General features: G+C 44.8%; 2 protein-coding genes across 2 annotated transcripts; both read right to left on the bottom strand.

The window, feature by feature from the left end:
- Positions 1-37,129: 37,129 nt before the first annotated feature.
- On the bottom strand, positions 37,130-42,578 carry LOC142764936 (uncharacterized). The gene is made up of 2 exons (XM_075865471.1): positions 42,120-42,578; positions 37,130-40,057 (listed from the first exon to the last, which is right to left on the bottom strand). The coding sequence occupies exons 1-2, from the start codon at positions 42,576-42,578 to the stop codon at positions 37,964-37,966; spliced, it is 2,553 nt and encodes an 850-aa protein (XP_075721586.1). The 3' UTR covers positions 37,130-37,963.
- A 7,130-nt stretch (positions 42,579-49,708) lies between these two features.
- Positions 49,709-68,145, bottom strand: LOC142765488 (aspartic protease 4-like). Its single transcript, XM_075866541.1, has 7 exons — positions 67,988-68,145; positions 64,083-64,170; positions 62,798-62,918; positions 60,358-60,778; positions 53,508-53,652; positions 53,002-53,100; positions 49,709-50,016 (listed from the first exon to the last, which is right to left on the bottom strand). The coding sequence occupies exons 1-7, from the start codon at positions 68,053-68,055 to the stop codon at positions 49,846-49,848; spliced, it is 1,113 nt and encodes a 370-aa protein (XP_075722656.1). The 5' UTR covers positions 68,056-68,145; the 3' UTR covers positions 49,709-49,845.
- Positions 68,146-72,089: the final 3,944 nt, after the last annotated feature.

Here is a 72,089-nt window from a genome sequence, read left to right as displayed (position 1 = left end):
CCGCTGAAGTACGGGGTTTAAACCTCAATTTCTGCTTCGGGAAGCAGACGAACTGTACGGTCAATTAGGCAAACCGGTTTCGTTTTGCCTGTTAACTCCCTTTCCCGTACCAAATTTCTCCTCACGATAACCGTGGAGCTACCGGTGTCTCTTAGAACCGTAATCTTCTTGCCTGCAATCTTTCCAGGAAGCGTTGGCATTCCCTTCGTAACACCGGTTGGCTGTTTTGACATTACAGCCCCCACAATAGGAATTTTCTCCCCATTCTTCAACTCTACGAAGCCATCAGTGACGGCATTATTATCAGATTTCGGTGCTGCTTGCACACAGGATACCTGGTGAGTTTGACTCGCTCCGTTTCGACATGCATCTGCTTTGTGCCCAGTCTGACCACACTTAAAACATTTTACAACCGTAGGGCTCGTAAAGATCGTTCGACAGTTTTTCGCGCGATGACCCACTCGGTTGCACAAAAAACATCGCGGAATGCTCTCTGGTGCACGCTTCTTTTCTTCGGGAACCAATTTCTTCGAATCATCAGGACACTCCTTCTTGACCTTGGCCAAATTAGTTCCTCCTTGCGCTTCTAAGAATTGATCAGCCAATTCAAGCATTCCTTCAAATGACTCCGCCTTCCTCTCTTTCAGATACAGCGACAGGCTTGGGTGGCAACTAGTAAGAAATTGTTCTTTAATTAGCAGCTCTCTAAGCTCATCGTACTCCTGTGCTGTCCCTGAAAGTTCAATCTATCTGTCGAAATAATGGCAAAGTCGGGTGGCATACTGCGTAGCCGTCTCACCATCAGCTGGCTGTCCTGTCCGAAATCTGTCCCGGAATCCTTCCACAGTGAATCTAAATCGCTTCAGCAAAGCCGCTTTCACCTTTGCGTAGTTGGCTGCATCGGTCGGCGTCAGCCTGCCGTACACACTGAGCGCTTCACCACTCAAGCAAGTACTCAAAGCAGTTGCCCATTGATGTTCCGGCCAATTCTGGCTCTTCGCAATCGTCTCAAATCGGTGAAGGTACGCGTCAAGGTCGTCCTTCCTTTCATCAAACGCCACGAGCAACTTGCTTGGGTTCAAGCGGAAGCCATGATCCTCCCGTTCGCTACTTTCAACTCTAGGTTGGACGGGAGTTTCACTTCGCTGTTGCAAACGCAGCCGCTCGAGTTCCATCTCGTGCTGCCGCTGCCGCTCCCTTTCAGCCCTCTCCGCTTCTCTTTCTTCTCTTGCCCTCTCAGCCGCCAGCTTTTCTCTCTCCAGCTCCAACTTCAACTGTTGCTCTCTTTCTTCCTTCGTTCTCTCAGCTGCCAACCTCTCTCGTTCCAACTCAGCTGCTTTTTCTTCTTTAGCTCTCACTTTTTCTTCTTTTTCCTTCTGGGTGACCCACTTCCGTAGTTCGGCGCCAGAAAGACCCATCTTCTCACCAAGAGCAACTAACTTTTCGAGATCCATCGTGTCTCGCAAATAAAACCTTGCCGCGTGCAAAAAGTATCTGCCTCACTCAGTCTATCGGAACACTCCACTGCACTCGTTAACGAGAACACTGAACACACAAAATCGTTCCGATAGCACTATAACAACTCGAGGCTCTTTCTCACTACTTTGGACACACTGTGCACCAAAAGGTCCTATGTCGCGGACGCCAGATTAATTGTCACACCTGTCCCGTTAATAGGGAGGCAATCGCCGGGCTAATTCTAAGAGCCGAAGTATCGGCCCCCCGAACCGCACCACGAAAGCGTGGACAATTTAAGAGTGGTCCTTATTGGTGCACCAGCGGACGCCGGCTGTGGTCCAAAGAACAAGACAGAGCCGAGAGTTGATAAACAAACAAAATTATATTCTCATTAACGGCAGATCGAAAACAATACACACGTATGCACACTCCACAATAGTTACATTCCATACGTCACCAATCAAACAACGTACTACACGGTACAATCAGCCACACTCAAAACAACGGACACGGACAACAATACGCACTACAATACAGTCGCATGCATTGAACAACCAAGACACTTAAAGACTAAAGAGATAGAAAACCTATCCAGTCCGAAGTTCTTGGAACCAAAGTCGAGATGATACTCTTCCGAGAATCACTCACTCAAAGTCCAGCGTTGTTGTCGTTCCGCAGCTCTCTTGAAGTTTCTCTTCCAGGAAACCTCGCGTCCTCAAATGGCCACTCTCCAAGCTTCAAACTTCCTCGCCGGAAACCCGTCGGCTTCACACACGCAGCTGTTGCCCGCGTCTTCGCTCGATAGCGGTAAACCCACGCTCTTGCCTGTAGCTCGAGCCGTCCCTACGGACCAAAACTTCGCCGACTACACGGCGGAATCTCTACGCACTCTGGCGCTCACTTCCGTCTCCTCCTGTTCTGTCACTACGGGCAGAACCTTCGCCGACTACACGGCGGAATTCCTACGCGCTCCGGCGCTAACTTTCCGTCTTCTCCTGTTCTGTCACTACGGGCAGAACCTTCGCCGACTCCACGGCGGAATCCCTACGCGCTCCGGCGCTAACTTTCCGTCTCCTCCTGATTTCTCGTCTCGGCTGCTCGGTTAAATACCTTGCGCGCGACTTTCCAGATGTTTCTCGTCATTTCGTCGGCGCGATACGCAGCGAAGGCTGGGGAGAGGCACGAGACGGTTCGACTGCCCTCTCCCAAGGATGATTCACTCGGTCTGACCCCGCCTCCTTCGTTCTAGAAAAATCGCGGTCTTGCTGGGCCGCCGACGTGGGGTGAGGAGGATCGTCTGCGAAGCCGTGCTTCTGCGGGGAGAGCGCGCGCCCGGGAGCCCTGGATGTTTGCTTTCTTTTTTTTTTCTTTTTACCTCGCGGCGTTTCTGCCGCCCGTTGTCGCAAGGATTTGGCGGCGCGCTCTTTTTTAGCGCTCGTTCTGTGACAAGGCTTGAGCATGCTCGCCGTAGACAGCTGGCTTTGGATTTCTTGGCTTACTATAGGAACGGCCATGACTGTCAACCTCTGCAATTTTTTACTGATCCAGTTATCGTAATCACTCATGTCGTTGAAGATTAGAAGGTCGTACAATATTATACTGTTCATTACACCCTGAAACTGGAGTCTGTACGTAGGTCCTGGCAACCTGCCGATGACGTTTTGCATTTTTATATCTGTGATGTGAGTTTTGTTACTGGACATGCTGAATTCCAGCGTGAGAAGCTTCCACCCGTACTCTGGCTGGTGCGTACCCAGACTTACCGCCTGCGCAAAAAGGACAAGCCGCCTTGAGGAAGGATTGAATAGCTCCCTATTTTCATGTAGACTATGCAATGATACTGGAGTTAGCCACAAAGCATCTATACCGTAGTGCAGGATTCCCATTGGCGACTTCTTATACGCCTCAGTATCCCCATGAGCGTATGCAGTGCTCCAATCACCTAGCAAAATACCAGGCCGCTCTCGGCTGTCCGAGCGCATCCCCAGATTGTATAGGTCACCAGGCATCTTTCTTCTACATCTTTTCTATTTCCTTTTGGCTGTTTGCATGCTCGTCCTGCTAGCTCGTCCTTCCGCCTCCGACTTGTTTTTGTTCGAAGCGCTGTGCTTGAAGTCATCAATGTCGGGCAGGTCCCATTCTGGATTGTTTTTTATATCAAGCCAGTTCAAGTCAAACGCCGAGTCCTTTTCTCACTCTTTCGGCGACAATAAATTTGGGGGATCGATCGCGGGTCCCCAATCTGATACCATAATCTGCCTATCCTGAATGGGTAACATTGCGGTGGTTTCTCTCGTCACGAGCAGTTGGCAGCCCTTCCGGAATGCCTTCCACTTCTTGTCGGTCGTCCAGTTTGTTAAGTCCAGTAGCTGACGAAGGAGCAATATGTCTTTTACAGCTTGTGCAGTAATGTTCTTCTCATACGGCTTCTGAAGAGCCTGCTTCAGCTACGAGCCAAGCTTGGTTAACCTCCCTGCCTTTCCTCTCTATTAATCTCTCTCTCTCTCTCTCTCTGCTTCAGCTTGTCAAAAGCATTTGCGTCGGTGCCCAAGCCTGTGGCATTAACCACCCGTTCCCAGCGAACGCTGCGCCACACGTTGAGGTTCTCGAACGTGACCTCGTCTATGCTATTCTTCAGAGATAAATGTAGTGGCTTGGTTTCATATTTCTTCGGCAAGAACATCTCCTCGAGTGAATCTTGCGCCTGTTAGGGAACATTTCAAAAGATTACTTGAACTAGTGAATGAGCACATCTTTACATTTTAATATAGTCATAAAATACTATCAGCTGCTTGAAATGCTGCGTCCTTCTGCACAAATTCTATCAAGAAAGAAAAATTGAAATGCGAGAGATTTCTGCTCAGCGAGCCTTTAGCTTTTAACGTTAGGAAAACAGAACTGTATAAAAAAGTGTTCAATAATGTAACAAATAGGGCCTGTATCATATGATCACTTCATAACTTGCAAATAATGTACAGTTTGTGTCCAGCATGTGGCACATCATTTCAATTCGATTCATCGCACCGTGGCATAGCATTTTGAAACACGTCGCTACCAAATGTTTTAGAGCATCATTTTTTATAGCTTAGCTGCTTAGTTCCTGTTGCTTAGGAAGTTAAAGCACGTTAGCCCATGCAATTCTACCAGAATATAACCAAGATCGTGAAATGACATGAGCACAATTCGTCAATCATCTTCTTCTTCACTTTGAGGTCACGTTTATTGATCTGTGCGACGTGGAATGCAAAACTCGTGGTGGACGAAGGAACAAGTTCAGAGAGAGCGAGAGAAAAAAGTAAAAAAACAAGAATGGCAAAAATATGAAAGAAATACTGAGGAGGGAAGCTTATGGAATGGGTCGTCCAGCTTTGCTAATGTGTTACCTCGTGCTTTTCTTCCCGTTTTTGCTTCCCTCTCTCACTTCACATAAGGCAGTGTATCAAACAAGATGTTACAATATTGGTTGACCTTCCTGTCTTAATATTACTTTATTCTGCCTCTATCATTCTCCACTCATTGATTACTTGAAAATAAAGTTGCAGGAGCACGTTTAAAAGAGAGTTCGCCGTCCATTTTTTTAAGGTCAACAATTATTAAAGGGCACAACAACTTTTGGTGCCTCGGTGTCAAGACTAGTTGATTATTAGCCAGGCTTCTAGCTTCAGGAAAGCCTGGATCAAATGAAAATAACTCCTGAACTTCAGATATTGTTCTTTGAAATCATTTGTTTTTTTATTACAGTTACGTCCTCCAGACTCGTAGATGAAATGTTTTTTTTTTCCTTATTCACGACAAGGTTCGAGTGAGTGATTGCGCAGTGCATATTCTCGAAACAATCTTACGAGAAAAATACAGATGCAAAGAAGTAGGTACAGCTGTATTTACAACGGATTAAGTGAGAAGCGCTGCCGATACGATCAGCTCGAGCAAGTCAATCCTTTGTGATCCTCCTCTTCATGTGTTGCTGCGATGCCACTGGTACCTACAACAACCCCTGTGACAGAAACACCATCGCGGGGCTGTAAAGGCTCTTTTCAAAAGCAGTGTTGTAAGGTTTGAGCTGTATGGCATGAACAATACTGGATAGAGTGCGTGATGAGAGACAGATAAGGCCAATCTCATAGATAGCAGGAATCACTACGGGAAGTACCAAGTAAGGTTCAATGTAACGAGAAAAATTTGTTCAGACAGGCCCTACCGATGGTGAGGAGACCAGAGTAGCACAAGGGTACCAGAAGCGAATTCCAGTTTCGATATGACGCATCGTACCGACGATGTTAATTTGCCAGCCAAGTCGTAAACGGGTGAGCAGACGGCCATGATACCCCACATTATCCCCATGAGCGTATGAACCGTTCCAATCACCCAGCCAAATGTCAGGCTGCTCTCGACTGTCAGAGCCAGTTGCGAGGTTGTAAAAAGAACAGTCGTCAGGCCTCTTTCCTCTGCCTTCTTTCCGTTTTCTTTTAGCGCTACGTACGCTCTTCCTACTTGCTCCTGCTTTCGACTGCTACTTGCTATTCTTCATAGCGCTGTGTTTGAATTCTTTAAAGTCAGGTAGGTCCCAATCAGGACTGTTTTTCACATAATGCCAGTCCATGTCGAACGCCGAGGCCTTCTCCGAATCTTTTGCCGACAGCATTTTTGTGGGATCGATCCCGGGTCCCCAACTTTACTGCGGCATCTGCATATCCTGCATGTGTAACTTTGCGGTGGTTTCTCTGGTCTCGAGTAGCTGGCAGCCCTTCCGAAATGCCTTCCACTTCTTGTCGCTCATCAATTTTGTTAAGTCTAGAAGCTCGTGAAGGAATAATATGCCACTTACAGCTTGTGCAGTGATGTTATTCTCATGCGGCTTCTCAAGCGTCTGCTTCAGCTTATGTGAAGAATTTGCGTCGGTTTTCGGACCTATGGCATTCACCACCCGTTCCCAGCGACCGCTGCGCCACACGGCAAGGTACTGGAACGTGACCACGTCCATGGTATTGTTCAGAGACGGAATCATTGGCTTAATTTCAGATTTTTTTGGCAATAACATCTTCTTGAAGGCATCCTGTGCCTATTAGTAGAACATTTACAAAGATTACTTCATCTAATTAGTGAGCGCATCTTTACATTTCTGTACAGTAATAAAAATGATGTCAGCTGCTAAACATGCGGTGTCCTTCTGCACAAATTTCATCAAGAAATTAAAATTTAAAATGCAAACTATTTCTGCTCAGTGAGCCTTTAGCTTTCAACATCAGGGAAACACCACTCCACAATATAATGGAAAAAAAGTATTTGTTCAATAAAGTAGTAAAAGATGCATGTATAGTATGATCACATCATAACTTGCAATAAATGTAAAGTTTGTGTCCAGCATGAGACGCGTCAATGCAATTCGTTTTATCGCGTCGAGGACATGGCACTCTGAAACACGTCACTCTCAAATGTTTTATTGCCAGAATTTTTTACATCATGGCCACTAATCCCGGGCAGCTGTTAGGCAGTTAAAGCCCGTTAGCCCATGCAATGCTGCCGGGAAATAACCGTCATCATGAAGCGACGCGAGTTCATTTCGCACACCTTCATCGTCTTCTCCACTATGAGGTCACGTTCGTCGATTTGCCTGAAGTGGGATGCAATATCCCCGATGCACGAGGGAACGAGCCCAGAGAGAGCGAGCGCTAATATTGCAAGAAAAAGAAAGGAAAGAAATACGAAAGAAAAACTGAGGAGGGGGAAGCATGTACGAAGGGTCCTTCAGCTTCACTAATCTGATACCTCGTGCTTTTCTTCTTGTTTTTGCACCCCTCTCTCACTTCACCTAACATAACGTAGCAAAGCATATAATACGATGAGGGTGGACTTCCCTGCCTTACTGACATTTTATTCTGTCTCTATCATTGTCCACTCAATGATTCCTTGGAAAATTTTTGCAGTAACCCGTTTAGAGAGAGATGGCATTTCATTTTTACGATCAACTTTTATTAATAGACACAACTACTTTTGTTTCCTAGGTATAAGAAGAGTTGATCAATTATCAGGCTTCTAACTTCAAGAAAGCTAAGGCTGAAAAAAGTGAATATTACTCCTGAACTTTGTATTTTGTTATTTAAAACTATTTGTTTTTTTATTGGAGTTTCATCCTCCAAAGTGATATACGACATGCTTTTTTTTCTTAATTCATGACAAGTTCTCGAACATGAGTGGTTGCCGAGTGCATAATTCCAAACAATGTTACGAGAGAAATACAGATTTATAGGCGTAGGCACAAATGTATTCATAACTAGTCAAGTGAGCAGCGCTGCGGACACGATCAGCTTGAGCCAGACCTTTATTTGTCCTCCTCTTTTTCCTCTCTCTTTCCCCGATGCCACAGGAACGCGGAATAACACCTGTGACAGAACCACCATCGCGGAGCTGTAAATGTCCTTTGCAAAAGCAGTGTTGTAAGGTTTGAGCCATGTGACGCGAACATTACTGGATAGAGCGCAGAATGTGATACAGATGGGGCCAATCGAGTAGGTAAGAGGTGTCTTTTCATAAAGTGGCCAGTAAGGTCCCGCGTAACGAGACAAAAGTTGTTCAGGCAGACCCACCCGATGGTGAGGAGACCAGAGCACTGCAAGCGTACCGGAAGGGACATGTGAGTAGCAGAGCACCACAAAGGCACCGGAAGCGTAGGTCTTGATGTGACGCATAATACTGACGACGTCATTTGGCTTGCCACACAGCAAGCGGGCGAGCTGACAGTCTTGATTGGCTCGTGTTTTCGTGTCGTGGGCATGCTCGCTGGTGGCTCAGGTACGGATCGAGATTACTGTGCTCAGAGTGGGCTCTCTTCTGTACAATAGGTAGAAAGGTGAAATGCTTGCTGTGTTATGACGTGATTAATTGAGAAATGCACCGTTTTGGTGCCGTTGTTATCAAGATCGTCAACAGAGTACCAGGAGAAGCCATCAGCATCCAGTACTTGGGAGGGCGATGAGAGCCGAGAACACGGAAGCCTTTGCTGAGTCCCATGAAAACTTGACGTCTTTCTTGCGTAGCTGCGTAAGAGGTATCGTTATGTACGTAATTTTTTTCTTGGGCACATCGGTGGTTAGTACTGAGTCCAAGAAAGCTACCAACAGGCTTTGCAGATCGGGGAGCAGGAAAGTTTTTCGCAGCGCTGATTTTCACAAGGTGTGGTTGCACACCACATTTCCATCAAATATGTTACGGCAACAATACAGACTGGAAAGTATAAGCAGATATGTATTTAAAAAGGCTCTCACGTCCCGTAGGTAATGGTGAAAAACCCCGAATGCAGTGCGCAGCATTAATAATGGCGTTTCGCAAGTGAGGACCCTGCGTTAAAAGAATAATGTTTTCTTTTTTTATTCTTACACTGTGCAGCCAATAGCACCATTCGCTGCACATTGCGTGTTTCTGTGGCGAGAAATGCGGTATGTGTTTCCATCTCTAGTATCTAGCGTGCACGGTTAAAAGAAAAATTGGCAGCATATCTGCGGAGTGAATGATGGAGAGCGCGGCGAAGCATTCATCCGTCAATGCGTCCATCTGTGTGACCGTCCATGCGTCCATCCGCCCGTCCATGCGTGCGTGTGTTCGTGCTCCGTCCCTGCGTTCGTCCATGCATCCACCCCTGCGTTCGTTCATGCGTCCATCCATGCATCTGTCTGTGTGTCCGTTCGTCATCTATACAACACTGCAAGTACCACCATCTCGCATCTTTTCATCATATATTCCCCATATAGAAGCACCGCCATCCAGGTCATTCGAAGGACTGAAGGAGAGGTGGCACACGCACACTTTCTTACGGCTTGCACTTCGGGTCTACTTCCCACCTTCAACCACCTGGAGTTCATGGTATATTCTAGTTTACTGTATTCATGGCACTGCGGCCAACGCTCGCTAAACCTTTCCAAAACCAAGGAGGTTACGCCCAGCGAGTATAACGTAGCAACCCTTTCTTGTCAGATAGTGCTCAATGTACATGCCAATGGCTCCTAATGGGAAATGATAGACAGGAGAATTCGGCTTTTACTTTCTTACGGATTGCGCTTCGTATCTACTTCCCACCTTTGACCACCTCGAGTTCATTCATGGTATATACTAGTTCATTGTATTCGTGGCACTGCGGCTCAACGCTCGCTAAACCTTTCTAAAGCTAAGGAGGTTACACCCAGCTAGTTTAACATAGGAACCCTTTCTTGTCAGATAGTGCTTAATGTACATGCCAATGGCTGCTAATAGGGGTCGCAGCGTGCGCGTTAACTAAAAGCTGAATGCTCCTGTCTCTCATTCCCCATTAGCAACCATTGACATGTACATTGAGCCCTATTTTTATTGTTCAACAATGCACAGAAGAAATCTCTAACCGGCACCACCTTGGAAGCCAAAATGTTATACTTGTTACATACTACAATGGCCACGAGGGACGAATGGGTACCGTTATAAGGAGCTTCGCCCCTAAAGCGCTACAAAAACGCTGGCAGCACAAGCGCTACAATCGCGTTTCAAACGAACTTTATTGAGGTGCTGACACCACACGTACAAGTCAAGGAGGCGGGGGCTCCAGTTGCTAGAGGCGAGGATAAGCGCGCGTGCCCACGGCTGTTCGCTCAAAGCTGCCGACACCGAAGCGTGATCCCCTGCGTGCACTGCGTGCGTGGAAGATGAAACCATCGAGCAGCTGTTGTGTGTTCGCTCAGCGCTTCTCACACAACGCGGCGTCTTGTTCGCCGCACTCCGTCGCCACGGTCTGCCCACGGCTACACAGAGGGACCTTCTCTTTCCTGCATGGCACCACACCCAGGTGTTCAAGGCGGTTCTTCGCTTCTTTGAAGACACTGGACTAGACAACCAGCTATAGAAGCCGCCTGCCACGTCTTTGGTGATGGACACCATTTCTCTACTTCTTCTCTCTTCTTCACATCTTTAATGCCCTCTACCCACCACCCCTACAGGCACTGTGCCGTGCTCTCAACTAGGGCTGCACAAGTTTCGTCTTGTCCTTTTCTCAACCCCTCTCTCTCGAAGCGTGCCATGGGGGGGGGGGCTCCATTGTCTAAAAAAACGCGCGCCTGCAGCTGTTGGTATGGGAGAGGGGGGTAGGAGAGATCTCGATGGACGCCTGACGTATCCCGAATAAGAAATGCATTCGCATTTAACATTCGAATGCATATAATCAGCAGCACTGCCGATACGATCAGCTCACGCTGCTCTATTGTCATTCGTCTCCCTCTTTGTGCGCTTTGTCGCGATTCCACTGGCCCGTAGCTATTATGTCGGATTTCTAGAACAACTAACTTCTTTTAACATTACCAGCTCATGGTACTGGTGTACCCTTGAAGATAAAGCTTGTTATATAATATCAATAATCAACTTTTTAGTTTCATCCTTGTAATCTTTTAAAAACCGCTTCAGCTAGCTCGCACCCTTTTCTTCACATTATCGTTGTACATCCCCCATTAGTATCTTCATAACTGGTCTTGTAGAAACACTATTGACGACAGCCTGAAGAAAAAAAGGACGGGACATTCTGTAACTAAATATAACCGTTTACTTATCACAAAAGCACTCACATCTTAGTGAGTTAAGGTAGTTAGTAAAATGCTGGTTATTTCACTTTGCTACCTAGCGGGTCAGTGAATAGTGCATATTCGAAGAGTTAGTGCATTACTAAATTTTGTACCCTTATTAACCCAAGTGAACTACAATTACCAATTTCAAGGTTTAAGCCTATTTTGTTTTTATCCAAGTGCTTGCTTTATCAAGATGAATATATTTCATATGTATATTAGGATATAGACGAAAGTGGCAATGCACTCGAATAATCAATAATGGCTCATAATTACTTGATGTACTTATGATGGTATGTGCACATCACAACACCATACATAGAAGCGCGAGGGAATCCCAAACGAAGACGCACGGAAATGCACAATGCAGATTATCAAGACTTCTACATAGCTGATATATACAGTAGTGTAAACTTGAAGGCTATTCATGTAAGTGCTTTGGGAAGCAGACCACGCACTGCTTAGCAGCCATCAAATTTAGAAAGATGACTCATGTTTTCTGCACATACTAGTCTGCTTTTGTTTTCTTGCATATGTGTCATCATGTGGCATGAATATTTAAATTCGAAGGTGATCAACAAAATTTAAGCCTGTTCAAAATTTCCCAAAGAGCACGGCAACGTATGCTGTGGCTTCTACGAAAAATATGGCTTAGTAATTGTAATTAGATCTTTTAAAGCACAAGAGAGAGAGAGAGAACACAACTTTATTGTCGTCAGACTTAAGGAGGTAGGTGACCCGCCAGGCTGAACCTGATGGCCACCTCCTCTGCCCTTTGTACGGCCTGGAGCTGAACGGCCAGGCTGGTGGAGGTCAGAACTGCCTCCCACCCCTCTGGCGAGGGAGCGGCTAGGAGATCGAGAGAGGGGGGATCTTCCCTGCAGGCCCAGAGAATGTGATTAAGTGTGGCTATTGAGCCACAATGCGAGCAATGCGGATCAATCGAGTCGGGGTATATACGTGCATAAATGTATGGGCACGGAAATGAATGTGTTTGCAAGCGGCGCCAGATAACCTCCTGGCGCTTAGTTAGCTTATGGTGCGGGGGTGGTTTTGTCTGCCTCGAAAGACGGTAATATTGTGTGATGTCATGGTAGGATGTCAAGGCTTCACCAGGGTTTTCCAAATCAGAGGCGGGTACCACCGCTCGGCTGACGAATCCTCGAGCATATAGGTGGGCCGCCTCGTTCCCTGGGTTCCCCGCGTGAGCCGGCACCCATACCAGCGCAATGGAGGATAGTGCGTCTTCCTCAGCATCTGTAAGGAGACTGGGCAATAGTAAACGCAGAGTTGTGGGGGCCACAATGCCACGTGCGAAGTTGGATATAGCAGCCTTTGAGTCACTGAGTATAGTGGTGAATCCGGATGCTGCTGCTAGCGCTATCGCCGCTTCCTCAGCTTCTGTCGTATTAAGCACACGGACAGAAGCAGCCGCTTTAATTTGAGGTGAATTGGCGTTGTTGCCGGGGAGAGTGATTACGCTTATTGCATATGCTTTAGTAAACTCTCGGTATTGGGCGGCGTCAACGTACGCAACGGTTGGGTTGGACGCGTACGTTTTTTGCAAGAATTTGGCCCTCGCTTTCCTTCTACCGTCGTGATGGCTGGCCAACATGTTCTTTGGCAGTGGTTTTATGAGGAATTTCTTTCTGATGTTGGGGGGGATGACAGCCGGATCGTTACCCGTAGGAGATACCACATGGTCAATGTTAGCAAGGATCCAACGCCCCGTCCTGCTTCCCTGTAATCGGTGAATTTGCGCCGTAAGATGCGCTTCAAGAAGTTCTTCTAAGGTGTTATGCAGCCCAAGACTGAGGAGGTGCTCTGTCGATGTGCTTCGGGGGAGACCCAATGCCACCTTATACGCTTTGCGTAAGAGCCGATTTAGTTGGGCTCGCTCAGATTGAAGGAGGTGCAAATAAGGGAGGGCGTACGTGAAGCGCGACAAAACGAAGGCTTGAATTATCTGTAGCAGTTCTTTCTCCTTCATGCCTCGATTGCGAGCGCTCACTCGAGATATAAGATGGGCCGTCTGGTTCACGGTTACGGTGAGACGGTCTAGCGTAATGTTGTTGTGGTGGTTTGTTTGCACAATGAGTCCGAGTACTCTCATGTGGGCCACCTGCTTAATTGGCGTGTCATTGACATACACGTTAATACTAGGAAGTGGAGTCTTAATTTTGCGGCGATCTGGAGGTCGCAGTAATAGTAGCTCCGATTTGCTCTGGGAACACTCCAAACCCGCTTCTGACACGTGCTGAACGACTACGTCGGTTGCTCTTTGAAGAGTCTCCTCGATTTGACCATCGGATCCCACCGTCGTCCAGAGCGTGATGTCATCTGCGTAGAGGGTGTATCGCAGGCCGGGTATCGTGTCAAGTTTGGGAGGTAGTGACCTCATAGCGAGGTTGAAAAGGAAAGGGGACAAAACAGCTCCCTGCGGGGTGCCGCGATCACCGAGTGTGATGAGCTTAGAACGAAGGTCACCCACTGAGAGTTCAACCGTTCGATTAGATAAGAAAGCACGGACGTAGTTAAATATGCGTTCCCCGGATCGTAGTTCGGACAGACTGCCTAAAATGGCACTATGCTTCACGTTGTCAAATGCTTTGTGAAGGTCCAGACCGAGCAAAGCCTAAGCACAAGAGAAGTTTTCCGGACAGTAAAGACCAAACTCAAGAGTTTTACTTGTATAGTAAAAAAAGATGCCGCGAAGGTAGTAAAACACGCTCGAAACAAATAAATACATGCATTTGCTGACCGTTTACAAAATCAGCTTTCTTTTGTCAGCGTGCATGAGCTAGGTTCTTTTCATTTTCGACTGGTGACACTAGCTTGAGTCTTTATCACACCATTTAGCTTCTTGAACTATCAGCATGAAGTCGCGTGTATACCTTCGAAGACCGGAACATTTTGCGGTGTCTTTTTCCCTTCTTCTTGAACCACAGTTTTCTCCTCTTTTTACCTCTCTCCTTGAGTCTTCTAGCCAGCGCAATCACCCTTCGCGCAAATAGGTCTGTGCGCACGCACATTTGCGTGCCTCTTGCGGTAAAGCACAAGACGACATCTTGCACGTCCCTGGGTCTTTCGTCGACAACGCTTCCGAATCCACGCGAATGAGAGAGCACTGCTTGAAACATGCGTGCATCTATGACCACGGGAACGAGGATCACTTGCTTCTGCGGTTCTGTCCGTTTGGTGACCTCTGTCTTTACATGTGGTAACAATCTCTGCACATTTGCCTTGGTCCCGTTTTCAGTCAAGATTGTCAGAACTGGCAGGAACTTTCCATTTGCTCGCACCGGGATAACGTAGGTGCCGTTGAGCACGGGTAGTGGGAACATTGACGATCCTACGAAGAAAAACGAAGGGCATTGCTGTGTAACACCGGTTAAAAGGCTTGACAAATCAAGTAGTGAACAATTTAGAAAGAGAACGGAGTTGTAGAAAACTTGACAAGTTTGTAGGAAGTTTCACACTCTTAGTAGGGTGACGCCACGGCTTTCATGCACCAATTTACTGTATGCTCAAGTTTACCATTAGGTAAACTGTTATGATACTCCAAGATTAACCTAAATATGTATTGACTATTTACTTTCAACTATTGGAGGCTATAACCTAGTTAGACAAAGATGTCACAGGTGAGGATTCCGATTGTCTTATGGGAAGTTAACTAAATTATAAAATAATCTTTGGAGTTTAACATCCCAAAACCACTATACGATAAAGAGGAACGCCATTGTGGAAGGCACCAGAAATTTGGCCACTTGGCAATCTGTGCAATGAATTCGTAGACAGCCTTAGTAGGAAGCTTGGACGAGGCGCTAAAGATGTGCTTGCTGACGGCTGTCACAATGGTGGACGTGACAGTGATGAAGATGAAACACAGGATGAAGGAAATGGTGATATATCACCAATTCAATTGTCTGCTCAGGTATAGGAGATAAAAGTCTTGACCAAAATTACCTTTAATGCAGTTACACTGTATAACTGCTTCATGGGAGGCACTGACCAGAAGGATGCAGGCATATATACCCTCTAGATTGAAAAATTTAAGAACAAAAACTAACTCGGTGAAATTCGTCGAAAACAAGTGGTGGTGAGCGGCATCTAGTTTGCGAGGTAGCCATGAGCAACGTGCGGTATTTTTTCGCAGCACATGATGCGACGTCACTGAACTTGAATTCTGAAGGTGAATCCCTCTAATAAAGGTGGCATAACAAGCGAAGAGGAACTGGCCATCAAGCAACATTGATTCTTGCTGAAAGTGCTTCTTGTGGTCTACATTTTGAATGAGAAAACAGTCCACTTCGTTGTAACTGTGGCTAACAGTGACAGGTGCTGGTTCAATGGAGAGAACTGCAACGTTGACCACAGAGTGAAGTAAATGTGACGTCGGCATATGCATCCAATGTTTTTGACCATTTCTCATTATTCACCCAACTAATCACTAAATATATATTTTGGTGTTGTGTCAAGGCGTAAATTATAATTTCCCAATTTTCCATTTTTGCTGTTGCCTAAAAGCCTACCGTGATCACCTGGTCACGGGTCATTTCATGTGAGCTAAGAGCTCAATCACAATGAAGTTTTCAGTGTAATTTATGCAGGCTAAGGTACACTGAAAAGTCACATCGTTTTTCACGACACTTATGAAAAACTAATTTCTAATGGGTCAAGGCCACATACGTAGTGGGTGCATAGCAAGTTCGAAAAGAGTTTATATACTAAGTACTTGTCATTTTGTCTTTTGGAGCTTCCATTTCTGGTTTCTCTCATGCGACACTATGCGCGGCCGTCCAGGATTATATTGATGAAACTAATAGGTTGACTAATTAACCAGTTTCATTATTCTAACATGTCCGCATAATTATATACGTATAAAATCAAATTATTGCTCTATTCTAAGAACGAATTTGTTTATGTATATATTTGTATGCATTACATTAAGCACCGCACTTTCCTAGGCTATCGGTAATCTTTCTGTTATACCTCCATCATTCCAAATCTGAACAGTAAATTTTAAAACCACTCGATTCTTGGCCAATCCCCCACAGTGGGTATGCGCCACTAACAATAGGAGAACAACAACAGCAACTACTACTTGATGTAAGCTCTAAGTACAAAGTGTCCCTATGGTGTTTAACTCTTCAAGGACAAGTTTAATGGTCCCGAATTTTTTCGTGCTGTTTTGACCTCACATAGAGGTAACTAGAAAGCGAAACGGAGGTCTCGTATAGTTTGAGTTTCTACTGCAGTGTGCAGGAAACAGTGCAGTTGAAAGGTCAGTGACTTCGAGAAACTAGAAACAGGTTATTTCAATACAACCGACCGTGGAGACAAGCTTTGTCCCTGTCGTATGTGTACAGCCATGCGCAATGTGAGTTGGAACGAGTGCATATGCTTAAAGTGCCGGCAACCGTCCAAAGCACCACCCAAACGGAAAAAAGTAATGACGCCGACACTCAGTTACCAATGCGACGTTTTTAGAATCACCGCTCAGGCTTGGGAACCCCTTATCCATGGCCACCACGTGGCAAGTCAGACTGAGCGTTGTTGTACCTGAGCGAACACCTAGACTAATGAGTTTCATACAATAATACCCAGAGGGGAATCTGGTGCTAGTGTCTACACGGACTCCTTCAGCGGTGCTTGTAGCCCCATGGAAATTATGGGAAGTACTGGATTCGCATCTGCTTCGAATGGATCACGTTCTTGAAATTCGCGACGCTTGTTTGCTGAGTGTACAATTAAGGGATATGAAGTTAGGTCCAATCGAAACTGCTTCATTTTTTTTGTACGCAAACTTTAACGCAAAACGTTTTTGTGACTAGGCGGGGGAATCGAAACCTGGACAAATTTAACTACTAAGGTATGCATTGCTCTCCTGTTGCGTTCCAGATTTGGCATCAACATGTAATGAATTATTCTTTACAACAATTCAAAACGAACTTTCTTGTTTCGCCCTCAGAAGTCCGCAATATCTATTTATAAAAATAGCAGCACCATTAGGTGAGAAACACTTAACGTTTTGTCTGCTGCGATGCCAGGTGCATCTGTTCAAGTGGTCTGCCCCCCAACGCACTTCTCGTTTTGTTGTGAAGTCGAGTCAGAAGAGTGGGGTGGTGCGTCTACTTCACGTCGCCGTCGTTTTGCAGTTCATTGCAACGAGTTTTGGCAAGACGCACTAACAACAAACGTGTACTGGATGTAATATCCTGCACTTGCATGGGACGCTATCTTTATGCACCCCGGTAAGTGGACTACGAAACACGACTTATACAGCTCCAGCGTTGCAGTAAATTCAGAGGCATAGCAGTTTCCAGCTTCTTTGAACAACAAAGGCGCAGCTTCAGTCCTTAACACCTCTCCCCCCCCCAACCAACTTTACGCGAAGAACGAAACTGAAACTGTAAACAAAGATCCATAAAAAGTTTGCCGGCTAACGTGATCCAATCTGAAGTTCGTACTTCCCATCATTCCCATGCGGGTACACGATCACAACGCCACACCCCTCTCTAGGTAATATTGTATGAAACTGTATGACCTAGACCTTCCTTGTGAAGAGATAATTCGGTTTTATCGGTGAAGGCATAGTGCCAAACCGTAAGATAGAACATACACAATTCAGAGCTTACCATTGTCTTTCTTTCCAGTGCCTTCGGCACTCCCCAAGGCCAACGAAGCCGAGAGAGAAAAAAACAAGATCATACTCGTGGTGTATTTCATTTCCGGTGCTGATTTTTAAATGCCGCACGACCTGAAAGTAGAGTATACTTTGGAGCTGCTTCAATAATATGAAAAAGATAAGCACCAGAGCTGGTCACAGCCAAAAAAATATATATAAGCTCCACCCTCAGTGGTCCCCGTTCTAGACAGACCGATTCTGCATATATATGTGCTCAGAAAACAGTAGTTAACAATTTAGAGTACTCGGTACTCTACTATGGGAGAACTGAAAGCCGTCCCCATGTGACAATTTGTGTTTATAACAGGTAGTTAACAATTTAGAGTACTTTGTAGTTTACTATGGGAGAGCATTAAGCCGTCCCGTGAGCCCGATAATTCTCAGGCTTGTGTTTAAAAAAAGGCTTATTGATTTCGAGTACTTCCTAGTCAACTATGGGAGATCACTGAGCCGTCCTGCTTGTGTGTAAAGAGAAAGTGGCGAACAACTTAGAGTACTTGGTACTATACTATGGAAGAGCCGACAGACGTCCCTCACACGTACGCACAGATGGTTATTTACGGTATGTCAGGCAGATTTCACAAAGTTTGGGCATACAACTTGCCTTTACAGGCTCGTGTTCATTTCACTGATTTTTGGTTGAAAATTTTCGTTTTTTTGGCGAACGTCGTAAAAAATCCGACTTAAGTGCTCTGCGAAACGTAACGTTTTAACAAGGAACGACGAACTGTTTGCATATAATGCGTGTTCTTTTCATTGCCAGCGAAAATGTGCTTATAGTGATAACGGAAGTCAGCAATCATTGTTCTTGTGGCCAGATGAATGACAGGTGTGCTGCCGTACCTGAGGCGGAGCGTGCACTTATTCTTAGGTAGAGCATGGGAATCGGGGCCCCAAGGAGCTTGAATACTCAAGAAGCTTGCGATGTGCCAGCATGCATGCACAGAACCCAAGCCAATCTCGGGCTCTTGCGTTCGTGTTGACCCAAGGCGTCTCGGCTGTGCAGCGAGATAAAGCAGACGCAGCACGAGCCACGGCACGAGCCACGGCGTGAGCCATTATGGCCCGCGTCTCGCATAATTTTCATTTGGCCACGGGAGGCGCCGCGTGTTTTCGACCCAACGCAGTCTGCGTTTGACCCTGTTCTCAAACTCTGCTGATCTTCTGAACGCGAAAGGAACCTACGCAACGCCGCCTGGTGACCCAGGGTCTTGGGCCCCCAAGTCTCAAACTCTCTAATAAGGATCGGACGAGCGCGTGTTACAACGCCAGAGCCTAGAGATTTCGTTGCTCACAATAAACATTCAACTGTAGAAATCGAATATCAGGGCTTAAAGCAAGCATATAGCTACAGCAATTGCCGGCTGTTCTTTCTGACTAACCCCACATGTGGCAACATCACTACCCTGCACCACAATCAATCATTGCTATTAACAATTTAGTCGTAAATTAGCGCGTGGGAAACACTGGAAACAAACTCGCGTGTGACTAGCGCGGCCTGAAGTATAGTTGCAAGCGTTGCAAGCGTTCTGTGGTTAGCTGGGCAATAACTTAGCAGTATGGCGTATCCTTAAAATCTTTCTCGCAATAAAAAAGAAGTAATCGTCCCAAATGAACTTTTGTTTCGCCTGATCAATCGTGAAGAACCAAGTAATTTCGATAGATGGCATCATCGTACACATATCTGCTCATCCTGGTGGCCTAACAAGAGACAGAGACGTCGTATTACAGCGAAATTGATAGGACTCTGTGTATCACGTCAATTTTTGTCCCATGAATAGTACTGCGCAACATACGCCAATGGACGTCAGACGTGTTGGGCTAACGCTGCCGTTTCTCTTTTCATGTGTATTTTATTGTGAAAAAAAAATAACAGATCCCACGCACAGTGGGAATCGATCACATGCGAAGCACGAATGGGAAAGGTTGATATATGTCCCTTTAAAATCAGCATAACGTTACAAGGTGGAGGTGAATGGTGCCGTATATGACTTCCGTGTCATTATTACCATATTTAGATGAGTCGTTTACCTTATTCCTCTATACACGTCACGTCATATCGAATTTAGTAAATGTGGAGCTAGCGAAACTGCCACGACCACGCTATGAGCCTGATATTTTCTCAAGTTCTTACATGACACGCGTGTCAGAATTATCATGTTTCCACCAGTCATATATTTCGTCATCCATGGACGTCACGTAACTTAAATATGGCATATGTGGAGCTACCAAAACAGCCGCGAGCGCGTCATGAAGGGCCCAATATTCTCCAATGTAGCGTTGACGCACGCGCACGCTGGGCACAGCGACGTTACGTTAGCAAAACGTGAGTAATCTGTAGTCTGACGCCATGGGCGACCGTCGGCGCGGTTCGACGGCAACCGGCGCGAAATGCGACATGCTGAGTTTCGCACAGTTTCGTTACCCAGACAACACTGCGTGTCCCTCTTTTCGGGATGGAGGGCAGCCAGACGCGCTGAAACACGCATGCATCAAAGCACTGTCGCGCGGCGCGCGCCTGCGAGTACATGGCAGGACCGGCACCTGGCGTAGCATCGCTGGCGTGACGCGACGAAATGAACGCCGGTGAGCACGCGCACCGTGTCACGTCGAAATGTATTCGCGCCTTGACTGTGGCATGTAGTCACGTTCTCGCATGACACGCATGTCATGATTACCATGTTTTCACCAGTCACATACCTTTGTCATTCAATGACGTCACGTAATACCGCATTTCGCACATGTGGAGCTAGCGAAATGGCTGCGAGCGCGTTTTGAGTGTGGCATGTAGTCAGTTACATGACACGCATGTAATGATTATCAATTTTTGCGTGTGTCATTTACCGAAGTCGTCCTTTCGTGTTGCGTAGTACCAAGTTTGGTACATGTGAAGCTAGCGAAACGACCGCGAGTGAATCATGAGCGTAGCATGCCGTCACGTTGTTACATGACACGCATCTCATGTTTATCATGTTTGCACCAGTATCATACCTTCTTCACACATTCATGTCCCATAGTACCAAATTTGGTATAAGTGAAGCTAGCGAAACGGCAGGAGGCGCATCATGAGCGTGGAATGTAGGCACGTTGTTACATGACACGCATCTCATGATTATCATGTTTGCAACAGTCACATGCCTTCGTCATCCATTCGCGTACCATAATACCAAGTTTGGTATATGTGACGCTAGCGAAACGGCTGCGAGCGCATCATGGGCGTGGCATATGACTGCATGGGTGGGCATCTAGTCATGTTACATGACATGTATACCATGAGTTTCATGTTAGCGTCTGTCGCTTGTGTTCGCCATAGATTCATGTCCTACCATACCAGTTTTGCAACATTTCATGTGAACGAAACCACCGCAAGAGCTGCAGGACTATGAAATGGAAATCGTGACATTCATGACATAGATTTCATGATTTTTATTTTATGACTAGTCAAACATGTTATTCATACAGTCATGTTATGCCATATCAAGTTTGGTATCGATACCATTAACGAAATGGCCAGGAGAGCTAAATGTTGTAGGCAGCTCAAAGTCGCCGATGTTCGCTAAGAAATGCTTCGCATTTAATAAGTGACCCGATGTGAACAAAACACTAGCATGTGTGTACAAGTTTATGACCCGAAACTATTGTAATGCTGCTCTCGTACCTATTAGGTCACTTTTGAGACAGTCGGGTATTAAATCTACTATTCACACTTCATTAATGTCGGTGCAAATTTGTACTGAGCTTTGAAAAGAAAAAAATTGAGTTACCGGAAAGAGTGTAAAACATTCTCGCAATTACCAACTGAACATTCAACAGTGCCATTGACAGATAATGAAACCTCTCACATTCTCTACAAGCAAAATATTTATGCTTACGTTGGCGTGTAGTCAAACAATGACCCTACAACTTGGTCCAGGGATCTTCAGATCAAACAAGTCTTCATTGTTCAACAAAAATGGTATGGCAGAAATGCGTTTTGCCTTTCTGTGAAATTACTTCATCACAAATGAACGCGCACTCATTGAGCATATATGTTTTGTTACGAAAACAAATAGCTAGCATAGTTACTGCCTTGATCTGCTGTGACAAGTACAGACGATTGAAGCCATGTTTTCATTGAAAAATTGAGAAACCGTCAACTGCGCTAACCTAGCTTGCATGCTTTCGTCATGGCAGTTTCAAGAAAAAAGTGAGAAATAAAAATACTTTTTAGTTTTTTTATTCATGTTTTTTCCTTAGATTTGTGCTAAAATAATTTGTTTAACACTCGCTCACATTGTATGTTGCATGGAGTGCGCAATGTACAGCTGTTGCTACGTAATGAACATCTGCTCTGCTTGTCTAATAACGCATCATACTTGCAAGCATACTGCGAACAAATAATATGTGTTTTGAAAGGACACCCTATAATGGACAGTTGCTTTAGTTGGCAGAATTCACGGAAACTGTTTCTCCCGTGATAGTATGGTGCCCATGATGCGAAAAAAATAATAATCATAGATGATGTACCCGTCACTACACATAGGTATAATATCTAAAATTTATAACTTCATTATACCCTTTTCTGCATTGTAAAAGTGGTTTTCCTCTTGCGCAGTTTGATTAATAATGCTGGTCACTCACTGTGAACTGCTTGTTCAAGCGCGGTTTGTATAAGTAGTGGCGTTGAAAATATAGAGCCTGCTCCCTTGGTGCAAATGCTCATCATAAACGACCTTAGTGCGTTCAATTACCATCGCGTCTCTGCTTGAACCATCACAAATGCCGCCATAACTTGGGCAAAGCTGTAGTGCAGAGAGGCTCATTTGCGAATTATGATAAGCGTCTATTGCTTTTAACCAAAGTAAAGACCAAGATCAACATCGAGGTTCTGGCGCGCTGTCAACCAACGCCGACTAAATTTCAAGGCCGAAAGGCTGCCGCAGTGACGTCAGAGGTTGGGGGCCCAGTTGCCCAACTGAGCATGCTCAATAAGACTTTTTTAGGGGCGAAGCTCCTTATGGCGTGGCTTGTGCGTCCCTCGTAGTACGTAACCACCAGCGGCACATACCCGAAATAGCGGTCTTTACGATTTTGACCTCCAAGGTGGTTCCGGTGAGAGATTTCTTCTGTGCGTTGTTGAACAATAAAAGATAATGCTCAATGCACATGTTAATGGCTGCTAAGGGAGAATGAGAGACAGGAGCATTCGGCCTTTAGGTAACGCGCACGCTGCGATCCCTATTAGCAGCTATTGGCATGTACATTGAGCACGATCTGACAAGAAAGGGTTGCCACCTTATACTCACTGGGTGTAACCTCCTTGGTTTTAGAAAGGTTTAGCGAGCGTTGGGCCGCATAGCCATGAATACAGTGAACTAGTATATACCATGAACTCGAGGTGGTTAAAGGTGGGAAGTAAACCCGAAGCGCAAGCCGTAAGAAAGTGTGCATGTGCCACCTCCCGTTTAGTCCTTGAAATGTCCGCTGGACGGCGGTGCTTCTATATCGAGAATATATGATGAAAAGATGCGAGATGGTGGTACTTGGAGGGCTGAATAAATGGACAAACGGACACACAGACAGATGCATGGATGGACGCATGAACGGACGCAGGCGCGGATGCATGGACGAACGCATGGATGGACGCACGAACAGATGCACGCACGGACGGGTGGATGGACGCATGGACGGTTACACAGACGTACGCAGGAACAAACGGAAGCGAAAACGAATGGACGGACGAATGCTTAGCCCCATTCTCCATCATTCACTCCGTCGATATGCTGCCATTTTTTTCCACATCTTTTTATTCGGCCCAATCTAGCCGCAGCAGCTGCGAGAGCGGGAGCGTTGGTTCTCCTAAAACGTGAACGAAACACAGGCTTTCCGCCGCGTTCGCGGCGTAGCTGGGCCCCCACCCTCTGACGTCACTGCGGCAGCCTTTCGGCCTTGAAATTTAGTCGGCGTTGTGTCAACTGGCGCGAAAACAAGAGAACAATAAGCGTTGGGCCACAGTGCCATTTATACAGTAGACTAGTATATACAATGAACCCGACATGGTTAAAGGTGCGAAGTAGACCCGAGGCGCAAGCCGTCAGAAAGTGTGCGTGTGCCACCCCTCGTTTAGTCCTTGGAATGTCCGCTGGATGGCGGTGCTTCTATAAGGGGAATATATGATGAAAAGATGCGAGATGATGGTACTTGGAGTGTTGAATAGATGGACGAACGGACACGCAGACAGATGCATGGGTGGACGCATGATCGGACGCAGGGACAGACGAACGAACAGACGCACGCACGGACGGGCGGATGGACGCATGGACGGTCCCACAGACGGGCGCATGGACGGACACAAGCAAGAACGAATGGACGGACGAATGCTTCGCCCCACTCTCCATCATTCACTCTGTGGATACGCTGCCATTTTTTTACGACACTGAATATACATATAACGCGTGTCCCAGCCTACTCATTCTTTTTCTTCTAGCCGTCATATGCAACCTGAGGCCACTGTAGACGAGCATTCTTGAGGCCGATTTCTTGTCAGGCCTAGCACCTGAGTTCACTCGTTTTTAAGATGCCGCATGTTTTCTTTTTTTTTCCCCTCGAAGCAGCGATCAGCGGCTGTAAACTACTATGGACGCGTTGGGATGAACGTGCAGGTATACGTGTCTCTAAAGATGTTACGACAATGCGACGATGAAACTGCTCTAGAACAGATTTGAGGGTGAAAGTGGTAAGACAAAAGGCAAGGGACCTGGACACTCGGTATCCACGTCCAAAATATGTTAAGCCCATATCTCGTACCTTCGTGCATAATGAGCATTGCACTGTGGTCTTACGCAGTGCACGCGCCATTGCACGTCGTTTTATAACCTATCCGAGCAGTGCAGGTACTCAGTAACCGAAGCAGCCCTCAATATTGTTTTGTCCTCCAGAGTTACATCGCAGACAAGTACACTGCTGTCCGCCGTGAGATACCATGAAACAATCAAACCTCCAATCGTTAGCTTCTATGCGCACCTGTCCTCATGAGTGACGGCTCTATAGGGCTTAACTAACGAAAACTTTTACTGTTGATTCAGTTTGTTGCAACATTTGAAGCGAGGGTCTCAAACACTTGACCTACTGGCTTTCGGCCCGCACGCAATAGTTCACATCTTATACTTATGAATGTATATGTGGCGGATTTCCACAGTACTAAATTGTAGTCGCATTGCTTTCTGTCTTATCATGGTTCATAACACATTTTTCTGGTAAGATACACAGAGGAGAGCAGCGGTGAACATCTTTTCTTTTTTATTGAAACGTTATTTTCACTCAGTTTGTGTTGGAACATACCGCGGAACAAAACTTTACACTTTCCGATCACCGTTGAATTTTGAGTCATTAAGGAGATCGATTTACACCTATTTTCTCTGATCCTGACTCCAAATTTTCTTTAAAGTGACCTATAAATGAACTATGGCAAAGGGAAATGCTAGCTGCCTATTTGTTCACCTCCCCCTTTTTCACTACTGACTTTCTCCTTTCCGAAAACCTTGCGGGACTAAACTTCGTAACTACATGCCGGTATCCTATTTGTGTTCAAGACCTCAGACACAAACAGTTTACACAACAGTACTTTATCAAACCAAGCTCACTGTGTGACACTCCGTATGTTTTACCAATCGTGCTGCTGACAAGACATGCGGCTTCCGAGTTACACTTCCGGTCTGTTCTGCTTCTGTATTCACTCTTAATAATAGCCAAGCTGGTGTAGGCTCATGAAGCCATTCTCGCGGAAGTCAAAGCGGACACGGTGGACATCCTATGGAGTAACGGAGATCACACAGAGACGCAAGGAACACGTCTCTTGTCGTACCCGCCTGATCGTACTGTGAAAGAAGACAGTGCGAGAAAGCGTTTTGTTATAGAAAGGTCGCAGAGTGTTTCCATGCATCTCCGGTGATTTTATAGTCTTAGCAAGTGTTCGTCTTTCTGAGTCCAATTCGCGGTATGGCGAAGCAAATGGCTGTGTACCCCGCATAGTATATACTGTAGCGATGCTGAGGCAGACAGGCTAAAAAAAACAAGCAACTTTATTAGGGCGAACTTGTGCCCACAAATCTAACGACTATGGACGCCGAGTCCGAGTAGCCGAGAGGCACAGATTCAACTAACTTCCTCTTCCTCGTTGTTGGAGCGCACAAACGCGTGGCGCATGCCAGCCGGGTCTTACTGGTGCTCTTGCCATGATGATTGCGGCGGGCTACTTGAACGTGGCCAACCTGTCGCGGCATTATCCCCCTCCTCAGACGCATCGTCCCGATGCTTGAGAGAGTGAAAGGATACATGCGCCCTCTCACTCGTTTTCCGACGATCTGTCATGATAGGGCTTCATGCGGACTACGTGTACCACTTCCGTGGTATTGCGGCGTCTTGAGCTCACGTGTCCACCGGATCTGACTTCATAAGATGACGTCGCTGATACGGTTGAGTACTTCGTAAGGGCTGAAGTATCGACAAAAAAGCTTTTCAGAGAGTCCGCGGCGGCGCACTGGGATCCATATCCACACTTTGTCACCGGGATGATAGAGTGCGTCACTGCGTCGCTTGTTGTACCGACTAGAGTCGATGCGCTGTTGACGGCGTATTCGGTATCTTGCCATTTGTCGTGCTTCTTCGGCTCTTTGCAAGAAGTCATCTAAGTCAAGTGGATAGCTGTTTTTGTCCTGTAGTGGTAACATGGCATCCAGTGGGGTGGTCACTCTTCGGTCGAATACTAGTTCGAAAGGGGCAACGTGGGTTGTTTCTTGAACGGCCGTATTATATGCGAATGTTACGTAGGGTAATATTTCATCCCACTGTTTATGTTCAACATCGACATACATTGATAGCATGTCGGTCAGAGTTCTGTTGAGGCGTTCGGTTAAGCCATTTGACTGAGGGTGATACGCCGTTGTTCTTCTGTGATCGGTATTTGTCTTGCGCATCAGACATTGCATAAGGTCTGCAGTAAATGCGGTGCCCCGATCCGTAATAACGACGATGGGCGCACCATGTCTGAGCACTATGTTGTTCACAAAGAACTTGGCGACTTCGGCAGCTGTCGCACTGTACAGAGAGTCAGTCTCAGCACAACGGGTCAGATAGTCTGTAGCTACGACAATTCATTTCTTGCCTGCACATGATGTCGGGAAAGGTCCTAGGAAGTCCACGCCGACTTGTTGGAATGGGGCATCCGGAGGGTCTATTGGATGGAGAAGGCCGGCTGGTTTTACGGCTGGAGTTTTGCGCCGTTGACATTGACGACAAGTTTTCACGTAGCGCTGCACTGATGCGAGCAACTTAGGCCAATAGTACTTCAGGCGAATCCTGGCGAATGTTCGGCTCACACCCATGTGGCCAGATGTTGGCTCGTCATGGCATGCATGCAGAATTTCCTGTCGCATGGCTGTGGGCACGACTAGAAAAAACGTTTCGCCATTAGGTTCAAAGTTCCACCTGTAAAGGACACTTCCTCGAAGGCAGAACGTCGAGAGCCCTCTGGAGAATATGCGAGGAACTTGAACGTCGAGACCCTGCAAGTGTTGTATAAGCGCCAGCAAATCTGGGTCATCTCGTTGTTGTTGAGCGATTTCGGATGCGTCGACAACGCCTAGAAACGGGAAGTCTTATTCTTCAGGTACACTTGGATCGACGGGAGAGCGTGGCAGGCAGTCGGCATCACAATGTTTCCTTCCAGATTTGTATACGACCGTAATGTCATACTCCTGCAGCCTAAGGCTCCATCTGGCTAGTCAACCTGACGGATCCTTGAGATTTGCTAGCCAGCATAGAGCATGGTGGTCACTGACAGCTCTGAACGGTCTACCATAAAGGTAGGGTCGAAACTAATTTATTGCCCAGATGACTGCGAGGCATTCTTTTTCAGTAGCAGAGTAGTTTGCCTCAGCTTTTGAGAGTTTGCGGCTGGCATAGGCTAACACTTTCTCTTGACCATTTTGCCACTGCACCAGGATGGTGCCGAGGCCGACATTGCTGGCATCGGTATGGACTTCAGTGTCGGCTGTCTCATCAAAATGGGCAAGTATTGGTGAAACCTGTAGCCGTTTTCTTAATTCATCAAAAGCTTTCTGTTGTTCGCTTTCCCATGTGAAGGGCACGTCGTCTTTCGTTAGATTTGTAGAGGTTCCGCAATCTTTGAGAAGTTTTCCACAAATCGCCTATAGTAGGCACATAAACCTGAAAATCGACGCACTGACTTTTTGTCTTTGGGTGTAGGGAACATCTGAACAGCGGCTGTCTTTTCGGGATCAGGACGAACACTGTCAGAACTAATGACATGTCCAAGAAATCTCAGCTCTTCGAAGCAGAAGTGGCATTTTTCGGGTTTGATTGTCAATTTTGCTGACCGGATGGCTTGTAATACAGTGCGCAGTCGCTCTAGATGTTTGTAGAACGTTGCAGAGAATACCACCACGTCATCCAAATACACTAGGCATGACTGCCATTTGAATCCCGCGAGGACAGTGTCCATCATTCGCTGGAACGTCGCTGGTGCGAAACAGAGGCCGAATGGAAGCGCTTTGAATTCGTAGAGGCCATCTGGTGTTACAAATGCCGTTTTTTCACGGTCCCGCTCGTCTACCTCTATTTGCCAATATCCGCTTTCCAGATCGAAGGAGGAGAAAAACTTTGCGGATCGCAGCCGATCTAGTGTATCGTCAATACTTGGCAAGGGGTAGACATCTCGTTTAGTTACACTGTTGAGTTTTCGGTAGTCGACACAGAATCTAAGCGTATTGTATTTCTTCTTAACGAGCACTACGGGGGACGCCCATGGACTATTCGAAGGCTAGATGACATCATCCGAAAGCATTTCCTCCACTTGCTGCTTAATGATTTCCCGTTCTTTCTGGGACACTCGATATGAATGCTGGCATATAGGCCTCGTGTCGTCTTGCGTTATAATTCTGTGTTTCGTAATTGACGTGCGCTGGACCTTCGAGGCAATCGAAAAGCAATCAGAGAATTCTTTTACTAAGGCGTAAATCTGTTTCTTTTGACTGTCCGGAAGGCTCTGGTTGACGGTCACGGATGTGTCGATGTTGCAGGCCACTGGTCGAGTGGTTGACGTGGTTAAGCTGCATAGTTCGGTCGCCATACAGAAGTCGTGTAAATAGGCAATAGCCGTGCCTTGAGCGACGTGTTGAAGTTCGTTGGAGAAATTCGTGAGTAGGCCATCTGCACGGCCATTCGTCAAGTGAACAAGACCCCGAGCTACGCAGACACCTTTTTTCAAAAACAGCCCTACATTTGTATCCGCTATGCCTTCGCGGTTGTAAAATGCGTCATTCTCTACGAGCACCATTATACTGCAGCGTGGCGGCACAGTTACGTCATCATGAACAATGCGTAGAGCAGTTAGGCGTCGCTCCTCAGATTCCTCTACAGGTATAGCTCGTTCAGTCGAAAACGACACGCTGGACCTACGCAGGTTAATTACGGCGCCATTAGCTCGCGAAAAATCCATTCCTATAATGAGGTCTCTTGAACATTCTGGTAGCACAATGAAATCGGCAACGTAAATAAAGCCCCGTATTTCAAGTCTTGCGGTGCATCTGTCAAGGGGCGTAATAATGTGACCACATGCCGTGCGTATCTGCAATCCACTGCACTGTGTCACAAATTTGTTTACCTTCTTCCCCATCTTGTGACTTATCACTGAATAATCAGCACCGGTGTCGACTAAGGCATTCAGCTCCCATCCTTCCATTCTCAACCGCAAATCTGAAGTAACGCTTTCGTGGCTGCACCCATTTACCGGAAATACACCGTCGTCTCCCTCAAGCCATATTGGAGGATCTTCGTAATTGATGTTATCAGCGGCCTCACCTCCACAGGTCGCTTGCTTCAGTTTTCCGGGAGTGGACTTGGAGAGCGATGACCAGGCTGCCTTGAAGGTGCACGTGGGCTGGATGACCGGTAGCGCATAGGCGATGGTGACCGCGACCGACGTTAGCGTAGAGGTGGCGAGTTCTGGCGCGTGGACAAGTACTCCTCCATCTCCGCTGGTCGTTCGCCGTTTCGGGGGCACGGTGCATACGACGGGAAGCCTCTTAATTGGGAGTGCACAACACCACTTCGGAATTAATTGAAGCGCAAAAGTCAGCACAAATAATTCGGTTATCGAGTTTCAAAACAGGAAGAAAACTGCTCGATGCGGCAGGCCTCCGTCCTATCTTCAATCAGGGAGAAACTACGCAGCTTGATTATCAAAGAAGAAATTCCTTTATTGTTGACCCTCTTCCACGAAACATCCATCCCCAACACAATAAAGGTCGTAGGTTGGCGAGGGCTAGGGCTTTCATAAAGAACCTCTCCGGAACAGAGACACTTGTGGACGCGGCGCGCCACGCCGGCGGCAGAAAGTTTTCCGTGGCAGTAGTCAAGGACAGGGGAGAACTTGTCTCGGCAGCTTCAGTGAAGACCTCCTTGGTCGATGTAGCAGAACAGGCTGCTGTAGCGCTGGCATTACTGGACACGAAACGCACCACGGTGTACACCGATTCCCGAGCGGCCGTTAGGGCGTTCGCATCGGGATTGATAGCCACAGAGGCAGCCAGAATTCTCCACAGCAAACCCCCCTCAGACGTTATTCATCACATAGTCTGGTTTCCCGCTCACATGGGACCAGACGTACTGCCGGGTCACCTGAACCCAAACGAGATAGCCCACGACTGTGCGCGAGGATTCACAAGCCGCGACAGGGTGGTCTCTCGGGTGAGTTCGGGAGAGCTCGTCCACAGTGATCCTCTCGTTACTTTTCACGAGATAACATCTCATTACAGAGGAGAGCGACAGACTTTTCCCTTTCCCCATCATAAGCTCCACAGATCACAAGCAAGCACGCTCCGCATGCTCCAGACGGGGTCTTACCCCTCTAGGGGCTTTCTGAGCATGCTTCACACGGATATTGATCCACTTTGCCCAGATTGTGGTGAATTTCGCTCTTTGAGTCACATGCTCTGGCAGTGCCCTGCGTTACAGGATTTTAAAACAGAAGAAGACAGGACGGCGGCAATCACAGACCCCAGACAAGACGTCCAGATTCAGGCTGTCCAGAGGGCCCGTGAACGAGCGGAGAGGCATGGCCTCTCTGTTCCGACATGGGACTAGCCAACGGCTGGGTGGGGACCTACATAGTTGGCCCGCTGCCTTGCCTCTCAGGACCAAATAAAGTTGTTTGTCCTGTCCTGTCTTAATCCGGCCTGTCGGTAAGGGCAGAATCTGTACAAATGAACCGCTTCGCCACAATGGAAACAAACAGACCTGCGCTCGTGATCACGCCAGCCGTCACTTTTTCTGGGCCTAGGCTTCACATAGCGATGCGTGCTACGTGCTCCTGGGGGTAGATAGGTAGCCCTTGGTTCCCGTGGACGAGGTGAGCTGCGTGCTGTAGATGGAAGAGGAGTCACCGCCATCGCCACTGCTGCATTGTTGTGTACTGTGGGTTGTCGGAGAACATCAGAGTACGTTCGGATAGGTCGAACCGGCTGCAGCTCACGCTCTGGTTCTCGTATGACCTGCCTCAGTTCATCACGAACAACGTCTGTAACAGATAGTGCAGTTGGAGTCTGGGGCATTTGCAGTCTGCTCAGTTCTTCTCTAATAACTGATCTAATGAGCTCTCGCAGGGCTTCAACGTCGTTTCGCACGCCTCCAGAGGATACCTGTGCAGATGCGCAGTTAAGATTTCGGTTGTACTGCTGAGCGCGTTGTTCTAGTGTTTTTTTCGATGGCCGTCGCTTCCGAATAAAACTCAGCAACAGTGCTTGGAGGGTTGCGGACGAGAACAGCAAACAGCTCTTGCTTCACTCCGTGCATTAGATGGCGCACCTTCTAATCCTCAGCCATGTTGTAATCCGCACGCTTGAACAGACGGACCATGTCCTCAATGTACATGGCAGCACTCTCGTTTGTGAGCTGGTTCCTGGATTGAAGAGCAGCTTCCGCTTTTTCTTTTCGGTCCATGTTCGCGAACGTAGCCACCGCTTGTCGTCGAAATACCTCCCAGGTAGACAACGAGGTTTCATGGTTCTCAAACCATGTCTTTGCGAAGTCTTCCAGGGCGAAGTATACGCGAAGGAGCTTCTCTCTTTCGTCCCATTCATTCAAGCTCGCCACTCTCTCGAACAGGTCCAGCCAATCTTCAACATCCTCGTACGAGTCGCCGTGGAATACTGGCGGCTGGTGCATTTGGCTAATGAACACTTGTGCCGGTGTTACCTGGGTAGTCATAGTGGTGGCATCCATAGTTTGAATTCCCCTTGGTGTGAAGTGAAGATGACCGAACTCAGGTGAGTCACCTTGAAGACGGCGACTTGCCCTCTGGTGTACAGAAGTCACTTGCACGGGGTTGATACGCTGGTCGTCGGGGCTACGCTGTCTTGAGCTCGCGGGGCTTCGATTCGTAACCCAGCAACTTCACCAGAAATGTAGCGATGCTGAGACAGACAGGCTAAAAAAAACAAGCAACTTTATTAGGGCGAACTTGTGCCCACAAGTCTAATGACTTTTGTCGTCGAGTCCGAGTAGCCGAGAGGCACAGATTCAACTAACTTCCTCTTCCTCGTTGTTGGAGCGCACGAACGCGTGGCGCATGCCAGCCGGGTCTTACTGGTGCTCTTGCCATGATGATTGCGGCCGGCTGCTTGAACGTGGCCAACCTGTCGCGGCAATACTGTCGGTTCAAATGTGCCACTTCTCATGCAGGAGCTACCAGAGCACAATACCCATTGCTCATCAGCCTCATATGCAGCGAAAGCGCTTTTGTACTTCTTGAAGAATATGGGCCTGAATGGAGGTATTTTGATATATTATATTGATTCTGCAACGTATGTGTTTGTGACAGCATACAGCAATAAAAACTCTCTATTCCCTCTTTTCTTTAGTCTTCTATCTCCAACCTTTCTCCCTTGTCCAATTCTAGTTAGAGTAAGTAACCTTATATGTTTACGCAAGGGCTACAGGCCTTCTACTTTGTGTGTGTCTGTGTGTTTCTTTTGCTGTCTCAGTCCTTTAACATTTTCTTCTAATTACGTCTGTCCCGTTTTTTTGAAGTAAATAACCGGTAGTTTACCGAGGACTGCAACTGACTTGTACACCAATGTGGTAAAAAAAAATATTCCTTAATTCTAGCAAAAAAAACCCTGCGCCACGTCTGTCTAACAATGCATTCAGCTGCTAAGCCGCAAGTCACGGGGTCAAATCCCGGCCACGGCGGCGGAATTTTTGATGGAAATGAAAATTATTGACACCCGTGTGCTCAAATCAAGCCGCATGTTAACGATTGGGCTCGCCCCTACGCCATCTCCTGACGCCGACAAGAGCTCTCGCCGAGTGGTGTCCCGTCCTCGGACTCCTGCGACCATGTCCATCTTTCCTATATCCTCTTTACTTCCGTCGTTTTCTGTCGTTCGCTGTCCCTGCGCCTCGCTCTCTCCTTCCTCTCTCTATCTATTTACCTTTTAATTTAATCCTTTTAATCCCTCCTTTACCCCCACCCCTCGGGAGCTACTGTTGAGGTGTCGCACTTTGATGCAGACTGTTATGGGGCTCAATTTGCTCTACTTTTCGGTTTAGGAATCACATAAAGAACCCAAGGTGGCCAAAATTTCTGCAACCTTCTACTACGGCGTCTCTCATACTCATATCGTGGTTTTGAAATGTTATAACACAGCGATTGCTTTTATCTAGCAGAAAGAAAGTGTGCTTGAGGTCCTTCTGCCGCTTTCATGGTGTCTCGGCACGGCTGATGCATGCGCAATCGGCATGTAGTCGGTCAGCTTATGGGAATCGGCTTGAGAGATGCCCGTATCCCTTGGTTGAAAAAGCAAGTAAATGAACACAGTACAGCACTGTCGAAGTTTGGGCTTCTTAGTGCATTGTGAAGATTGAAAATGGCGCTAAGAAACGGGGACACAAGAAGAGGACACACGACACAAAAAAGAGTGTCATACGTGTGTCCTCTTCAATGTGTCGCGTGTTTTGTTCTTGTGTCCCCGTTTCTTAGTTATATTTTCAGTCAAACTAAATTCAAGAAAACAAATTTCAGCTAGTTGGTCTGCTATGTTCAGTGAAACCATATGACCTATAAGACAGAGACCAAAGAAAGAAAACTGAATGCGCGCAACTCGAAACTGAATCTTTGGTCGCAAAACATGTTATGCAGCAATAAAAAGAGCAGAAACACAAAACGCCCTATCAGAAGTGCTGGCCTGTGTTATTTAGATACGCGATTTCCTTTGCGCTGTGAGCAATCGAGAGGGTGCTGACACAATTGAGTCAGGTCTCGCTCGGCGAAAATCCTTGTCTCGGTCTGGATGGCAACTACGCCATAGTCATCTGTGTGGTCTTCAATGGCACATTCCTTGTCCATTCCCTTCCGGAGGAGGAACTCATGCGTTGAACGAATGAGTGCATCTTCCGGCGTACAACTTCACAGGTCTTTAACGTCTACCAAACAAAAAATATTATTGTTTCGTTACGTGTAGTAAGTTGCTGTGCTACTTTGAGCTTTTTACCGAAAACGGGTCGCCAATACGGGGTAGTGTAAATTTATCTCACAGAAAACGGGCAAGATCATTCTGCCTCGTTCTTCCCTGAGACATCATCAGTCTATGCGTTCAATATTAGATGTTAATTTTTACAGAACACATAAATATAAAAGAATACTTGATATCTGCAAAAGGCTTCGCACATATGAAAAGTCGTTAAAGATTAGGGCATATATATGCATTTTTGTCTTTAGTATTATATGTACTAAACAGGAAATCTTGTGGTTTCGTACTTTCGTAAACAGCAATATAAGCAGTCTTTGAAAAAAAAAGTGTTATAGGGATAGTGCACCGGTGAGGAAGTAGCCACATTCACAGCTCGGTTTTGTTATCTGACTAGGAGACTAAGGCATGGTATGTACCATTCGCTTCACGACTCATGACAGTAGCTGAAGTGGCAAGAAAATCGGCTAAATTATGATGTCAGCAGTTAAATTGAAGTATTGACGTGCGCTTATGAGATCGTAAAAGCTGACTGACACATTTGTGCAAACAATCATAATTTGGTCTCTCCTATTAAGGTTATTGTGAACTAGGATGTCTTGGTAGTGAATAGTATAAACACACTGACTGAATTGATTGCTCATGATGCAATAATAGAAGCGCAATGCAGAACTTTCTTTCGTGGCGGCGAAATTATGTATTTATTTGATCGGTAGTTATCAAAATATGTTGCCACAAAACCACGTTGAAATAATAATTCCTTGGACACACCATGTTGTAAGGTTTGAAGTGAAACTATCTGTGAATGAAATTACGATATCACCCACATACATCAATGCTTTAAAAAATATAGGACTCACGAGAAAAAATAACGTATGAAGCAAATAAAAAGGGGCCCAATCCGGGTCTTTAGAGTACACTGCATGCACTTAACTGTCTTCGATCCAGGTAGTCAATAATACTATAGCACTTACATCTTTTGCTAGTGCCGAGTAAAAAATGATATCAAACGCATTTCGTTTGATGATAAGTATTCTCAATGCTATAATTGGTTCATTGAGCGCGGAGTTGATCATTTGAAATAAAGTTAGCACGGCTGTTGATGCGTATTCTTTTTGGACCTAACCATGCTAATATTTTGGCAAATTACGTTAACTCCGCTAATTAAGTTATTCAGCTGTTGGTTGATTGCCTTTTCAAAAATAATGTTTACGGCACTTAAAACTTAGCTGGTATGTAAGTCCTGGAAATAGCGCGGTTTCTGTTTTGTATTCTGGTATGCATCTGGATCAGTATTGACACCGAAGAAATAGGTAGATAAGTGGCAAAGTGGAGCACTCAAAGTATCAGAACAGTTTTTGACTAGACTTGCTTGTATGCCAACAAACTTTTTGGATTTGCTCACCTGTAGATTCTCGTAGCACACACCACATATTTCGGTGTTATGACCTGATGAAGTGTGCTCCTTTTCATTTTTTTTAGACCTGGGTGGTCAGTCGCGCAGCACTAAAGCACCTCACACTTGGTTTGGAATGCAGACTGCAGGTTAACTAACTTTTCTTCTAGCTATTGCAACATCACGGATGGCTTTCCCATACACAGATCGGACCTATTAATGAAACATGACATCAACAAATTCTCGGAATTCGAAATACGATTACAAATTTGAAATATGAGCGCCACCCAGTTATCCTCAAAGAATATTAGCATAGGAAACTCGAAATGATTAGAAGCGTGGACCCAATGTTTAAGGGAACAGCGTTAACAAATTGAATACAGCGTGAAGAAGCTGAACAGACGGTATGGCACATGTCTGGGTCGCTCACAATCGTGTCCGAAGGAGGTCGAAACCTGATTTTCACCGCATTCGAATTACGTAGTGGTTCGACCGAAGCAGAAATGTACGATTCGCTATGGTGAGTCAGATGCCTGGTGCTGTTGAAGTTCAGCATCCACTGCCCAACTTTAATTCAGAGAGTGAAGTAGCATCCAAAACTGAGCATAGACATCTAAAATGCTTCGATGCTAAACATGCTCAGTGCTGTAGTATCTGCTTCTTTGTTTGCTATGACAAACACTGAAAAAAAAAATGAGTGGTTAACGTGAGCCTCACTGTACATGCTGAATGCTGTAGTATCTGCTTGTTTGACTGTAATGTCAAATTTGACGAAGTTATGTTCAGCTCTAGTCTCACGGGTATGCCCTGTATTTGGTCTCACTCTTTCATATTTTAACCCTTACGAACCCCAACAAATATTCCAGAGCAGGATAAAAAAGGTTAGGGAAACTGCCTTATCCTTCCACTATCAAATTCAACGGCGTCTATGCCATCCTTTATTTGCTGTTTATATGGGTGGACGTTTTATTTAGGGCAGACTTGCAAGCGATAGGTTTACCTCCAGCGCATTTCCGCAAGCCTTGCGGGGACATTTGCTATAGTGGAGCCTACTAGTCTTTAGATCTCAACACATTATTCTGTGTCTGAAGTGGTAGATTTTACAGATATTGACAATATTTTTGAACCTTTTACGGGGCCCGTATTCAGGGTTGTACTCTTTTTTCTTTCTGCCTACTTATGTCATGTGCATTACTTATTTAAACGTGTTCCTGCTTCCCTTAAGTTTCATGCACTGTGGTTTTTTGGTTCAATAAATAATATCTGGTCAACTTTTTGATATATCAACTGAACTGATACAATGCAATTTTACTACAGTTAATGTCAGTGGACTAAGAAAATAGTTCCCTTGACCGAAAATTCCCTAACCTGAATATTCACTAAAATACCAAACAGCGTCGGACACAGCAGAAACCATCTGAAATGTGCAAAAACGAATGCAATTTATTTTGAAAATGAGTTCTTCAATTTTCATTTCAATTGGTACCTTTATTGCGCAAGGAAAAACTACATACGCAAGAAGAAAGCTTTCCAGAGAGAGTGTGTTTCTGTGCACTGCCTCTTGGACAGCTCGTTGCTGTCACGTGGAAGTCTCACAACTTTCTTATATATTCTAGCACTAGCATAGAGATAAAACACTTGAACCTGCGTCGGCCATTTCGTGTTCTTACGGTTTTGGACGAACACTGTTAACTATTTCCTGATCTTGTAAGGTATGCGCAGGTGCGGAAGCGCAGGTGGCGACTCCTGCAAAGGTTCGTTGCTCCGGTGGCATGACATGCACTGGCGATGTGGCGGTTGGCAGTTGTAGCGGCTTTCCTGCCTCTTTCCCCATTTCCCATTGTCTGTCCATTTTGGGCTGGATATATTTTCTTGGTTTTCAACCACCACACGCAGATGGGTGATTTGAGCCCGGTAGGCAACGGCTACGTCAGTGCTGCATGGCGTAAAACTTTATAAGTTGTTCTTAAACCACAAGCGAAGTTAATTCAACAGATATATTTACTCTCCAGCAATTCGTTTAACGACAAAATTTTAGTGTAGACTGTACAGGAAAACTATCAGGAATTTTTAAAAAGATCAATATTCACAAAGGTTTTTTTTTAAACTGAAGTTTGTATAAAATAACCTTCACTGTCTTCATAATTTCCGGCTTCTGATGGGCATATTCTAATGCTGTCGAAAAAACTCATAAGGACATGGTACGAGCCCACTCATTGGCCTTTTTCGTATTGATTCTTTTCCATCACGCAGGTTTTAGAATTATAGTGCCAATGAAGCTTTCCCCAGATATTGCGGATGAAAAGGTTTAGGAGTGACTGCGTCACTGACTGGCTGGTGTGCCAGTGCTATCATCAATAGCATCAACAGTACTTGTTGCGGCTAAGCCCTGTTGGCTGCCGCCTATTATGTCTCCCGTTGAAAACTTTCCAGTCGTCACTGAATCCACAATTTCGCCTTGTATTGACATTTCTGTAGGCCCAGCAGCTTGCATTGGGTAGGTGTTCATTGAATAGACGTTCCTCGCCTGAAAAGGAAAATTTTTAGTGACGTTGATCAGTTTATCGTGCATTGCAGCCTCTGCCTGTTCTGTCACATTATCTGTTGGGACGAACGATTTAAGCTCCTTCTTGATAAGGTTATTGACAGCCGATTCGTTGAGGCCAGTGTACAGCCTTAAAGCAACCTCTGTAGCGGGCGAGAAAGCCTCCCTTGCAGCGCCTTCCATGTCTGTCATGTTCGTCCACTTCATCACAATTATGTCTCTCCAAGCTACCTCGGCCTCGTCATAGGGGGTCATTGTAAGAAGCTTTAACAGGAAGAGCTCTTTGGTGCATATGTCCCCTATTTGGGTATTGCTGATCTCTTCTACTCTGTAGAGTATCGCATCCACATCCTCAGCGAGTGCTTCTGTATTGTTCATATTTGTGAGACTTATAGGCGGTATGTTTTTCGCCGGTTCGACGCAGCTGCCGTCAGAGTTGTTCACATAAATAAGACTCGAAAACATTTTGCTGCTCAAGTCGCTGTCGTAGACGCTTTGCAAAATTTTCAGCGACACACCACTGTTTTTGAGAAAGTCTTTTTGTGACTCTATGAATTGCGGTGTGACGCCTACATCCGGGTTTTTCGACAAGAGGGCGTCTATATCCTTGGTGTACGACGCGTTCAAACTTAGCATGGTAAGCTTCATCATTATCAGCTCGCTGAGCTGCACGATGTACCATTCACCAATAAGTTTGAGCGAACCACTCATGGACAGCAGGCTTTGGACTTTTCGGCTGAACGAAGGAACCAACGTGATTGTAAAGCGCTGCCATTCCAGTTTCATCCAGCTATCGTAATCACTCGTGCCGTTTAATATGAGGAGGTCATACACTATCATACTGTTCATCACCGCCTGAAACTGGGTGCCATTCGCAAATCCTGGCAGCTTGTTGATGACGGCTTTCATTTCACCTTCCATGATGTGTGTTTTGTTGCTAAACATGTTGAATCCCAGCGTTAGAAGCTTCCACCCGTACTCTGACTTCAGCGTCCCGAATCTCACTGCCTGCGCGAAAAGGCTAAGCCGCCTAGACGTAGTATTGAATAGTATCATGTTTTCATATATCGCCACTATTTCATGTGGTCTTATCCAGGGTGGTACTACAGTGTCGATCTGACTCCTCGTGTACCGTTTTTTATACCTCACATTGTTCCGGTTGGCGTACGTAATACTCTGATTTCTTAGCCACATGTCAGGAACCCCTTGGCCGTCAGGATGATGCGGCCGCGCGTAAAACTTATAATAACCCAGTTTCCTTCCTCTGGCATCCTTCCAATCGCTTTCAGTTCCATACACGCTGCTTCCAATGCTTTGTCGTTTCGAGTTATAGTTGCCTTTTTTCGTAGCTGTGTGCTTGAATGTATTAACTTTAAGCAGGTCTGAATAGGGACTGTCTTTCTTTGTATCCGAGTTTTTATCAAACGCTGGGGTTCTTTCTGATTTTTTTGGCACGAGTACCTGTGGTGAATTTATCTTGGGTCCCCAGTCTGGCTCTATATTCTGCCTATCTCGCATAAGTGGTTCTGCGGTGGTCTCCCTGGTCACCAACATTGAGAGGCCCTTCTCGAATGCATCCCACTTGGTGTCAGTAGTCCAGTTTGTTAGCTCTAGCAGCTCGTGCAGGAACAGTATGTCCTTCACAGCTTGCGTGGTTACGTTCTTTTCAGGCGACGTTTGAAGCATTTGCTTGAGCTTGTCAGCAGCTGTGGCGTCGCTGCCCAAACCCGTGGCATATGCCACCCGTTCCCAGCGAATGCTGCGCCAGAGGGAAAGGTTCCTGAACGTGAGAATGTCGATCGTGTACTTCGAAGATGGCGGTAGTGGTTTGTTTTCGGGTCTGCTGGGCCAGAATATCTCCTTGAGGTCATCCTGCGCATGTTGGTAAAACGTTTGTACACATTATTTTACTTAGTGAACTGACGCTTATTCGCGCTACGGTAGGCAAAAAAAAACAACAAATGACTGGTGTCTACCTGCGCAAACCCAATCAAGAAATCGGTATTTAAAATTCATAATACACGCGCTTGGTGATTTTCGAAGTTACTAAAAAGAATAAAACAATAATATACGTTGATAAGATATCAGTTTAATAAATATTATCTCCAACATGCATGGTATGCTCGATTCACTACGTCCAATAAATATTGGTTAAGCCTATGGTGTAATGAGTCGATGGCATTCGATTCACGTCACCGTGAAGTTGGGAATCCAAAGCAAGTTGCTATCAAATCTTTCATCACGGCGTTTCTTGCAGTGAAGCTGTTTATGTTCAACGTGAGGGCGAACGTAATGAAGAAAAACGTACTGCAACGACAAAACTGCTAGCGCTTGTGTTGTACTTATTTCAATCTTCCGCTTCACTGTGAGGAACCGCGCGTCGGTTTGTTGGGCGCTGAATACCGTACCTCAAGTCCGTGAGAGAAAAAGTACTGAGAGGGAGATGAAGAAATAAAAGGAAAGAAAAAGAAAGGGAAAAGGGCCAAATATTGGCGGCATATCGCACGCACTGCGGGAGGGGGTGGGGGTTGGTTTCATGCGAAGCTGTCAGGTAGTGGTTGCTTGCGTTACATTTTGTTTTTGGTTTTGAGCACATCATTACGAGGTTGATGGACGTGTTTGTTTAAATTCGGTTGCTGTGTGCCTCTCATGGGCTTAACAAACGTGCCCATTGCAGCGGCGTTTGTAGCGTAACTTCTGGCCCGAGGCAACGCAACCACCCACTCTGAAGTACAGAAGTGGTTCTAGCGAAACTAAAAGCACCTGTCATTCGTGGCATATGTCAGGATTTTTCTTCGGGTTTCATCAACATCTACCGGTCAAAAGTTACAGATGTGTTATGTTTTCGAAGTTTTCATATAACTAGATAGCCGTCAATGCGACAACATTTGACGACGCGATGACTGCATGGGGCATTTTTCCAAATCAGTTTTGAGATCACTGGAACTGCACGAAAAGCACTTCCCCTAAGAATGGCGCGCTCACTTTCTCATCTGTCGCGTGGAAAAAATACTGTCGTGTAATGATCACGGGGTTAATGATCTGGGGTCCAGCTTCGTTCAGTAAACAGAGCCTGGTATACGTTGCTGACACGCATAATTTGGTATACCAATTCCCGTTATAAATATTGTTTATTTATTTATTTCTTATTAAACTGGCACTGATCATTGCTTGGGATCGGCCATGAAGCAGGTGACGGTACCGAACCAGCCTGACACTGATTAGGAATCATACTTCTCATGCAATGTAAGTAAGGTTGGACGAAAAGAAATTTACGCTCTAAGGCGGATATTTTTGGTTATGGCATGTATTTTTTTTTCTTTTTTAGAACATGTCCTCAAATGTGCTGCCTCCCGCGGTGTATGTTACCAAAGTACGTTAACAATCAAAGGCCGCACATCTTAGAACAGCGAGCAAATTATGTTAGCTGTTCATGATATTGGTATTACATGTATTATGAAGCATTCATGGTGATGTGTTCTACCAACAATTTTTTTTTCTCATCTGTGTAAGCTTCTCAGCAGCTACCAATGCGGGCTGGTAGCTGACGATTAATTTTTCACTTCATTTTTATTTCTCCGGCAGTATACTACCTGTTCTTCGTGATTTTGGAGCGAGAGCAATCTGGACTGACAAACTACACCCAGAAGCGGTGACTGACAACAGGTTTAATCTATTGACACACGTGATTATTAACAGTCCGGGTCTCGCTGCCCACGGCAAAATCATGTTTAACTACCAACTTGCCCAGCTGATCATCCGGGTTCAGTTTATTTCTACCCGTTTCATTTCCCTCGTAGAAACTTGGTGTAGAAAATTCACCTTCAGACATGTGCATTTCGTTTTCGCCCTGTGACACTACTTTTAGTCTTCATAAGCACAATTTAACTTAATTATTTATACTCCAATTATCAGTGCAGGCTCATCTACGTACCTTCCAGGACCGGGAACTTTTGTGATGCATCTTGTATTTCCTCCTCAACCATAGTTTTCTCGCCCTTTTATCTTTCTCTTTGAGACTCCTCGCCAGCGCAGTCACCTTTCCCGCAAATAGGTCGGTGCGCACGCACATTTGCATGCCTCTGGCGGTAAAGCAGATGGCGACATCTCGCACGCCCCTGGGTCTTTCGCGGACACCACTTCCGAACCCTTGCGAATGAGCAGGCGTCGCTTGAAACATGCGCGCGTCCATGAGCACGGGAAGGAGGAGGACTTGCTGCTGCGCTATGCTCCCTTTTGTCCCTTCGTTAATCTCACTCTTCAGATGTGGTACTGATGATGGCACATTTCCCTTGGTCGCATTTCTTGTTAGTGCAGTGAGAACTGGCAAGAACTTTCCGTTTGATCGCACCGGGATGACGTAGGTGCCATTTCGCACGGGTAGATGGAACATAGATGTTTCTACGGGGAAAAACAAATCACGTTGTTGTAAGGCTCAGACCAGGTTAAGAGAGTGTGCACTTGACAAATCGAGCAGCCAAAAGTCTGAGCTAAATTCACTGACAGAGGAAAATGCAGGAGAAGTAGGTGTGTTGACTTGAGTGTGGCGTTCTTGCAGGCTAGTTGGTTCATGCTATGATTAAGTCTGAAACTGCGCTACAGAAAGAGGAAGAAAATGAAGACACGCGGAAAGATCTGTGACCATGGTGTCTTGTTTGTTCCCTCCTTCGCCACTCGTTGTCTAGTTTGAGCCTTAGATACTTCATAAAATGCGAAATGTGACTTTTGATGTCAAGAATAGTCAAGTCAACTACCATAGGCGTGAGCATGATGAAGGGAGATAGAGGGGCCGCTACATCCTTTAGTCACCTACTTAAGAGAGGGTACCAAGTCTGTCCTATAGAATGATTTATCACAGAGAGGGGGGTGAAGAACCTTTACACTCCCCTCCTGAAGAGGGGGGGGGGGGGCACTTCATTGGATGTGACACTGCCTCTGCGCCTGAAGAGGAATTTTGCACACGCCTATGGAAGAGAACATCCTGATGTGAAGACGTCACAAATACATCTGATGCTGATTTTCTAATGGCATGACGTCGTGCCATAATGACTTCCTCAAATGACACCGTCCCTTAGTGAAGCGCGTTCAAATATATGGCAGTGTGAAACGAGCAGAGGTGATGGAAGATTATCACGCGTCCGATCCTAGAGGCCGTGCTACACCATATTAGGGGCACAAGGGCATCAAAAAGGGGGTGGAGGGCCGGTATCCATAGAGCGACTGTTGAAAAAAAAAACTGCATTTAATTTTCATTTCATGCGAGATTGCAAAAAAGAAACTCTGAGATAGATTTTTTTTGTCTGGCCCGTTTCAGCCTCACTAGAGGCTTGTTAACCAGAAAGTGAAATGAAAGCCCAGTTTGGAGGAGGAGGAATAAATGAGGAAGGACAGGGAGGAAAGCCCAGTTTGGATTGTTACACTATGTCTGGCTGCAAGAAGCACTGTGATAGAAAGAAAAGGGAGAAACTCACGCGAGTCACTAAGAGCACAGTATTTAGTACAACTTGTGGTAGGACCAAGGTTTGTCTCTTTCGTATCGGTATAGTCGCGCCCAACGTGAGTGCTTATTCAAAGTATTGCAAACACTACAAAGCGACTCCGGCATACCAAAAATGTTGTTGCAGACACCATTTTAGCTATTGGGACCCACTAAAGGATCTTACCGTTTGTTAGGCCAATCATTAAGGCTTAGGGCGCATTATCCGCGGCCACCGCATTGCTACTAATATTACGCGCCACTGTACATGCACCACCGCACCTGTTGAGTAAGACTAATTTGCTTTTGTTGCAGCAGGCTAAGGGGCTAATCACCAAGGTTGATTAGACACAACTTAGAGCTCACCGTTGACCTTGTTTCGAGTAGCTTTCACATCTCTCAAAGCCACCAAAAGTAAGAGGAATAATACCATGGTGATACTAGTAGCGTCTCTCAATTCAGGTTCTAATTCCAATACCCGCATATGACCTGAAAGCAATCGGAACAACCGTTTGTATCCACAGAAGAAGTTTGGCACCCGTCTACTTTTTAGAAAGTCACATATGCTTCATGTTCATTATTACGAATTGTTCTAAATTACGCAACTTTCGTTTGGTTATGTTTCACGTAGTGTAACTGCAGCTCCAAACATTGAGAGAGCAGCTGCAAATTATTGCATATTGCCGATTCGGTGTTCCAGTAATATTATATACATATAAATAAAACTATAGCAAACTTGCCTAAATTCTCAAAAACAATATTTTTAAACAAGACATGTACGTGCTAACAACACAGACTTCACTCATTGCTGAGAGCTGCGTTAGATTAGGTGTACCTACTGTGCGATCAAGTGCAAGGGAGAGAGAGGCAAAGGAAAGGCAGGAAGCTTAACCAGGTTGTATCTGGTTTGCTATCCTACATGGTACAAGAGGGAAGAGGAGGAAAAGAATAGAGGAGAGAAAAAGGGGTATGCCCACACATATGTCCGGGTTCAGCACGCTCACTTCAACAAATACAAATGGAACATGCTTGAAACCAGTTAGTCGGCAGTTGCGTAAATATAGACTAGAAGCGCTAAAAATGTGCACAAGGCCTTGTTGACTATTTACGTTTTTTTTACTGAAAATTCTTTCCACTGAAATCACTAAATTAATTTCTATGCTGCCCTCTTATTCCTTATTGATTTTTGGAGGCGATTCATATTCAATCGACTTTTTCACTAGATAAATGCGGCCGTCGTCATAGTAACGCAGTTTTGAATTTGCATTGATGTTGGCTGATGAAAAAACTTGTAGTTACTTTCTCTCTAAATGAAAAACATTTCTACTTACGTCGGTGTGCAGTTGAACAATAAGCTCAAGATTTGGTCCTGGGGTCTGCAGATTCAACGGGTCATCATCATTTAACGCGAATGTTGAGGCGTAAATGCGCCTAGCACTCCGCCAAAAAAAACTTGATTATTCACAACACGCACTCAATAGATCGGTACTTTTTTTTAGGAAAGTTAACCGAAATTGTAGTCAATGTTGCCTTATGCTGAGATGCATACGAATAATCGAAGCCAGCTTTGCATTGAATATGAGAGACACCGCTAACTCCACAATCTTGACCTGCATGCTTTCGTCGTGGCAGTTTAGAAAGTCGTAAACAGAGAACATTATTCCGAAAAGCGTCTTCGGGAAGTTTTTTTTTCTTTTTTGCCGGTGGGCTGAAAGTAAGTGATTCAACAGCTGTTCACTTTATATGTTGAATAAGGTGCCTGACTAACAGCTGTGGCCACATAATGAACAGCAGTCCCGTTCTCTTATTAGCGCATCTCACTTGCAGGCATAGAGCGATCAAATATCACGCATTTCGAAAGTATCACACTGCAAAGAACATATGCTTGATATGTTCATACTTCTACTAACTCTTAAAGGTCTAATAAACAGGATCATCCGTTTCTTTTCACCTCTCAAACAAGCTCGCCAATTCGTACAGTAGACGGCGGTGATCACATTTTCCGAACATTACAGCAAAGCGCACCGCGCAGGCCCTCTGTTTGTAAGAAGAATTTTCGCACCTATTTCCTTCGCCTGACAAATCCCCCCTCATTCGAGCAGCGACGAAAGCATGCCCATGGGCCACTTAACGTACTCTCTAAGCTTGTAGACGGTTTTTTTGTCCTACGAAACAACGCGTTCGCTATGCGATGAAATTTCGGAGTCCAGTTCACATTTTCTTTTCTGTGTGTGTGTGGGGGGGGGGGGGGGGAGATTCTGGTTTGTAGAACCCGAGACTACCAGGAAAAGTGGCATTGCCAGAAGGACAGTCTTCGAGTCAAACAGCCGTCTCTACTTGGGGAAGGGTACTCCTTGAACGGAACTTCCTCCCCGCGCCGCTACAGCACGCGTACTCATGTTGGGAAGGCCCCGCTTGGCTGTTGACTACGCGCCGATTACGTATCAATGATGTCGTGTCACGTTGCCAAATTGCAGGGAGTCATGACGATGGGCTACGCCTTTCCTTCCCTGTGGCGGAGAATGGAGGCGAGGACGTACGAAAATTTGAAATCAATCAGGTGAGACGAATGTTCTAGACCCTGAAACTTCCTTATGGTAGCACGTATTCGCAAAATTCTTGAGGCAGCATGTTCACATAGCAAAAGTGCGCATATATGTTTTCCCGAAAATTCTTGGACCTCGGCGTTATTTGCTGACCCTTTAGTTACATCAATATGTGGAGTTGTGGTTGCGAAAAAAAATATTTACTAGAGGTGTTGTAATGCTCAATGCGTAAGCCTATAATATTTCACCTATATTTATATGAGTTGTGGTGGCGAAAAAAATATTTACTAGAGATGTTGTAATGCTCAATGCGTAAGCTTATAATCTTTCACCTATATTTATATATATTTTTTACTTTATTAGGTATACTTGTAACTCTTTTCCCAGGCAATGCCTTTTCTGTTCTCACTGACATACCCAACCTGATGCCCCTGTACAAGAGGATTTTTCTGCCTGCTACTACGCCAGGTGTAGTAACTAGGCACGCTGGGCGAAAATACGTGATCTCTAAAGATGTGATGACCATGCGGAAAAAAGCAGCTCTAGAAAACCTACGTGGGTAGCAAGATTGGCGGGGCACGCTTGCATTCATAAAATGTTGATGAATGTCACCTTGGAATGCGGTAACCTGGTTCGCTATATAATAAACCGATATCTTGTACCTTCTGGCCTCTTCAGCAATGCACTACGTCCTTACCCCGATCATCAGTTACTTCACGCTGTTCCAGTAAGCTGAAAGCGAAACACATTGTTCAAACTGTCCTAGTACTGCAGGTACTCCAAGTAACCGAATGAGCACTCAATATTTTTTCATGTGCGTTACATCGCAGTCAAGTATGCTAGAGGTCACAATGAAATGTCATGGAGACTGCCAGCTTCTACTTGAACCCGCTCTCACCAAGCGTGATGCTTCAAGAACTCAAATAACGTGTAGTTCGTTTGATCATACCACTGTTTTCAGCACATTAGACGTTTAAGCAAGTGTAGTTCTAAATCAAAGATTTGTGTGTGAACATCTTTATGTTTCACTGAGTGTTCTGTTGATCAGCCATGCGACTTCCGATTACGCAGGGCCGGTCTCACGTCCACTTTCCCTTAAACTTCAGGTGTCTTATTTCACTTCAGCTTTCTGAAGACCCCCCTTTTGATTCAAGACGTAAATGTAGACATGGTGAACTTCCTAAAGAGTTATAAAAAATAGATAGAGAGGCACAAGAAAAACTTGTCACATCGTGCCTATCAAATCATTTAAAAATCTCTAAAACGGAAGTGAGCTTTTTGTTTGTAGGTTTCCAGACGGTGCCTTGTCACTGCTGAAACTTCACACTGTTAGAAAGCGTTCATCCGTGAAAGGCAAATCGAAAGCATTGTAACAGCAAATGATCGCAGGTCTCGCATGTCCTACAGTCGGGCAAGATGGGCTTTTTTTCCAGCAGGTGCTGCAGCAGCACACCCCCTTTGTCGGCTCGCAAGGCGCTTAATGCGCTTCGTTAATTTTCGTAGAAAACAGGTTGAAATGAATGCTTTTTACTTTTGTGTAGTTGCATCGACACGTACACGTCTGTGCAATTATTGCTAATTTCTTTCTTTCCTTTCCTCTTCTCGCTCTTGTCTCTCCATTTTCATTTTTTATACCCCCCCCCCCCCGGGTATAGTGTAGCCAACTGGTCACGTAGTTGGTTAGGCCACCTGCCTTCTGGATTTTGATAATTGTAGTGTAGCGCGAGGCCATAACAAATAGACACAAATACAGTTTTCTTGCGCTACAGCATGAATATTGGAAACAATAGCTAGCCCAAGAATCAGGGCTTCCTCAGAACACTTCTAACTATTGTTTTCTTTTTTTTCATTATTTTCAATCGCTTTATGATAGATTATAGCCTCTTACTCGAAGTAAGAAATTGGTAAGTTAATGAGGAGTGCAACTGTCTTGCACTCCATATATGAACATGCAGAAAGATATGCTTGTTTTTAACATGAAGTGAGGACGCGTTAGGCGCCCGTTTTTTTTTTCATTATTTTCAATCGCTTTATAATAGATTATAGCCTCTTACTCGAAGTAAGAAATTCGTAATTTAATGAGGAGTGCAACTGCCTTGCACTTTATATGATATGCAGATAGATATGCTTGTTTTTAACATGAAGTGAGGACGCGTTAGGCGCCCGTTTTGCCTTCATCATGTAGCCACGACATCGAAGATGGATGCTCAGCTCGCTTGTAGCAGTTTATATAATGCTCGTATGCGTGAGAGGTGTGTTGTTTACTTGGTTAAAGCCGCAATAAAATAAATGCATTTAGACACAGTCATCCTGTAGCATGGCACACAAGTCAAGGCAGCGTTGTGACTTAGGCTGATGATATCTTATAAAGACTTGTGTTCGCTTTTTCTGTACGCTGAATCGGCCAAACTTGGTTCAACGTGGCAGCTTACAGTATACTGCCTAGCTGAAACTCCTTACGTTCTGCTTTTCCCAAAACTGAAGGTGTTCTGTGGTCGTGAAAAAGAATGCATTGTCCCTTGTCATGACCAGGACTTGGTGACACTTCCACGTAGCTCCCTCTCTCATCGGTCAAAGCGGTGACTTGCCGTAACTGAATGAGAAATAGCGAGAAACATCATGTCTGACTAAAAAAAGCTAGTTATCAAAAATGACACCTGGTTCTCTACAGCGAAGGCCTGTTTGAACTGTCTGGCAAAGTTAGGGTGTCGTGCTTCAAAGCACGTGCCTTCCCATAGTGTTTATGTTTCAAAACGAAATCCCATGTGTTTGTATGAGTGGTGTTCAGTCTTACTGGCTAGCCACACACTTTACAATGCGATACTGAAATTTTGTTAAAGTGTACCATGGGTGTCTGCTACATATACCTTGGAGTAGTTTTTGATAATTAGTTTATTTCAAGAGATATAATTTTTGTCAACTATTTCCTACTCAGTTACGGCAAGCTGCCACTCCTGCCCCTGAGAGATGGCATCACGTTTAGATGTCCCGAATTCCTGGGTATGCATCCACGCTTTTTTGTGTTTACGAAGCATTTTTCTGTGAGTCAGTGAGCGCTTTGTTTGGAGTGCTGTACTTCAGAAAGATGCAATATTAAAGTGCAGAAAAAAAATTTTTTTCAGTGATTGCTGTTGTGTAAAAGTAAGGTAGTCTGCACTGCAATAGCTTCGTACCATGCAAGTCTCGTACATCCGAGTGTCTGTTCATTTATTGTTGTATTTAAAATTCATATATCTGATCACGAAACGTAATTTTCCAAACAAGTGCTACAATGTAGTGTACTGACAGCTTGTACCTCTTTTGAATGCATTTTATCAAAAGCTTCTTCCAGCTACGTGGATAAAAAAAGTTCTTGAAGCCACTCATCCGCCTAGGTTTCCACAAAACTATTTTGTAAAAAATTATACATTAGTAGTACTCATATACGCAAGAATTTAGTGCGCCTGAAGCTGCTTAAACTTTCTATCTTCTGTATAGAAAAGCACTAAATGCTGCAAAGACTTGTAGGCTAAAGATCAAATTTTTAATGACCATGTGTTGTGATCATGTGCGAACAATCATTTTGTTAAGATATTTCAGTCAATCTATGTGGTGACATGCGAACGATGAATGCTTTTTCTTGCGTCGGAGAGACGAGTTCAGCGGGCGACGGCAAAGCCAACTTGTCCGTAACCAGGACCGTCCCTAGGCCACTCGAGAACAGTGTAGACTCGCCTTAGAAAAACGTGACCAAGGTGCCACGTGACGTCTCCTTTTGGTACTGCCTCGATGAAACCGCTGTAGCAGCGCTTCCCGTTGGGAGTGTCACGCTGCGCCATAGACGAAGAATGGGCAAGGAGAACAAATTGACCAAACACATCGGCTTAGTTCTCAGTATACAAGCACATGTCGATTATGGTGAGGTTTATAGTGATCTATTGACACATAACAATTTCTCTCGGTTCCCTACACTACGTGGAACCTAATAGACAAGTGAACATAATTATCATTATTACCCCAAAAACATATACCGGAGTATTTGTTTTATAAGTTTGAAATTGGTGACCAGACACATAAGGTGCAATTATTCAATAAAAGCTGTTCAGCGAGTAAGCAAAAACGTAGGAAGCTGAAGCGCTCTTCCAGAGTTGACTTGCGCTTTTATTGTTTTTTTTTTTCAGTTCAAAACACGCCTCAGAATGTTCAATATACAAAAAAGGCATTACAAACTGACAAAACTTTTTAAACCTTGGTACAGAACTGGAGACTGGCTGTGCCCAACCACCTTCTACTGACACTAATATGTGCCAAAACTTCTCTTATTTCTTCTCTTTTCAGGCATGAGCAGAGTCACCACAGTGAACCAATGACACTAACCTATTTATTGTTGGTTTTAAGTCCTTGAGGCAAGCCAGGCTAAGACTAGGCTAAGAGGAGCCTGTGTAATTAATGCTGTACCCTCCCCTATGTGTGCCTTTGCAAGTTTTCCCTTTCTTTACGCATTTTAACTTAATATATGAATAGATGCTCGTCCAAATTAGTCCACTCCTAAGCCTTAACGTAGTGCTCCCGATGATTTCTTGCAACTGGTGTTCTCTAATGTGCGCTGATTCGGCACAGTTTGTTGGCCTCCCAGAGCTTGACTTCATTGAAATATAACCACGGAGGACATGATCGAAGCCCAAGGTTCAAGGTCAACAGCCATGTACCGAAACCACTTAACCATAATGGCTGCCCACCAGAGTATTCACAACATGAAGTGCCATGTCACTGACAAGTAACGTGAACATATCAGAACATGTGAGAAGTAAGTGAACATGTCACTGAGAAGTAACCACGAGCCGCACCTACTTAATGTGACGACACCATGACGGCCCACGGTGTCGTCATATTGACGCAAGGTAGGCTGGCCCCTATAGTTGCCGCTAGTCTACCTTGCGTCAATATTAAGTAGGTCCGGATCGCTGTTTTGTTATTGATGTGGGAGCTATGCGGCCTCTTGAGGACCGTTTGGAGCGATCGGTACAGTTTATGAGGCCCTGTGGTGCGGTGAAACATTCATATTTACGCACATCCCTCCTTGAAAAATACGCTGTCGTTGTGCTTTGCTAAATATTGCAATACCTGACCCGAACGTGGCAGCAGTTGTAGGCGCTGCGAGCGCATTCATTCAGCGATAATATAAATGGAGATTTGCGCTCACAATTCCACGAAAGATTATTTTTAAACCTGTTCTGATGGCTTCCAACAAGTTTCACAATTAGCGCATTGATCAGTTCAGTATCAGCACAGTATCAATTCAGGTGAAATATGCATGGATTATTGTTACGGTTTATGTGCACCGTGAAGAAGCAACGGTTCAATGTGCTCGGCTGCTGACTCGAAGGTCACGAGATTGATGCCGTCTGCGGTGGTCACAATACAATGGAGACGAAATCTCAGACGGCCGTGGGCTGTGCGATGTCAGCACACCCTAAACTTTCGCAGTCCTCTACTATGGCCTCCGTCGCGACCATATCATAGTTTTGAGACGCTCAGCGCCCGATAATATTATCGTAACAATTTATATCTATACACGTGTCGGCAGGTCATACGTGTGCGAACTTGATACCCGGTCACGCGGGTATCAAGTAAGCAACAGTAAGAAAGGACAATTGTGTCCTAAGACAACACGCCACCTTTGATTTGATCTTGTAATGATAAGCTGTGTCCAAATCAAAGGCACAGTATAGGCTTGGGAGCATCGCAATCTTGCAGGCTATGAGAAATTCGGGAAGTAATCACAGACCAGGAAAAGCAGAATCACAACAAGATCGCCATGCCATGGGGTCCCCGCCACTTGCATAGTTTCACATGTATGTCTCTCCAAATTACATGGAGTGGCCTCTGATTTCAAAGGAAATAATTGAAGTTTTAAAGTGGTTGCTTGGGCGTGTTGGTAAGACATAGTGAAAAAAAAAACTGCGCGAAAAACAAGAGACCAAGCGAAGAAGTAGCGCTCTGTTTGCGTACTTCTTCGTCTCGTCTCTCGTTTTTCGCACTGTTTTTTTTTTCATTATGAAGTTCCAAACTTTAATGTAGCTGTTTTTCGGGCTGATCATAATAAAGTATTTTTCTCTCAATAACATGTTCGTGCCGTTCAGTCGCTTCCCTCTGGTTGCCGTTCAGTCGCTTCCCTCTGGTTGCGGTAAATCTTCTAGACAACGTACCAAGGCTGCTGTGTTTGGAGAAGTTCCTGAAACACATGTGGCGAAAAGACTATGTGCCTTTGTATCAGGACTGCCTTAACAACAATCGGGTACTACCACCCAAACGGACGGAAACGGCAGACAAGGAAACGTTGCTTACAAAATGTGGCTTCCTTCAATACAGCAATACTTTTAAAAGGTTTATCAGACTTTGAATTACATGCAAGGGTCGCGTACAGTTCGACAAACTTAGCATAGGACACTTCGATTGCTGGGAACTACCTAACTAAAAAGGCCAGAACTGAGCAGAGGAATGCAAGAACAGCCTAAGCATTTGGGGAGACCAGTTCTTTTTCACGCATTCGTAAGCCATTTGCATATCGGCGTTTCTACGTGTAAGCAGTCGCATAGAATTCGATAAGCAAGCACAATCTCATTTGTGATTAACGCAATCAAACTGTTCATTGCTAATAGGTGTGTTCAGTTGCTATATGGTCAAGAATCGAGAGAAGAGCGTAGAGAAATTAAATGTAGCTTGCGCTAGCAGAACAAATGTAGTATACTGTTCGTGTTTCATGTTAATGTTGACGCACTGTTCAAAGAATGAAGAAACAGGTAGACCCGTACCTGTACAATGTAGTGATCTGCATGAAGGACAAATGTTCGATTCCCTATGGTAAATTTGATGTCTTGCAGCTGCCTGATGCTGTCACAGTTGATCATCCACTGCAAAGATTCAATTTTTCGAGTAATGCATGTCACAAAAGTATGAAATAACTTATCTATTGCTTTCATGCATTAAACATGCTGAATTCTATGCTTGAAAAGTGGACTTGCTGCGCAAACGTAAGGAAACATAAAAAAACTAAAAAATTTTTCTGCTTCCTTTCTCGTTTTTCTTGCGCCGCAAGTCTATTTTTCAAGTATGAACCAACTATATAGTCTGCGAATAAGTATTGTTTTCTATAGTCTCTGCTCTCTTTATTTCATAAAAAACATTGTTTAAAGTGGCAAATGTTTAGTGCAAGTGTCGAAATTCACCCTGTATTTGGTGTTATTCTTATATTCTCAGGCTTACGATCCTCAACAAATATTTTAAAGCAGAAGAAACAAGGTTGCCGAAACTGCCTTACCTCTCCACTATCAACTTTCAACGCCCCCATGTCATTGTTAATTCGTTGTATTTCGATGGGTGGTCCTCCTATGTAGGGGTCAGCGGTGGCTGGCCTGGCGATGCATCCCGCGAAGCAGTAGTGACCGTAAGGTCCCATTTGAATTCTGTACGAGGAAGAATCAACAGAGAAGCCAGTGCAACAATCATTAACGAATGAACTAGAGTGGCATGAGAGGTCCTCATTTTCGTAGGGCCAACAAGCAGAATGATCGTGCGTAGGTTCATGAGCATCCTGCTGAACGGCACATAAACTTACAGCCTAATCACCTCATGTTGATATGAGTGGTCAGAATGAAAAACAACTTCGAAATGGCAAGCTAACCAAAGCGTATGAAGTATAGTATTACCTCTTTGATGTTGTCTATTTGTTTAACCTCTCACATACAGGAAAACATGCGGTATACCAAAAATAAGCCAAGCAAACAAGCAATAAGTCTCATTCCTGAAATTAAAGGTATAAAAGCACTTGTTTTGCCGCACCATCAATAGTTTCCAGGTACAAGTGAGTGTTTGTGTGGCGATGCCATATGCACCGTGCTAACGCAAAATTCAGTTGGTCTAAATGGATCAGAAAGGCAGAGAGAAAAACTTTCATTCATGAAGGTCGAAGGGATCGTGCTCCTTGGGCAAAGCCCTTAGCTCGGGGCCCTATTCATTCACCCTTATAGTCCTCCTTGGAGACTGCAGTGACTCAGAAACATAAACTGATTTCAGTCTCACAGTGGATCCGTATAAGGCTACGCAAGACAAACATTTCTACCGTTCGGAAAAAAATCTCCCTGTGGGCATACGGCCCGAAGAACATTCTTTGAAGACCCTGAGAAGTGCCACCTTTTAAGTTGTCATCGTGGGGCAATCCAGGGGGGGGGGGGGAGGGGAGGGGAGCAGTTACACCTAGGCTGCATCGCAGGCTCTCCGGACAGCCCACAGTTGATGTTGATATTCCGAGCTCTTGAGCACTGAACTGTATTCATGCATTGGGAAGTTGTCATCCCAACGTACGAGGCGCACTGCAAAAGCATGTGCTCTAGATCACACGTTCACCCGCAGCTAGGGCACTGCGAGCTGAAGGAACGAAGGAAAATAGTAGGAAAAGAACGGCAGGGAGGTTAAACAGTCTATAGGCAGCCGGTTTGCTACCTTGCGCGGGGGATGGGAGAGATTAAAGATAGAGAGAAGAGACGGAAGAGAGATAAACACAGCACATGAGGCAGCACACGCACGCACACTCAGTAATAGTTCAGTTTTGTCTTTCGTGGTGTGTGACATTGCTGTTACAGCCGCTCGTTCAAGTCCGTGTCGCATAGGAGTTTCAACAGTGCTTTTGTCACCTTCTGTTGCAATGTCTTCTTCTCTCGGGCACTTGAAAGAATAGTGAGTGTCCACAGACATTTGACTCTGTTGAGGCGCGCAAGAACGGACGCCAGTGATTGTTTCTGGATGTCATTACCTGGACACGTTTTTTGCGTTCACTAACACAAATCGCTTAGACGTTGTGTGTGGCGGTGACATGAACATAAATATGCTCAAACAGGAAGCTATAGTACAAAAACTTGATATTTTGCTGAAATCTCATTGCTTTTCAAATATTATCACTGTCCCTACGAGAATCACACAAATGTCTTCGTCCTTGATTGATTTGTTCTTAACAAATACACCGACAGAAAACCTCAAGGCTGGTGTTATTACTGTAGATTTGAGTGATCATTTGCCAATATACATTTGTTGTAGGAAACACTTATGTGACAAAAACAAACCGAACACATGTTTCACCCAGCGTATAAACGAACAAACTCTGAAAATATTTTCGGAGAAGATTTTGAGGGCTTCTTGGACGAATATACTTAAATTGAATGAGCCAAACAAGGCGTACGAAGAATTTTTGAACATACTAAAGCCAATTTATACTGCTTCGTTTCCTCTGATTAAAACAAAGCAGAACAGGAAAGTTCGTAAACTCTGGATCAACGCGGAACTTCGAAAAAGAATACAAGAAAAAAATATGTTATTTAGCCGCTATCTTAAAACGAAGGACCCTAAATTGTTTAAAGAATTCAAGGTTAAACGAAATCGCCTAAATAAAGATCTCAAAAAGGCAAAACAAGAATATTGTAACAATATGTTTAGTTCAGTTTCTGGGTGTTCAGATATAATGTGGAAAAGGCTAAATTCTCTCTTAAATCGCAATGTGTCCACGGGTTCAGTACATAGCATGAATCTTAACGGCGAGGTCATATCAGGAAAACCCTTGGCTGACACTTTCAATAAATATTTTGTAAATGTCGCAGAAAAATGTGATGTGAGTAGTAACCTTGGAAGTGTCCCATTAATCGACAGTACCATTTTTCTTGATCCGACAAGTGAGAATGAAGTGAAAGAATTAGTTTTGAATTTCAAAAACAGTACAGCACCTGATATTGACGGGATACAAGTTCAACCTATAAAGCATGTCATTATATTCCTTCTTCCTTATATAACGCATATATTCAATTTGTGCCTTGGCCGGGCTGTTTTTCCCACTAAAATGCAAGTTGCACGCGTTACCGTCCTCTTCAAGAAAGGCGATAGAAATAACATGTCGAATTATCGGCCTGTGTCCATTCTGCCAGTCCTATCGAAGGCATCAGAAAAACTAATATTAAAACGGCTGACAAATTTTGAAAGGAAGTTTCAGTTGCTTCATGACTCGCAGTATGGTTTCCGCAAAGGCTTCAGTACAGAATCTGCTCTCATGGCACAGAAAGAGTACATTTAAATGTCAGCAATTCGAACAGGGAATTGTGTTAGGGTTGTTCGTAGATTTTACGAAAGTTTTTGACCACATTAACCACAAATTACTTATAGAAAAACTGGAACGGTACGGTATTCGGGGAACGGCGGGATCATTATTACAGTCTTATTTGCAACACCGTAATCAGATTGTTAGCCCGGGTGGTTGCAATTCCGATTCTTTGTCAATCGTTGCAGGAGTTCCACAGGGAAGCATTTTGGGACCTTTCCTCTTCAATATTTACATTAATGATATCGTGAACATCTCCTCTAACGTAAAATTTATAATATATGCAGATGATACGAATATATTTTTAACAGGAAAATCAGTGAACGAATTAATAACACATGCAAATATACTGCTGATTAAATTAGAAAAATGGACAAGAGAAAACGGTCTAAAAATAAATGTTGCAAAGACTAAGGCTATGGTATTTCATGCTAAAAATAAAGCGGTAATTGTAAAACAAACGATCTTTTTAAATTCCACCCCTGTCGAGATAGTCCCTTCTCTTAAAATATTAGGAGTAATATTTCAAGAAACATTATCATGGGATCACCAATTACACTTCTTAGATACGAAGGTCTCTCAGGTAGTCGGCCTTGTGTACCGAAACAAGCACTTGCTTTCTCGGAATATCTTGTTGTTCATTTACAATACCTTATTTTCATCAAAAATCAATTACTGCCAGCTAGTTTGGGCTCTAACTTCTAAAGAAAACATAAACAAACTTCATATGTTGCAAAAAAGGTTTGTACGGGCGGTAGAGAACGTGCCACGTACTTATCATACTCGTTCTTTATTTGAAAAATACAACCTAATGCCAGTAATAAAAATGTATAATTTTCTTCTGTCCAAGAAATATAAGCAAGACATAAAAAAACTCTAACCCGTTTCTAAAGCAGTTGGCAGATTTAATACTCAACCAGCCTAAGTATAATACCCGGAAAAATGAAGTGTGGACTGTTCGAACCTTTAGAACCACATACGGTCTTCAATCATTGGGAAATAAACTTCCAAGGTTACTAAATGAACTTAGGGATAACGAAATTGACTTAGAAAAAATCACCTTTAAGCAACTGCGGAATCATTTCCTCCAGATGTCATGATCACTCGTTTCTGTTACTTGTAATTTTCTAAAGAAAATATTTTTGTACTTTGTTTTTGTTGACGTGTATTTTGTATACTGCTTTGTGTTTTTTTTTCACGATATGTTTTTTGGTGTCTTGTTTGTTTTTTCTGTTTTAGGAAATGAGTGTGCATTTGTGGAGTTGCCAAAGCAATAAATTAGGCATATTCTTTTATGATGCTTTTTCTGTGTTTTGCAAGGCAAATGCGCCTGTATTTCACATTGCGAAATTATTTGTTTATAGCATTATATGTACCAATATGTTACACCTGTACAATGTTGATTGCTCATTTTTGTCGTATACGTGTTTGTATGCTTCGCTCGGATGTATTACGCAAATGCTTCCTTTTTTTAAGGCAAATACGCCAACATTTTTTGCATCTTTTGAAATAGATTTTTTGTCGTTGTTGTTTAAGCATTAGACGTTTCGTTTTATCACACATGTACAGCGATGATTTCTTTCTTGTCATGGACCTGTTTATTTTACGCGTATGATCCCGAATGTTTTTATGAAAGTGTTACCGCTGCTGCGATGTGTTCGGGGAGGGGGAAGGGGGGCCTGCGGCCTTGACAAGCTGGCATCACGCCAGCTTTTTCTGCAGGTCTCCTGCATCATGTATCCTTGATGCGAAATAAAGTCATTATTATTATTATTATTATTATTATTATTATTATTATTATACAACGGACAGTCGCACGGGATGTGGTGTAGTGTCTCTTCGCAACGACAGGCATCGCAGACAGCGATGTCGGCCATTCCTATGACAAATGAATAAGATTTTATATATTCTTATAAGAATAAGCCATAAGCGATGAAGAAGGGTGGCTTCTCTTCAGTTGAGCCCTGTGGGCATGCGGAGAGCCATCAAAGAAGACAGGTGGTGTAGATGATTCGTTTGGGTGGTCTGGTTGCTTGGTGGGTACCATAGTGAAACCGCGGTTTCCCGTGCAAGCCGTCAAAGATTACTGCAGCATCGGTCCGCGAAAGTGGTATGGCTTCTTCTCGTGTTCCTTCAAGAGCTGCCCGTGCGGCAGTATGGGAATGTTCGTGTCTATGACGCCGCAGTGACTTTGCAGCCACTGAAACGTCACATGGTGCCCTTTTTCACGTGAAGTGTGAAGAAGGCATCGAATTTCGAAAACGTGCTCTTCGTACGGTCGGCGACGCAGTGCTGAGAGCACAGATTGTAGGGCAGCCCTAGAATCGCTGAAAATCGACCACTTGTGCGGTGGTTCCCGGTTGACCACACAGAGTGCAGCGCGCAATACAGCTAGTTCCGCTGCTGTAGACGCCGTAGAGTGGTCAGTCCTAAAGCGTATGGTAACAGCTGAAATTTTTTAGGGATCGAAAGGGCTTTAGAGCGAGATTTCAATAAAAATTTGTGTGGAACGTTCAAAGAGTCTTCACCGCGTGGGGGGGGGGGGGGGGGCGTTGTAAAAACTCTTCTCTCCAAATCGAAATGTCCCAGTGGGTGTGCGAACAGATATTCGGAAAGGTTAGTACTCACCAAGGGTCCACTAAATATGAAAAATAAAGTGCTGCGTGAATGCTTAACGAGGCGATAATAATAAAAAATAAAGAGAACCACCTTTTTGGGTGCACTGTCAGTGTGGTTAGCCTTTCCACCGCAACCCAGTGAGCGTGCAGCAAGTGTTGGCCACGCAGTGTACATACACCAGAACTGCTGGCAACTTTCGGAAGAAAGCACCGGTTGTCAATAACAGATAAAGACGTAGATGTGCCGTCCAGATTAACTGAGTGATAAACGAAAGCAACAAGGTTGATCTTCTCTGATGAATTATTTGCACAGAGGTGCTTTAGTTGACTGATTGATATAATAATAATAATAATACCGTTTATTTCTTCGAATAAAACAGTACATGTGACTAGGCCTGCCAAAGCCAATTGGTGGCTTGAGTGGAAGAGCCTGGCAAACAGCAAAAAACGGACGCGTTACAAGATTGCAACTTATGGCCTAGGAGGGATGACAGGACAAAAAACAACGTGCATATAAGATTAGAAACAACAAAGCATATAAGCGATAGTTACAAGCATTATACAATATTTAGGCAATTGACAGTGAAAATGTGTAAAGGAAAAAATAAAGAATTAGAGCAAATGCTTCTTAAGCAAAGTAACACACTGGATAATTGTGCAGCATCATGCTTGCGAATGAGTGTATATGAATTAACACACGATATGCGTTACAATTGTAGACAGATACGCCGTAGCAGTTTCTTTAATTTGTATTTTGTTTTTGTGCGAAAAATGCTGGGGGAAAGTGCATTGAAATAGGTTGGTGCATAATGGGCTCGTATTCTAGTTCCATACTTTGTCGAACACCGCAGCCTCTAGTAACGTACTTTGGGCCTTAAAGAACGAGGAGTAACATACGGAACCAGGAATTCTTTGGACCAGAGATGTTTTAAAACAACCGTTTGAATTAACAGATCATTGAAGTTTGGCATAAACAGCGTTTTGAAAATGTCTTTCTCAGAATTAATGTTCAGGTCATAAGATATATTTTTTTTAAAATCGAACGCAATATTCTGTTTATTCTGTATGTGGGGTTTAAAGTCACAAAGCCACCATATGATAATGATGGACACCGTAGTGGAGTGCTCCGGCGATTTCGAGCCCTTGGGGTTCTTTAACCTGCACCCAAATCCGAGTACACGAGCCTACAGCACTTTCGCCTCTATCGAAAATGCAGCGGCCGATCTCGTGACCTGCGGGTCAGCAGCCGATCACACTACTACACCACTGTGGCGGGGCAAAAGGTGCGTGAGTGGCACTTATTGTGTGTTGAATGGGTTACGAAGTTGTGGCATAATTACAGTATTTATCCTACACCTGCGAACTGAATGTTCACATCGTAGTTATTAGAGATGTAGTAATACACTACTTACCCATCTAGCTGAAAATTCCAGTAAGTACCGAGGGCAGGGAAGAATGTCAGTGGTTCCTCGAACCGCACGCTGTTGGTACCACCAAACAGTGCTTCTCCGTTATCCGTGTCGTCACGACTGAAGAACAAGCCCAGCCGTGGCTCCGCTATGAGGCGCTCGCGCACAAGGGTGCCGAAGAAGGAGAGGGGGCCCTGTTCCAGTCCCAGAACGGCGTTGGATGGGGTGCTCCAGTAGATGTCCTTCTTTCCGTCGAATTTGCCGATCCGCAGGAAGGGCATTCGTGGCAAAATGACACCGGCCACTCGTTGTCGATCCCATGACGCCTTTCCGAGAACGGTGCCATTCCCGAAGGGTGCCGAAGCGACGTCCACGCCGTCAACGTGGGTGAAGGAGGTGCGGGGGTCGTACTTCTCGCGATCACCTACAAGAAGAAAGTATTCATACAGCCGTCAAGATGAGCAGCCGGACCAATTGTGCGAGTGCTCGCAGCTACCTTTGAGGCAATACATAATTTCATATCTCATTGAAAGCAGCATATGTGCCAAAGGCACATGTCTGGTTGAAGTCACGGCTTGTCTATATTCTTTTCGTAATTTTTGACATCGGCATACCACGCTAGGTATACCATTATTGAAACGATACCGCAGTTTAAATCCTTGTGTGAAAAAAGTAGGCGTTTGCTTAAAGTGGAAGTGTGGCCTTAAACTTTGCCTTTGCGAAACGAACGCGATTGCTTTATCGGCCTCCGTTAGCATCGTCTTCCGAATCGCTTGTCATGCATGCTTCGCTTGTCATCAAGCATCTCAACGGTGCCGTGAGGAAGGGAACAACTGTGAGCATGGCAGCGGTCGTTGTGAACTATGCTTTGGCGGAAATTTCAAGTACTATTACGAAGTACTCATTGCATCATAATTCAGTATTTCGTGCTGTAGCAAAGTACTCATTACACCTTTGAAAGGCAGGCGGCACACAAAATACCTCGTTTATGTTGTGGCTATTGAGGATGGACGCGGTGATCCCTTTGTAATAAAGTAGGCAAAACTAAATCAATCAGTATATTGTAACGCTATACAAATACACTGGAGCCTCGTGAGATGAGCGCTTCGGCTACGCATTCATGCAACTTTTAACGCAAGTCCTCGCCTGAAGTATTGCTTGCTACATACTGAAGTATTTTTCATGAAGTCAGTGGTTCGACAAATAATTATCTGGTCGGAAAGATACATAATAAAAAAGAGTGAAAAACACGAATATCAAATATATTGAAAACTTTCTAGAACAGTAAGACACTTTGTATTTCGTATGACAACCTTGCTGATATTTATTTATTTATTTATTTATTTATTTATTTATTTATTTATTTATTTATGAATACTGCAATTACTACTAGGGATTTTCGCAGAGTGGGTTACATGAATTACATGAATGCTCAATATGCAGACGAACAAATTTTCAAAACAGGAAGATAAAAACACACAGAAACAAAGGTGCGCACAAAGCAACTCAAGTTATACAAAAATTCGAACGTTTATGGGGACAGAGCTTAATTGGCATGCCATTCTAAACACTGTTATTGAGGCTAGAGTAAAAGAATGTTAAGTATGGCTGTAGAACATCGGTGTTGCGTAGTTTGTTCCAGTCGTTTATAGTTCGGGGAAAGAATGAATGTTTAAAGCAGTTGTTACTGGTTGCATAGGGTGATATTGCGCGCTCATGCGCTCATGTGTACTGAATCCGATATGTCGTACTGGTGTTAAACCTGTTCCCTTTCGGCGCCTTTTTTTTTTTTTTGATTAGCTTCATTCAACCACTGGCATTACTCGGTGGTAAAGTACTATAATTCCGCGCAAAACGCTGATGTTCGAACGGGATCCGAGCCCTCATGCCTCACGTTTCACTTAATCATTTTTTGTGTTTGTTTACCGACACCAGCAACAATAATTTTCTTAGACCGAAAACTCCCCTGTCTTCGCGTTAAAATGAGCAAGTCTTGCGTTACGAACTCAAAAAATCTGTTAATTATCTTTACGTTTGTTTTTTGGTGTCTGTCATTTATTGCCACCTGTTTCCTCTCCACCAGACGTACATTCGTCGGCCTCTCTATTCACACCTGTGCCACGTATGTAGGCATTGCTATTGCACAAATCAACAGAATAGTTATATAAGCTTGCGAATTCGTTGATATCGCACCCAACCTTCCTTGGAGGTTTCTACCGATTAGATCCAGGGCGGCACGTAAGAACATTTGGGAGGGTGTTCCAATGTATTCTACATAATCTGGTATTGGGCGTGTGTGCCCATGTGTTGCCCAAAGTGTCATGTAAAATTTTCTTTGAAAATATTGCAGGTTTTATTTTAAGCTTTATTTTTCTGTTAGTATAGTGCAATGCACTGTAATAAAAGTGGTAGGGGCCCCTAAATTACAGCACAGTCCACTCACGGCACACTTCCAGATCCTCTTTGCAGTTCGTAGAAAGCACCCAGCTGGCCCCAGCTGTATCGAGCGCTGCTTTAAAGGATTGCCATGGGGAGCCGATGTTCAGGTCACAGTAGTACTGAAGCTGCGTGAGAGATTCGAAATAAACAGTTCGCTGCAGTTCAAATGATATTTCATTTCATTCCCAGCTTTTACAAGTGTTCAAATTGCGATAAAAAGAAAAGAATGGAAAAATCAACGCCGGCTTGGTGTAACAGTTTGCTAACACTTAGAGTTACAAATAAAATTAGAGTTTTACGTATTTTTTTACCACTCTATTGTTGAAGTAACCCGTAATTTTCAATGATCCCGAAGAATGAGGCTGTAACGTTTCCTCACAATGTACGCCAATGTACGTTCACTATACGAACAGTGCCTTTTCTATGTGGTACGAAAGTGCGCCGTTCATGGAAGAGACCATGTCATCTTATCAACGCTCTGTGCAATGTGCGGTGCCATTTTGGTGATAAAGCACTAGAAATTATCATACCGGTTACTCTCAGACGAATACCTGTTCACAGGTTTCAAAGCGTAGGATGTAAAAGGTGTTCAATCCCCCTTACCCCCTTACCCAGTACAGGTAACCAGCCGGTCTGAGAACTGGCTAACCTCCCTGTCCTTCCTCTTACAATCCTTCTCCAGTGAGTGAGCTAATTTTCTGAGTTTACGTGCCAATACGACAGAGAAGACGCAAAAAAAGATATAACTAACAGAGATTTATAATAATATGGGGGGGGGGAGTTTAACGTCCCAAAATCACAATAAGACCATGCGCGACGCCATAGTGGAGGGCTCCGGAAATTTCGTCCAGTTTGTGTCCTTTAACGCCTACTGACATCGCAAAGTACGTGGGCCTCTACCATTTAAATTCCATCGGAACGCGATGGCCGCGGCCTTCATCGAACCCGTGACCTTTGGATCAGCAGCCGAGCACCTTGACCACCACACCGCCACGACGGACTACCAGTGATTTTCTAAAGCTTGTGATTTGGTGACAAAATTTCGACTGCTCGAATACACGCTGCCTTCATATGCACGCACCTGATGCAGTTTTCATTAACACGCTTATCATGAGTTCCTATTCGCGACCATAGAGTGCAAAGTAGAACGGGAACGCCGTGTTTTGGCGCTGTGCGATCGGTAATGTAAGGCTCCCAAACAGTTTCAGAATTATGGCCGTGTATGCTATTTATCACTAGGGCAGAACTTTCATAAAAAATGCAGGGTGAAGCATTTCTTACGAGCTTACGTTGTTGTAATTAGTAAGTGGCACCGTGAATTTCCCGATGCCGGGAATCGCATTCCTTCCGCGGTCGTCGGTTTGACACAAGCAGGACCTGCGTAAAAAGGAAGTGAACTCTTAAAGGGACACTAAAGAGAAACAATGAATTGGTTCGAATTGACAGACTGCACTTTGAGCACTCTGATTTCATGTGTTTCATTATCATAAGTTCGTTGTTAGCGAACAAAATAAGGCTGAGGGTACATAGTATAATTTCGTGCCGAAATCTCCGTTGTGACGTCGGATATCTCCAAATGCATTTTTCATATTTTAGTGTCATTGGCCCTATTGCATTTTCTGAAAGTTCGTATTGTAGGTGTATGGCACCAACCGATGACAACCTACCTAATTTTTCACCGATTAGGAGCTACGTGGAACCCAGTACACGCCGTCAAACTCCATGACGTCCAAGTGTTTGGTGCGGGGAGCTCCAGGTGGCGTCTCTGCCCACTTTTTTTTTATTTTCGCGCGTTTTCTCGTGTACCAATTGTCTTGTCGCTAAAAGAGCTGTATTTTTTGGGATTGTGAAATTATACCTTACTGATAGGCGAAAAATTGTTTTACTCTTTAGTGATCCTTTAAAAATATCCCCGCGGTATCGAAAGGTAGCTCCTTATAAATGCAGCAACCAGAAAGGTCTATCAATTCAGCTGTACTAGCACTCTGTATGTAACTCAAGCCAAGAGACATCACCAAGCCTAATATTTTTGATACTGTTGGATCTTGGGTACAGATGACAGAGTGACAACGGAGCTGGTTCTATGAGCGCATATACGGCGTGGTGGGTCAGAAATGCCGAACAAGGACCAGTTTTCAATGCTTGTCCCGTTTGGGACCACTTGCAAGGCATGGACACAACTCCCCGGATACCACTGTGAAGCACACTCGTTCACTTATTAAGCTTATTCGCCTTTTCGTATACAACTGTATCTTCTGCTATATCAGCTTTTTATTACACTTCCCTGCGCCCTCCTACCACGCAGAGCTGGTCACAGTAAGCGGCCCAATGTTATTCCTTCTGGCTTTGTGCATATATTTACATTTGATACCGCTCTGTATAGAATAATATATGTGACGCTATGCTGAATGGGCGACGTGGCCTGGCTCACACGCCATTTTTATTCTACTCTCACTTCTTCCTCATCTACTTCTCCTAACCATCTCTGCCTTCTTACGTCACAGGATTCCCCCTCCCCCCGAAATAAGGCATGGATTACGAACAAGAAAAAGTAAACAAGGCAAGGTTGAGAAGTCACAAATGTCAAAATTCACAATTGGTTTCATGTCCCAATGGTATTCCGTAATCTCGCGAAACTTCAGAAAAGACTGCGGCAGTCCGGTGAATTGGGGAGTTCTGGTGGGCGAGGTTGGCTGTGGCGTTCTGGAGAAGGTAACCGCGCCTTGCAAAACTGCACTGACCATGACATGACTTGAGCAGCTGCGAGGAACGAACAAGGTTGGAAGTCCTAGGAGCACTTGAAGGTCGAATGTCGTAGGCGCCGAATCCTTTGTCGTACGCGCTGTATTTTGTGTCGCGGCTGAGACAAAATTAGTGCTTGCAGCCTGCGTGTACAAGAACTGAACTTCAAGGAATCATGTCTATGTTCGTGCGTTGTACAAATTATAACGTTCAGTCTCTTTCGTAGTTTTCTGTGGCGTTGGCTCCGTTGTCGTAAACTAATGGGATTGTGTCTGAATCTTTGTGTGGTAGAACTGGTGACTTCTTGTCTTGTTCGGTGTTTCCTGAGGTTTCGGAGCTGTAACCTTAGGCGCAGTCTTGATATTTTGTGCCAAATGCGTTTCTGGTGCCGATTCCTTATGCGAAGTTGCCTCGCTTCTTGAATTCGTTTTAAGAGGCTTACTTTGCATCGTCGTCCTTGTCGGTGTATCTGTTGGAGTGTCTGCGATTCTTGGACTTGCTTTTGCTGGCGTTGCTGATGTTGCTGTGGAACGCATTGCGGTGAGATCCCTTCTTGAGCATCGTGCTGGTTTTCTTGACAACTTGATGTGGTGCCCAGTCGGCAGCTGGTAGCCTGTGGGCTGTTGTCATGCAGTTCGGGCAATGAAGATAATGCTTCAGAGTTCGTAGAAAGTTCTTCGGAAGCTGCTTCTACCCTGTTCACTACGAGACGCTCTTGCGCATTGCAGCGCGTGACGTTCGATGTGTCTGAGCCTTCGGCGTTGCTTCGACTGTCGAGTGTGATGCACCGGACGGCGATGCATGAACCCGTGCGGAAGGAGCATGGCTCGACAGGGTATTTTCCCGGTGTGTCCGCTCGTCTATCGCGAACACGGCGTCTTTATGAGGCAAGCGGTGAGCGTCAGGAGCATTTGAAGAGCCGCGTGACGAAAACCCAGGTGGTGAACCACGTATGCGAGACGAAGCATGAAAGGCATCAGTAGGGTGAGCGACGTCTCGTGTCGTATGTTGGTGCCACGAGTTAGGACATGCCGACTTTCGTGCACAAGAGAGCTGCGCTTGATGGTTGGATTTTTCCCAATATACGCATGGCCTTCTGTAAGTAAACGCATGTGCCACTTCGTCTTTAGGCGCTTGTCGATTCGCGCTGGACTTTCGAATACTTGAGGACTGCTTAGGAAGTTGACGATAGTGTGCAGTTGTCTCTAGATGGTTGGCAATGACTAAGTCTTGGTTATAGTCATTAAAACGGGTAATCATCTCATCTTTGATTTTTTGCCATGACTCGTCGTTCTCGAGTATGTGAATTAGGTAAAATTTGAATGCCTCACCGGTGACGTAGTCACTGAAGTTCGTAACGATCTCCCGTTCCGAGCACGATGCAGCGGTAGCGTGGAGTTCGAACAGGTTGAACCAGTCCTGTATAGGTCCACCGTCCGCTGCTCCGGTGTACTTGGAGATGGGAAGGTCTGTCGATGGTACTGCCATGATGCTGGTAACTGCATGCGCCTGAGATCACCTCTTCTGTGGTCGATATTCAGTTGAGGTGTACTGCCGGTGGCTTCTTGAATGATGTGAGGTTCATGAGCGGTGGCCAGGTCTTCATCCTGTCGACTCGTGTGTGCTACGATAAACGGGCGACGTGGCCTGGCTCATACGCCATGTTTTTTTCTACTCTCACTTCTTCCTCATCTACTTCTCCTAACCATCTCTGCCTTCTTACGTCACAAATACATAACAATTAACGTGATGCATCCCTAGCGATCGTCAGTTTAATGGTAGACATCAGGAAAGAGGAAGGAGGCGGACACGATTGCACCACGTAGCTGTTGTGGCATTAGTTACTCAATTATACTTCAAACTGCCATATTATGTCACTTAATATGTCAGTGCGGCAATCTTTGGGCAGCCGTGAGTAACTGTACCACAGTGGTTGGACTGAAGTCATTATTCACCACACAAACTATATTAAGGACACAAAAAGTATGTGTATTAACTCTCTAAATTTTCAACGCGCACACCTTAATAATACTTCTACTGTGCAATCAAGTGGGAGGATATGAGCACCGATGAAATTTGCGGACATCTGACCTTATAGAAAAAAAAAACATTACAATCTCATTACAGAGTGCCATAGAGATTGATGTATTTATTAAGGAAGTAAATACAGATGAACGCAATCATATTACTAGTGAACACAAACTACATACTGCAAAAAGTAGTGGTCGTCTTTTGTCGTGCTGTCTTTGTATGTAGTGTCAATTGGGTTGATTTACACATGCATTAGGCCGCAAAAATAAACAAAGCAGTAACAACCACAGAACTTGCAGTGACATTGAACGTAAGCACTTTGAAACGATTGCATTTGTGACACGGAATACTGTCACATGTGCAGTGCCTGTTAGTGTTGAAAACGTTCGATACCAACGCAATAAAAGCAATCACTACATGCCTGGTTGCCTCGGAGACGAAGATGCAAAGTACACCTGCAACTGCGCTTGTCAAGTAGTGGCTCACCATCTCTGCAGCCTGTTGCTTCCGTTGCGTGTGCAGAGGCTACGACTGCGCAACGTGTTTACCGATGTTGCTTACTGACCCTTTCGGCTCTTCGTGGTGACGCTGTGCCACGCAAGAAAAGAAGTCGAAAGACGTGCCCTGTTATCCGCGCTCACAGGACAGAGTTTTTTCGCGCTAAACTTGCCCTTTGAGCACGCTGTGAATTGTCAGCTAAGATGAACTCTGGCCAAGCAGCCAGTTTTTCTAGTTGCACAGGTTTGTCGGACGGAGTTCTCACTGCATAAAATATCCGCACATCTATCTGTCAGTCTTTTAGTAAAGTGACCTATTGCCACGATAGTTATTAATATGGATAAATCAGTAAAGATGCATGAGTATATAGAATGATTACTAGAATGAAAAATGTTGTGCGAGTTCCTTCTGGCTTATATAATGATTGCATAGATCAAGTAAAAGTGATAACAGACCAAGTAAATGGTACAGTTTGTAAATGAAAAACAATTGTTTCGAATGAAAATTATCTCTATAAATTGACACACTTGATGTGGAAAAGATAGCCTTTCACAAGTCGTCCAGTCTACCACACATTCTTCATCTGTGTTTATTAGTTCACTTTATCAAATATACTTGAGCAACTGGACCAAAATTCTGCTCTTTGAAAACCGTCAATTCTTTTTGCAGGTTGCCGAGTTACGTAATTATACGCTGTTGCTCATGAATGCAAATAATACCTTCGAACATTTCGTGCTTATACAGAAAATAGCTCATGCAACTGTGGGTACCAAATCCAAGAACCACAATGCATGCACGTTAGGATGCATTTAAAACGACTAAAACCAATAAATACGTAATGCGCTCACCTGAAGATTACCTGACACTCTTTCCTTTCCCCTATTCATCTCTGCTGGTTTGCGTGGTCTAATTTTTTTAGCGCACGCCAACTATCCAAAAAACAAGTTTTATTGAAGTTCACCTGTTTTTGTTCGTTTTAAACAATGAGATGATCGCCTTCAATATTTAATTAATTATGGTAGTCTTCTTGATTTGGCTCTATATAATGTATGAAAAAAACAGCTTGGCAATTTCTGAATACTATTTTTCCAAAATACTGCTGAGTTCCGATGAAAAACACAATAGCTAATTATTGATACTGTTCTGTATTCTTTACAACGAACGTGCATTCCATACTATTCGTAAAAAAACACGTCCGCGAGTAACCTAATCCACGAAAGTTGAGCGTTAATGTCAGCTGTCTAAAATTTATTACCGTGTGCCTATCATCTCCGTTTATCTTCACAGCACAAAAGAGGCACTGCTGCGATGTGCCCGAAATGAAGGAGGCCTTTCTGTCGATGACCTCGAGTAGGCTTTTCTTACGTGTCTGGCACCTTTGGTGGCGAAATCTTATCTGCGCTGCTGAGAAAGAGTCCGCTGTCCTTCTTCGAAGCTTTTTCGACACGTTATCGGCCGCTCAGAGCAACGAAGAGGCTTTAGCTGCCTTACGGAATTTCTTGCTACTTTTCGGGCTCTTGTCGTGGCCTTTTTTACTGGCGCTGCTTGCTACCTACATTGGAGTGATGTTTGCTTCCTAATACGTTTAGGTTCTCTTGCTTCGACAATATATGTATATATATATATATATATATATATATATATATATATATATATATATATATATGTGTGTGTGTGTGTGCGTGCGTGCGTGTGCGTGCGTGTGTGTGTGTGTGTGTGTGTGTGTGTGTGTGTGTGTGTGTGTGTGTGTGTGTGTGTGACGCTACGATGAATGGGAGACGCGGCCTGGCTCATACGCCATGTTTTTTCCATTCTGGCTTTTTCCTCCTCTACTTCTCCTAACCATCTCTGCCTTTTTACGTCACAGGATTCCCCTCCCCCCCCCCCCCCCCGAAAAAAGTCGCGTCAGATGAACAGAAATTAAAAAGTGAACATGCACGGCTTAATAGTGAACACTGTCAAAAAACGGAAGATCGTTCCATGTCCCAGGAAGTTTCCGTACCACTTCACAGGAGAGTGCAGCAGTCCGGTAAGTGTTGTAGTTCTGGTGCGCGAGGCTGACTGTTGCGTACTGGAAAACACGAGTACACCTTGAACGTGGAAACTGCAGATGATGAAACTGGTTGCATACTTGCAAAGAATGAACCTGGTCTGAAGGCTTCGGAGAACCAGCAGCATGATTTGTGTAGGCGTCATGTACTTTGCCTTGATTGGTACACATGCAGTGCTACCCATCTGTGTGTTTGTTGGCCAAGACTGATGCGGTGATTTCTGCGTCCTTCCGCAATACAGGGTGTGGTTTTGCTTCTTCTTCGTCGCTTTGTGTCCTGTTGTCTGAACAGCTTTGATTGTAGACTGAATCTTGATCTCTTCTAGAGAAAACTTGTGCGATGTTTCTTTTTGCGAAAATGTCTTGAATAAGAAGACTTGTTTGTCTTAAGCAAGACATATTTAATTTGTCGTCGCTTCACTTAACCCTCTTGTAGACGCCTTTGTTCAATCCTCGAGTGTTCTTCCAAAGATTTTTCCGTTCGTATTCGTCCTTGCTGGTGTAGCCCATGGCGACTTTGTTGTTCTTGGGCTTGCTTCTGCTGGCATTGATGGTGTTAATGTGGAAGGAGCTGAGGTGGCAGCCGTTCTTGACCATGGCACTGATTTTCTGGAAAACTTGATGTGGTGTCCAGTAGGCAGATGGTAGTCAGTGGACTGTTATGCTGCATTTCGGGTAATGAATGTTGTGCACTCGAATTTACTGGAGACTCTTCGGAGGCTCTTGTGACGCCGTTCCTAGTGAACGCGTCTGACTCTCGGCAACGTGTGCGATTTGATACTTCCGAGCCTCCTGTGTTGTTAAGACTCCCAGGTGTCCGTGCACTGCGTGGTGACACCGCAGCAGGCGTAGTTTGGTCAGATTTCAGTCGGAAATGTTTGTCTTTCTGTGTAACTAACGAGTTAAGCTGTTGTGATGCATGCATCTGCACAGAAAAGCCAGAGCCTGGCTGAGTATCTTCAGGGTTCCTCACCTCTATATCAACCGTAGGAAGCATGTGAGATGCGAGGTGAGCGCTGTGAGCAACTGAAGAGCCAAGCGACGGAAAATTAGGAGGTGGTCGAAGTGCGTGAGACGGAAAGTACTGTGCACAGGGTGGCTCCCTAATGTGAGTGCTACGGTGCAGTTATGACGTAAAGGTTGGTTCGATCGGGCACTTGCAAAACGCGGTGCGGTGGAGGGTACACTCTTCCTGCAAACAGATCTGGCTGCCTTTCATTGAGAGGGTGCTTTAATTGCTCTTGTTTCAAAGGCCGATTCATTTTTGGTGTCCCAATGCGTGAGCAGTGCTTTTCACTGCAGTGACGGAGTGTGGTTGTCTGTGGATGGTCGGTTATATGCGAATCTTCGTCGTAGTCGTCATTGTATTCTTTAAACCAAACGATCATTTATTTTTTTATCTTTTCCAATGACTCGTCGTTTTGAAATATGTGGGTGAGGTAGAATTTGAAAGCCTCACCGGAGATGTAGTCGGTAAAGTTGATGATCATCTCCCGTTCCGACCAAGATGCAGCGGTAGCGGGGAGCTCGAACAGGTCAAACCAGTCCTGCACAGGTCCATCGTCCACTGCTCCGGTGTACTTAGGGATGGGAAGGTCGGTCGATGGTTCTGTCATGATGCCGGTAATTGCATGCGGCTGAGATCACCTCTTCTGTGGTCGATATTCAGTTGAGGCGTATTGCCGGTGGCTTCGTGAATGATGTGGCTGATGAGCGGCGGCCAGGTCTTCATCCTGTCGACTCGTGTGACGCTACGATGAATGGGAAACGTGGCCTGGCTCATACGCCATGTTTATTCCATTCTGACTTCTTCCTCCTCTACTTCTCTTAACCATCTCTGCCTTCTTACGTCACATATATGTGACGTAAGAAGGCGTATATGACGTAAATATATATATATATATATATATATATATATATATATATATATATATATATATATATATATATATATATATATATATATATATATATA

The sequence above is a fragment of the Rhipicephalus microplus genome, chromosome 6, assembly GCF_043290135.1.
Source record: "Rhipicephalus microplus isolate Deutch F79 chromosome 6, USDA_Rmic, whole genome shotgun sequence".
Lineage (NCBI taxonomy): Eukaryota > Metazoa > Arthropoda > Arachnida > Ixodida > Ixodidae > Rhipicephalus > Rhipicephalus microplus.
This window is presented reverse-complemented; position numbering and strand designations above follow the sequence as displayed.

Bases quoted from the DNA above. Each gene is read 5' to 3' on its own strand.
- LOC142764936 (XM_075865471.1), bottom strand. From the start codon at position 42,578: ATGTTCCATCTACCCGTGCGAAATGGCACCTACGTCATCCCGGTGCGA. The intron at 40,058-42,119 runs GTACGTAGATGA...CAACATGCGCAG, and splicing joins AAAGTTCCCGGTCCTGGAAG to GATGACCTCAAGGAGATATT.
- LOC142765488 (XM_075866541.1), bottom strand. From the start codon at position 68,055: ATGGTGAGCCACTACTTGACAAGCGCAGTTGCAGGTGTACTTTGCATC. The intron at 60,779-62,797 runs GTGAGTGGACTG...TTCTTCTTGTAG, and splicing joins AGAGGATCTGGAAGTGTGCC to GTGATCGCGAGAAGTACGAC. The intron at 53,653-60,357 runs GTAAGTAGTGTA...TTCCTCGTACAG, and splicing joins TGGAATTTTCAGCTAGATGG to AATTCAAATGGGACCTTACG.